The sequence below is a fragment of the Staurois parvus genome, unplaced genomic scaffold, assembly GCF_062004578.1.
Source record: "Staurois parvus isolate SC_StPar_1 unplaced genomic scaffold, SC_StPar_1.0 ptg000053l, whole genome shotgun sequence".
Taxonomy (NCBI): Eukaryota; Metazoa; Chordata; class Amphibia; order Anura; family Ranidae; genus Staurois; species Staurois parvus.
In genome coordinates this window covers 1,476,359-1,548,447 of record NW_028317849.1, presented here as the reverse complement: position 1 = coordinate 1,548,447, position 72,089 = coordinate 1,476,359, and the positions used below count along the sequence as shown (strand labels likewise).

General features: G+C 41.8%; 1 protein-coding gene across 1 annotated transcript; it reads right to left on the bottom strand.

The window, feature by feature from the left end:
- Nucleotides 1–20,901: 20,901 nt before the first annotated feature.
- Nucleotides 20,902–70,516, bottom strand: PLPP2 (phospholipid phosphatase 2). Its single transcript, XM_089667072.1, has 6 exons — nucleotides 70,404–70,516; nucleotides 37,984–38,135; nucleotides 33,580–33,854; nucleotides 32,999–33,056; nucleotides 30,722–30,898; nucleotides 20,902–26,632 (listed from the first exon to the last, which is right to left on the bottom strand). The coding sequence occupies exons 1-6, from the start codon at nucleotides 70,459–70,461 to the stop codon at nucleotides 26,501–26,503; spliced, it is 852 nt and encodes a 283-aa protein (XP_089523198.1). The 5' UTR covers nucleotides 70,462–70,516; the 3' UTR covers nucleotides 20,902–26,500.
- Between the last annotated feature and the right edge of the window lie 1,573 nt (nucleotides 70,517–72,089).

The following is a 72,089-nucleotide window of genomic DNA, read 5'->3' as shown; positions in this document are numbered from 1 at the left end:
TATCAAGGTGTACAGTTTGGAGTCTGCCAACTAAATGATATACATATCCAATATTACTACTGCATCTCCTTCATCCGCCTGCTTGTGAAATGTATATTCCTCTGCTCCATTTTGCCAACCTGCCTATTAAACCATCTGGTTTGTGAGGTCTGGGCCTGTAGAAGTCTTTGAAGATACCTCCCACACAAATAGCTTTAAAAATACCAGCCACACGTTATTTAGATGATTATTTCTGTACTCTTAATGTTTAGAGCCAATGCTTTAAAGTGTCTCTATTGATCCCCTGCTTTCACGATGCTTCTCAGGCTACGGTGTAGTGTTTACAAATACTATACAGGCTACAATTTAGGATAATATTTCGACTGGTTTTAGTATGAATCACATAGCTTTCTTCATGAATGTGCCACTAGTTAAAGTAATTACATAAAAGTGAGATTCTTGTAATAAGATAAAGTCACATGACTCCCTTTAATGGTTTGAATGAAATCATACATTTTGTACGTTCATATGAACCATTTTTTTTTTTTTACTAATTAAAAAATAGCAGATACATATGCTAAACAGATATAATAGCTACATTTATGTAACAATACTGCCACCTACTGACGAAATACAGTTAGCGCATATTGTTCATATGCAACTGTCCATTTTGCATTTTGGTTACTATCAGCTGGGGGAAAAAGATGTCCCTGTTTATTAGTGTATCTCAAATAAATTCCAAACTGCCTATTTGTTGCAATATCCCAAAATGCAGTGCAACAATAATATACTAAAAGGCCGAACTGGCAAAAAAAAAATAAAAAATTACAATTTAAAAAAAAATAAATAAAAAAAAATTAAAGTTGTAATCAAATAAATAAATAACTAACTACCACTAAATGCAACCAAATAGAATTATTAATAGACACAAGTCCTTTATATGTATTAAATCTTCAGTCCTCCTCCTATGTTTTGTGTTTCCAAAGCGATATCTTCACATGTGTGCTTGTCACGAGTACTCCAATATAAAATATAGATGTGCTCCACTACTGTGTACTACCACCTCTCAATGTTGTTGCTTACCTCAATAATTTACCTACACTCAGGCAAGGTCACTATGCGCTTTCCCTGCAACCTGGGTAAATTCACTGCAATCCAGCAGAAGGGTCTATGACAGATCCATTATCCATTGTGTAACTCAGAATCCAGCCCTGAACCTGAGATACACAGTGCATGATAGACCTGTCATAGACTCTTCTGGTGCATTGCTGCAGTGAATTGACCCAGGTTGCTGGGAAAGTGCATGGTGACCTTACCTGTGTGTAGGTCAATTATTGGTGACCTTACCTGTTGCTGAGAACACATTTTCTCAGGGTTGGTGTCACCCAGTGCGGTAACACGTGGTGTCACTCCTCCAGAGAAGAAGGAGCGGTGCCGGTGTAGCGGTAAAATGAGTAACCCGGACCCGTGAAGATATGTATCTCCTGAAACAACTGTGCATGTGCCGGTTTCAGGCCGAAGAAGCCAATCTTTGACTCTAGCACAGAGCTGCCACAGTTAACCCCTTACAGGCTGCAAACCGCTGAAGCTGATCCCGCAGATCACTATGGGTTACAAGATCAGTTAACCCCGTATAGGTTAACTGATCAGTTTGCAGCCGGTAAGGGGTTAACTGTGGCATCTCTGTGCTAAAGTCGGAGATCGGCGATCTGCTTCTTTGGCCTGAAACCGGCACATGCGCAGTTGCTTCAGGGGATATATATCTTCACGGGTCCGGGATACTCATTTTACCGCTACACCGGAGGCAGCTGTCACTGTGCCGGGAATCTGGGATCACCCCAATAACTGGCCAGGACCTTCACAGAGCCCAGAAGCTCTGCTGGCATCCTGCACCCCCTGTGATGGTGTCATCCGGTTCGGCCAGCACCCCCCTAGGGACGCCACTGCTTAGTGTGCTGTTCAGGGGCGGACTGACAACTCATGGGGCCCCCGGGCAATAGGGGATCATGGGGCCCCTGTGTCCTTGCCCAAATTCAAAAAAGCCTATGAAAAAGGTACCAGGGCCATCTCATGGGGCCCCCTACTGACCCCGGGCCCTCGGGCAGTGCCCTAGTTTCCAAATGGTCAGTCCGCCCCTTGGTGGGACCTGACCCAGCTTGGTGAGACCACTGTCCAATTCAGGTCCCTTACATGTTTAAAAACAATTTGTGCCAGCACATGTCTTGCTTTAATTCAAAAGTGATAAATATCTCTGAAAATTTAATTTTCCAAAAGAATGGGAAATCCAGATTTTGGGGTAACAGTGGCACATGTGAAATAACTGGGTGAAAACACAGTTAAATATGGACAGCGAATATGCTTCATACATTTTCCAACCAGTGCTCATTGGCACAAAAGTGTCAGATCACTCACTCATTACTTCATAATTTTGCCCCATAGCACTTAATAGAGTTGATACATGCACAGTCAGGAAGGTGCAACCTGAAGAAGGGAGTAAGAGAATTAAGTAATACGTAAGAAAAACAAGCTTATGATGAATCTGCAAGTCCAGGCAACATAGAACACTATGCACTGTAATTGTCACTAGTTATTAAGTGAAGGTGATGTTATAAAGTTAGCAGAAAGTGGTTTAAAGCAAAGCAGTCATGTAAAAACCATAGTAAACTGCACTGTGTGTGAAGACAGCAACCACCATGTACTTTAACCACTTGCCCTCCAGAGGATTTGCCCCCCTTCCTGACCAGGCCATTTTATGCGCTGCTGCACTGCGTTACTTTAACTGACAATTGCGCGGTCATGCAATGCTATACATAAATTAAATTTATGTCCTTTTTCCCCACAAATTGAGCTTTCTTTCGGTGGTATTTTATCACCTCTGCGTTTTTTATAAACAAAAAAAAAGACCGACAATTTTGAAAATAAAAACCAATATTTTTGACTTTTTGCTATAATACATATCCAGTAAAAAAATTTAAAAAAATAAAATTTCATAAATTTAGGCCAAAATGTATTCTGTTCCATGTCTTTGCTAAAAAAAATCACAATACATGTAAATTAATTGGTTTACATGAAAGTTATAGCGTTTACAAATGTGCAGAAAAATACTCAGCAGCATGTTACACACAGGTCTCTCCCCTATCAGCTTTGCCCGACGATTGCCGGGTGCTGGCGGGGAATCTGCCAAATCTGTGACACCCACACAGGCTAGAACTCAACATTGCCCATGTTGCAGAGGCTGACGTGTGCCATCAGTGAATTCCTGTGCGATTATGGTATGAGGACAGGCTCTGGGGAGCTGGGGTTCTCCTCACTGCATCAATAGCTTATCAATAGCTTTTGGTATCTTTTGAAGAGGCAACCAATATGGTAAGTCATGACAAGTTGGACTTAGAGATAGAATTCTTCTCATGTTTCTTCTGGCACACACACTCTTTGGCCTAATAGACTGGGCACTTAAGGCACAGGATCAAGAGGAAGACTTGCTGCTGTCTCAGGGCCACCTTATTATGTCCCCAAAACAAAAGTAAACTAGTCATTCTACTGCTGCCATTCGAGAAGGAGTCCAAAATACAGTGCCTTGGCTAGGTGTTGTGTAAGAACATCTTTGCTGCATTTCCACAGTGACAGCCTTTGCGCTGCTGTTCAAATTTTTTTTTTGAACCACAGCAGCTAGGCTTGACTGCAGACAGCCCTCACCTGACCTATATGATTGTTGACCACATCTGGGTCCAGGGCTGACACTCTCAGAAGTGAGAATCCCACGGACTATTGTTTTTTTTTTAAGGCTGGACCACTGGCTGGAACTTACACAATATGCTCTGAAGCTTTCAGCTTGGCCTGCAACCAGTGTGCTGTTTCAGAGCGTGTTCAGTGCAGCAGTGTGGACCACCTTAATTTCCTTAAAGCTAACTTGTCTTGAATAACCAATGAGTATAAAATCTCTGATGCTGATGAATTAGACTAAACATTAAATTGTCATCCAGTGCATTGCACCTTAAAGCAGAACTCCACCCAAAAGGGGAAGGTCCTTTTTAAATACTGATCCCCCGCTCCTTAGCACCTTTGGGGAGGGGGGGGAGAAGGTAACCGATTTTGAGAGGTATCCGCTCCTACTTCCACGGTGGCCACCTAGGCGATCAGAAGCAGAAGTTGTCCTCTCTCCCTCCCCGTAGTCTTCTGGGACACTTAACAGGTCCTAGAAGACAACAGGACCATTCACAAAGTGCAGTGCTACTTGTGCATGCGCATTGGGCACCCAGCTATGAAGCCACAAGCTGTCACAGCCTGATGCCAGCGCCAGGGAGCAAGGATGGCCGGTGAAATCGGATGCGGTGAGTACACCGCTGGATCATGGGACAGATGAGTGGCTGTTGGTAAATGAGCAGAAGCTCTGCTGACTTTCATCATCCAATCATGTGCAAACAAAAATGTAGTTTTTTTTTATTTTGCTTGCATGTGATTGGGTATTCTTAGCAAAGGGAAGCTTTACCTCATTTACTAAGCTCTGGAGCAACTGCAATTGCACTCTGCAAGTTTGTAAAGTTCACAGTCTATTTGCCTTTAGTAAATCAACCCCATAGTGTGCCAAAAAACTTTTAAAGCATAACATACAGTACATCAATGCATATAGTGAGGCCATGGAAATAAGTCTATATTTAAAAAAAACACTCAGTGAAAATTGACTAGGAGAAATGATGAAATATTGTACTGCATTCAGTGATCCATTAAAGTGGAAGTTGTTACATTACATGCATTGCACTCTAATTTCTGCTTTAAAATAAAACCTATCTTGTCTCTCCCTTATATTTTGCAGCCCACCAAGCTGCTTGCATACTGTCCAGCCACTGATCAATAGTTGTGGCTATTATCTTTCAGATAACATCCTCTAATTATTATTTCAGAATAAAGTTTGCCTCTTATATTGAGGGCTCACCAAGCAGCTGATATATTGTCCAGCCAATGAATATTTGTGGTTAATGTCTCTCAGATAATACATGAAGATGTCCATACAATTCATGCTGTCCTGTAATCTTAGATTGTAAGCTCCAAGGAGCAGGGCCCTCTTGTATTTAACTGTATTGTTGCTGTATTGTCTCCCTATATATTGTAAAGCACTGAGCAAACTGTTGGCCCTATATAAATCCTGTATAATAATAATACCACATACTGTAGGTTTCTTGCACATGGGAGTAAAAAATGCTGAGTTTTTTTACATATCCTAGCCTATTGCTAGGTACTCACAGGGAATAATTTTTTTTGTTCAACCCAGCGGCCTGAACAAAAAAAAACCAGAGAGGTCACCATACTAAGTGATATTAGTGTGGCGATCACCCCTGCTGAACTATTGTGATTTGACAGGGGGGCCAACCCCCCTCCAGAACACACTGATCAGAGCTCACAGCCATTGGCTGCAAGCACTGATCGGATGCTGTTTTTCCAGCATGCCCATTCAATAAAAGTCAGTAGTTAGACGGGCTTCTGTCGAACAGGCTGCTGTACACACGAGCTGAACATTGGCCGATATGTGTTGAATGATATTCAGCCTGCGTGTACCAGTCTTAAGTCTAACCATTGTTAAAATGATCAGTCCCACCACCTATACTGCCTAACCTGCATGATGTGTACACTTACCTATTTTTAATCTGCTCCAGTCCAGTCATGTGATACTGCAGCTCTGGCTCCAAGGCTGAACAAACCTTAGGCAAATCTTACCTGGTGTCAGGAACTTTAAGTGCACGTCTGTGCCTAAAGATCTGCGCATGTGCACTGAACAGTTTTCAGACCAATACACATGTACTGTGTCCAGTGGCTATTTAGGGCATAAAAAGACTAAAGAGAATTGCTGAGTGGTCATCAGCTTCAGTGACTTGTGACCAAACCTGTATCCTGATGCTTTGACCCAGCTTGACTTCTGACTGTGTTTGATTCTGATCTCCTGTTGTTGATCTTGTTTGGGCTCTGGCTAGGGTTGCCAACTCATCCCTTTAAAACCGAACACATATTAATTACACAGGTTCTGGGGCTGATTAAGGTGGTAATTAAACTCACCTAGTACGTTATCTGCATTAAATTAGCCTCAGAACCTGTGCAATTAATATGTGTTTGGGTTTACAGGGATTATTTATTTATTTCAGGTACTTGTATAGCGCTGTCAATTTACGCAGCACTTTACATATATATTGTACATTCACATCAGTCCGTAATCCTCAAGGGGCGTACAATCTAAGGTCCCTAACTCACATTCATACATACACATACTAGGGACAATTTAGACAGGAGCCAATTAACCTACCAGCATGTCTTTGGAGTGTGGGAGGAAACCCACGCAGTCACAGGGAGAACATGCAAACTCCAGGCAGGTGGTGCCATGGCTGGGACCAATGACCCTAGTACTGCCAGTTGGAAGTGCTAACCATTTAGCCACTGTGCTGCCTTGTGGTGATGAGGTGGCAACCCTAGCTTTGACTCCATCCTCTGCCTGCTCTTTTGTCTGCCTGACTTCTGACTCTGCTCCTGCATATGCCCAGTTGTTGACTATGGCTTGCTTTGATGATTTGACTCCTATTTGCATGTTCCTGTGCTCCGTCTGTGTGACAGTATTTAGCACAAGTTCCAGTCCATGGCATTTCAGAAATATCCAGACTGTCATCTGGCCACCCATGCTGTCCACATCCTACCACAGGCACATGTACCCTCCATGTATTGTTGGGCAGGAGGTGTAAGGGAAGGCCTCTCCTCAGCTTCGTCTCTACCAGGTGCATGACACCAGGGCAGATTTGCCATTCTATGTTAGGAATTACATTTGTCTACCCCTAAAGGGCTTTGCCTAAAGCACAATTTTTACTGCCTCATGGAAGAAACAACCATTATACAGGGAGTAATGAAGAGAAATGTGATATAGATAATGGATGGGTGGATAGAAAAATGAACACATAGATTACATTATTTTAAGCATTGCTAGCAGTGACATCATTAAATGTTTTTCCTGTTCTGAGCTGAAGCACATAGGTTTTCAACAGAGCTTTCAATATGAAATGTATTTTTATCTCACAAGATTTTACTTGAGACTAAGCCAAATAGGGGCTCTGTTGAAATGATTTTTCAACACAAAGATAAATTCACTTTTGCTGACAATTGTTTTGAATACTTTTTATCAGTTGAAGCAATTGTTTACTGCCTGTGACAGGCAAAATGTTTATTTCTGCTGTAAATCTGGCTATACAGGTAGAATATACAGTCAAAAATGATACAATACCTGAAATTGTCATAGGAAACAGTTGCATCCTGCACAGCATTATTGATCATTCACTTCTCAAAAACAATTAACCTGCGCTTGGGTAAATATAGTAATCATGTGACTATAAAACATGAAAAAAAAAATCTGAGAAAAGCAGCTGGCATATCAGGCAATATATTTTTGTCCACTTACATCCGTTTTTCATGCATTGCGGGTTTTTTTAACGGAAGAAAAATAGGGTTTTCTTGCGTTCAAAAAAACAGATATTAACAGGTGCGGACATTAACCACAAGCCTACAGGGCACTTATACCCCCTTCCTGTCCAGGCCAATTTCCAGCTTTCAGCGCTCTCACACTTTGAATGACAATTGCGCGGTCATGCAACACTGTACCCATATGAAATTTTTATCATTTTTTTGTGACAGATATAGATTTATTTTGGTGGTATTTAACCACCTCTGGGTTTTTCCTAAATAAACCAAAAACCACTGAAAATTTTGAAAAAAATAAGTTTTTTCTTAGTTTTTGTTATAAAATTTTATAAATAAGTGATTTTTCTCCTTCACTGATGTGCGCTAATGAGGCTGCAGTGATGGGCACTGATAGGCTGCACTGATGGACACTGATAGGTGGCACTGATGGGCACTGATGAGGAGGCACTGGTAGGTGGCACTAATGGGCATTGACAGGCATCACTGATGGGCACTGAAAGGCAGCACTGATACATGGCACTGATACATGGCACTGATAGGTGGCACTGACTTGCACTGATAGGTGGCACTGACTGGCACTGATGGGTGACACAGAAAGGCAGCTCAGATGGGCACTGATATGTGGCATTGATGTGCACTGGTAGGCACTGATATGTGGCATTGATATGGCACTGATGGGCACTGACACGGCACTGATGGGCACTGACACAAGGCACTGATGGACACTGACAGGTGGCACTGCTGGGGCTACACTGATCATCAGGGCACACTGATCCTCAGTGCCCTGATGATCATTGTACATGTCCCCTCCGCGGAGTGCCGATTACCGGCTCTCCTCTCGAGCTGTCAGTGTGACAGCTCGAGAGGAGAGAAATGCAGATAACCGGCATTTCCCTGTTTACATGTGATCAGCTGTGATTGGACACAGCTGATCACATGACCGTATGACGTCCTCCCAGAATGAGAGAACCACTTTGCGTCCATCATATTACTATATGGCAAGCGGGAGGTGGTAAAGGATTGTAAACAGATGATTACCCGTTTACTTCCGCTAGTCCATAGAAATATATGGGCATCCATTTTTCATCCGTAAATGGACAGATGAAAAACGGACATACTGAACGCACGTGTGAAAGGGGCCTAAAGGAGAGCCCTCTCATCAGTTCGGTCACTGCCAGGTGTGTGACAGACACATTTAGAATACTTGGAGTTAGGCGTGTGTTTACTGGAGTATAAAAAAAAACCCTTAAAGCTAAATACATGTGAGGTGTGTAATACCTTATATGTGCATGTAAACATCAATGCCAAAAAGCAACGGTGCCTACCTTAACGCAGCCATGTACAGTCATTCACTTCTATGACCATCTGTATGGTCCACCTGGGGCTTCAATGCAAAGAAAAATGCCAGGATTTTGTGCATGTTTGCTCCACAAAACTGTCTATGTACATGAACCCATGTGGGGTTGATTTACTAAAATTGAACCTGAGTGTAACATCTGGTGCAGCTCTGAATAGAAACCAATCAGCTTCCAGGTTTTATTGTCAAAGCATAATTGAACAAGCTGAAGTTAGAAGCTGATTGGCTTGCATGCACAGCTGCACCAGATTTTACACTCTCCAGTTTTAGTAAATCAACCCCATATGTGTATATAAAGACAACAATACAATGAGTTGGCACACACATTTTGAAAATGATGCACTGCCATTGTGGTTGATATTTAGTTTCTTCTGCAGACAGAATGATTGCAAATGGAATGTTTACTCCCTCTACTGGTAAAACTTCAAATCTTTGCATTTAATACAATAACAGAACTATAGAAGACAAAGCATGTACAAATGTTAACATATAAAAAAAAGGTATACTGCAACAATAATTCAACATATACTATAGCTCAAAAACCTTTTCCAAATTAATGTAGAACTAAAGGCAAAACTTTATTTTTCATTTTGGATAGAGGGAGGATTATAACCCCTGACAGTCCCGGGAGAGTGGAGATTTCCTTTCATTTCCTGTCCCATAGCCGAAGAGGAAGAGGAAATCCCTTCAAAGTGAAGGAATCCCTGGTTTTCACTAGTGTCACCAGAACTAGTGTCCCTGTTGGAAAATTTTTCCTGTTCTGTTGACAACCCCAAACTTGGGATTTTCTTCACTGTTCACAGCATCCTCTGTTGCAATTCTGTCTTAAAAATAGACCCCTTATTATTTCTTCATAGTTTTGAGGAAAAGATAAAAGCTATGGTTGCCTGATTCACAAGCATTATGGGGGTGTGCTGATCAGTGTGCTGCTGTATTTTAATATGTTCGGTAGAAATATCCGTGATTCCAAATAATCCTTTTAAAATAGGATGTATCACCATTGGGTTATGCTTCACCTCCAGGTAAGGGGACACTGACAATTGCAAAGCTTGTCCCATCATAGTCCCTTCCACACAGTTTTGCCTCAGCTTTGTCATCAAGCAATATCAGAGTGATAAAGGGGAGGGACCTGTGTGCTGTGATGTACTCCAAGTAAAGGATTTTACAAACAAGTCAAAAATTTGATTTTTTTAATCGTACATTCTGGGATGCAGGACATTTTTAATTCTTAGACCATTGGGACAACCAAAAGAAATCCCAAGTGGGACAGGCAACTGAGCAAATGGCTAATAGGCTCACCAAAAACCTCTTAAGTAGAAAAAAGAAAGCAAACATCCAAGGACCCTACAGAGCCACCTTGAGGGTTTTCCGACATAAATCACAGAGTCCCAAACAACCACCTTGCAAAATTAAGTAACGTGCAGGGGCGGACTGACCATTTGGAAACTTGGGCACTGCCCTAGGGCCCGGGGTCAGTAGGGGGCCCCATGAGATGCCCTTGTTACCTTTTTCATAGGCTTTTTTGAGTTTGGGCAAGGACACAGGGGCACCATGACCCCCTATTGCCCGGGGACTCCATGAGTTGTCAGTCCGCCCCTGGTAACGTGTATAGGGTGGCAGCCTTTCAGACCTGAGAAACAGAGGCCTGATACTGAAAAGTACACAAAGCACTGACACTTCAGGTGGAGTGAGCCTTCACAGGAAAGGGGGGCATATTCCCCATTAGGTCGTAGGCCTGAATAATGAATTGACAAATTGTGGATTGAGAGTCAGCCTGTTGCTCCTGGGAGCCCTCAGGCAACACAAAGAGAATTAGATTGCCAAATTGAGGATATGGCTGCCATGCAGACGTGCACAGCCATAACCACATCCATACAGTTGTGAGCAATCTCCTTAGGATGCTCAGGTGCTGGACAAAAGGATGTCAATACAATGTACTGATTTAAATTTAAACCCAGGGCCACCTTGCACACAAAACAGAGGTCAAGGACTCAAAACCACCTTGTCCTTGTGAAGCACAAAAAAAGCACCTTACAAGATAAGACTGTATGTTTAGACACTTTGCTAATCGAGGTAACAGTCAAAAGAAAGGTAACGTTATGGGAAATGAAGAGGGAGAGATATGTCCCAAATATATTCAGAAGGTGGTCTTTGAAGGACTGACAACCCCAGACTGAGGTCCCATATTGTTAATTGAGAGTGTACAGGTTGTACAATGTCAGCGATCCCCTAGACAAAAGCTTTGAAGTATTAGAAGGCCAGCAGTCTCTTAAAAAGTACAGCCAAGGAAACCTGACCCTTAATGATCCTCAGGGCCAAGGATTTGTTCAAGCCTTCCTGAAGGAAAGATAAACCCACCCCATGTAGTAAATACTGGGGTGAAGCTAACTCTCTTTGCATAGAAGCGTGCTTTCCAGGTGCAGTAGTAAACCTTGTGGTAAGATGATTTTCAGAAGGCTGGGGATCACAGAATCTAGATGTCTCTTCTTATTCAAAACCTGGGTATTAATACCAAACCATTAAAACCAGGAAGGAACACAGGAATTCTCTGAAGCAGGCAAGCCAGGAGTTTTCGAGGTGGAAACACATATATTAGATTGATCTTATCCCACAAAGTCATGAGGGCATCTAACGTAAAGTCTTGTGGATCTGTGGTCCTGGACATGGATCTGTCCAGTTTGTGGTTAAATCTTTACAGTTGAATACTGTATCTATGTTGAGTGTTCTTCAGTGAAGAAAGATTGACCAACATACTTCTGGGTGGAGAGGCCATTCTCCTGGATCCAGACACTGATACTTTAGGAAATTCACTAGCCAATTTTCTAAACCTGTGCACTGCAGACAGAGCTGAAGTGTGAAGTTCTGACCTTGTCACAATAAGCTCTGCTTCTTTGAGGGCAGCAGCTCGGCCCTTGGTAACTGCCTTGATGTATGCCATCACCCTGGCATTGTTGGATTGGACCCAGACCAGCAGATTCTGAAGCAGGAAGGTTCAGTGATGAGGGGCAAATCGAAGTGCCTTGAGCTCCAGAGAAAAGTGATTGGCAGCTAGGCTTCTTCCAACAACCTCTGAATGGACATTGTCCCACCATAGTTAAAGGACTTTCCGTATTACAGAGCCAAACTGGACAGCCACCGCTCACGGCCATGCTGAAATTGTTTAAACTCACTGAGTGATCCAAGGACTGTGTCTGTTTGTCCCATGCTGTTAGGATTTTGGGTTGCAGCATTCTGGAGTCAAAATGAGAGTAAAGGACTACCTCGAAGGGGGCACTATCAAGCCCAGTACCCTTATGCAGAAGATAACGCAAGGATACGACAGAGACTGCAGGTCCTGCACCTTGGACTAGAGGGTTTGAAGCCTTTCCTGGATAATGAAAACACATGCTAGGGCTGTGTTCAGAACCAGGCCAATAAACTCAAGGTGGTGCGACAGATCCCGCATTGAGTTTTAGAGATTGAGGATCCAGCCAAATTTCTGTAAAGTCTACACCATCAGTTGTACATTGGCCTTGGGGCTGTCTGCTGACTGTTGTTGTAGCAGAAGGAAATCCAGATACCCCAAAATGGGGATCCCCCAAGCTCAAAGCAGAGATAACTTTGGGGCCAGCACCTTCATGAAAATTTGTGGTGCGTTGGCAAGACCAAAGGGCAGAGCCACCAACTAAAATTGTTGGTTTCCTACCCCAAAATAAATAGTGCTGATAATACAGAAAAATCGGGAATGTGAAGGTAAGCATCCTTGATGTCCACTGAAGCCAAGAAATCCTCTGAGGAAGAGGAAATCCAACCTGAGGAAAAGTAGCTCCTGTGGAGATGGAGATCTGGAACACTTACAACCCTTCCCAAAAAACGAAGGCAATATTGGGAGTGGGAGGGGTTACACTTTGCAATTTGCTTGTGTCCAGTCACCTGGAGAAGGGGTATAACCCAATGGAAAAGTTAAGAAATCTACATTTTCAGCTGATGTTTCACATATGACAACCAACATATTAATGAACAGAATGAAATTACAAATTTTGGAGACTAATATGATATAGATATTATGGACATATTGCTTAGGAGATCTAATGTGTTGTATTAGCCTCCTGGACCTTGTAATATGATTGGCATCTAACTGATTGGCCTCTTCCCATACATTAACATAAGCACTTTTAATAAAATTAATTCCATTACTGTGGGAGTTATGGAATATGAATTTGAAAGCTTGAGAGGATTGAAATTTCGGTTTTAATTAAAAACCCAGACTTGCAAATGTGTATTGCTCACTAAACTCGACCCTGTCCCCTCACAACTCCTACGACCTCCCTCCTCCTTCATCCTTTGCTCGCTCACCCATATCTTTAATCTCTCCCTCTCTTCTGGCGCATTCCCCTCCCCTCTGAAGCATGCGCACATCACTCCCATACTCAAAAAGCCCTCCCTGGACCCCACTGACCCGAACAACCTTAGACCCATCTCCCTGTTGCCATTTACATCCAAACTCCTTGAGCGCTTAGTCTACAATCGCCTAAGCTTCCACCTCAACGACAACAACCTCCTCGACCCCTTACAGTCCGGCTTCCGTCCCCTACACTCCACCGAAACTGCCTTACTTAAACTCACCAACGACCTGCTAACCGCCAAAGCTAATGGCCACTATTCAGTGCTCCTACTCCTCAACCTCTCCGCGGCTTTCGACACAGCGACCATCCCCTCCTCAAAAATCTACACTCCCTTGGCCTAAGAGACTCCGCTCTGTCCTGGCTCTCATCCTACCTATCACAACGTTCCTTCAGCGTTACCTATAACGCTACCATCTCCCCCTCACTCCCCCTCTCTGTCGGGGTCCCTCAAGGCTCTGTCCTCGGGCCCCTTCTCTTCTCCGTCTACACCTCCTCCCTTGGCCAACTGATACACTCTCACGGCTTCAACTACCACCTTTATGCCGACGACATGCAAATCTATCTCTCGACCCCCCACCTCACCCCCTCAGTCTCCGCCCGAATCACTAGCCTGCTGAACGACATATCAGATTGGATGTTGCTCCACTTCCTTGAACTGAACCTCTCCAAAACCGAGCTCCTAGTTTTCCCCCCAGCCCGTGCCCCCCCCCCCCCCACTGACTTCTCCATCACGTCCAACAATGCCACCATCAGGCCCACCCCGCAAGCCAGAGTACTTGGTGTCATTCTTGACTCCAATCTATCCTTCCTGCCCCAAGTCCAATCGCTAACAAACTCATGAAGACTCCACCTCCGCAACATCTCCAAAATACACCCATTCCTAACCCCAGAAACCACTAAACAGCTCATCCACTCCCTCATCATATCACGACTCAATTACTGCAACTCCCTCCTCACTGGCCTCCCTCACCGCACACTATCCCCGCTTCAATTGATCCTGAATACGGCAGCCAGGCTCATCCACCTTACCAACCGCTCCGTTTCCGCCACCCCCCTCTGCCAATCCCTCCACTGGCTTCCGATTGCCCAATGGATCAAATTCAAAATGCTTACACTGACGTACAAAGCTGTCCATAATACTGCCCCAAACTACATCACTGACCTAATATCCAAATACCACCCAAAACGCACTCTCCGCTCCTCACAAGACCTCCTTCTCTCTAGTTCCCTGGTCTCCTCCTCCCATGCCCGCCTCCAGGACTTCTCCAGGGCATCGCCCATCCTCTGGAACTCCCTACCCCAATCCATCAGACTATCACCTACTCTCCTCTCGGCGCACCCTGAAAACCCACCTCTTCAGGGAAGCGTACCCCGCCCCCTGCTAATTGCCGATCTCCTCCACTCTTCCTACCACTCCATCCCCCACAGCTTTTCCTCCTGTACCACTATCCCTGCCTCCTAGATTGTAAGCTCCAAGGAGCAGGGCCCTTGAACCCCTCGTGTATCGCATTGTATTATTATTATTGTACTGTCTCATGTATTGTCTCCCATTGTAATGTACAGCGCTGAGCGAACTATAGGCACTTTATAAATACTGTATAATAATAATAATAATAAACGATTACCACAGGTTTATTACAACATGACTTTATTAGAAGACTTTTGAAGGGCTTTTGTTAAATGTGTCCTTGAGCTTGTCCTTTTTGCCTCCTCACCTGTTTTAACCACAAAAAGCCCACAACACTGCACAGCAACCGTATGCTTTACAAACAGCTGTGCCATAGCTCTATTCACCTGAATGGACTGCGTTTGGAGGTGGATGCCAGCCAAACACAACATGGGGTATAACACTATGTGTACCACCCCATTTGGCTGCCACTGTATCTTGAAGCAGAACTATACTCACCTATACTCCAGCACGGCTATGTCCTGTAGCTCCCTGCTGGCTTCTTCAGCCTGGCAGCTTCTGGGTATCAATCGCTGGCCATTTTAATTGGTTGGGCCTAGATGATGTCATACCCACGCATGTGCAGCAGTGTAGTCAAGCATTGCCAAAATTCTATACTGACGGACAGGGAGGTAAGCAAATTTAATTAAAAATCCTGTCTGTTCACCAATTTGTATTTTTTCATTAAAGTTCCACATTTAAGTGAATGGTAAAACCACTTATTTTTACAACCCTCCAACCAAAAATTGTAAATTTTCAAAAAGCAAAATAAGCAAAGCACATCCTTATAAATTGTGTACCTGTCATAGCATCTAATGTGGATCTAGGCCTTTCTCTCCTTCCTGTGCAATCTGCATGTTTCACTTCTGACAGATTTCTCCAACACCAGGCATTTTATGGTAAAGGCACACAGGAGGCAATTGACAGCCTCCCTTAAGTGACAATGTGCATGTTTCCCAGTGTAAAGGGGGTTGTGTCTTCAATTCAGGTCTCAGATTACACTCAGCTCTTTGCTGTGGATTGTGTAACATCAGGTCCCTAGTCCATGTAAGCTGAGAAATATGATCTGCTCTGTGTACTTTAGAGGGCTTGTGAGGAAAGAAGGCTGCAACTAGTTGTAGAGCTTATGTGGGAGGATTTCCTTCATTATTGTTCATCACTTGAGGCTTGTCATTTCAATAAGCTAACTTGCAAGTTTATTACCACTTTAAGATGGCTTTTGGGGAACCAAAGGAGACATCGTGTTCTGTACAACTCCATTTGCACGACACAGTTTTGGGTTCGTTAGATCTCATTATTTTCACAGGCAAGGATGGGTATATTACAAAGAATGGGGCATCCCCAACTAAAATGTAATTAAAAATCAAGAAACGTAACAGTTACACATAATGCAGCAACGCCCACACACACAGGACACCCAATGTTAGAGTTGATTTATACTTCCAAGGCAAATATACCTTTGCACACTGGTAGCAACTAGTATTCCAGAGTTTCTTTTCTTCACTCAAGCTAATGTGACCCCAGTGTTGACAGAGAAGGGCAACTGAGGAGCAAACAAGGGAGCTGTGCAGGTGCCTGACCTCCTCCTCATCAACCAATGACATCATTGGTTGTTAGGTCCACAAAGAAAAACCTGTGGCACACATATTAATGGCAGTCCCATTTTATGTTAAGCTCAAAGGTTGCTTTTACATTGATTGTGTATTAACGCTCTAAAGCAGATCTTCACATAAAATCAGAAGTTCTGCTTTTCCCTCTTCCACTGAATATTGAAGGTTTTTTTTTTCAGGGAGTGTGTACCTAATTTTCACAGGTACCTGCCTAGGTGATCCAAACACAAGATCAACCTCCGCCTTCCTGAATGCAACCTCCTGGGACACGACACAGGTCCCAGGAGGCTGCAGGCTGATTAATAAAGCACTCAGTTATGCGTAGTAGGGAGCTGGCCAATAGGAAGTCACAGCTGGACTCCCACACTCAAGATGGCAGCAGCAAAGATCTCAAGACTAGCAAAGAACTGGCCCAGGTGATGACAGCGTTGTATCCCATGGTTGGTGAGTACCTGTTTATTAAACCACTTCAATACCGGGCACTTCTACCCCCTTCCTGCCCAGGCCAATTTTCAGCACTGTCGCACTTTGAATGAAACACCATACCCATATGAAATTTTTATCATTTTTTTCACACAAATAGAACTTTTTTTTGGTGGTATTTAATCACCAGAGTTTTTTTATTTTTTGCTAAAAACAAAAAACACCTGAAACTTTTGAAAAAAAAATGCACTTTTCTTCGTTTCTGTTATAAAATTTTGCAAATAAATAACATTTCTTCATAAAATTAGGTCAAAATGTATTCTGCTACATTTCTTTGGTGAAAATAATAATTGAATTTGTATTTTTTTTTCAAATGTTTCTATTATTTTTTATTATTTTTTTTTATTTTTTTACTATTTTATTTTTCAGCAGTGACCAAAGCAATACAATGTTACCATAGTAACATTGAACTACTCTGGGCAAGTGATCAGGATTTTTTTTTTCTAACACATTATGATTGCTAATACCAATGCATTTCATTAATATTTGCAATCATTGTTACTGAATGAAACTGATCTTTTGTTGTGATTAGCTGTGATTAGGCAAAGCTGATCACGATACAAATGGGCTGTGATTGGCCCTGTCTGTATCATGTGACTGCCTTGACCAGTCACAGCTAACAACATAATTGTATACAATGGATGGCATGACAGGAAACCATTCATTGTATACAATTGACATGTGATCTGCTGTGATTGGTCATATGACACTGGCAACGGGCTGGTGTAATGATGTCATCGTCTGTGTCCTGTGGAAAATAGATAAAAACCAGCACATAGATAAAAGGGAGATAAAAAAAAAACCAAACAAAAAAAAAACCCCAGCATGTCCCCTAGTAAAACACTAGTTTAATCACTCTAACAGTTAACCCTTTGATTGCCCCAGATGTTAACCCCTTACTGCCCAGCGTCATTAGTACAGCTTCAGTGCTTTTTATCAGCACTGGTCACTGTATTTGTGTCACTGAAGATGTGTTAGTGTCAGAATGCCTGCCATACTATCGCCGCCTTTACTAGTATAAAAAATAAAATAAAATTACGGTATATATATCCCCATTTGTAGATTCTATAACTTTCACACAAACCAATATACATTTACTTAATTTTTTTTTTTATGACCAAAGACATGTAGCAGTATACATTTTGGCTTAAATTTCTGAAGAAATTTTTTTATTGGATATGTTGTATAGCAAAAAGTAAAAATTATTGTTAGAAAAAAAAAATTGGGGGGCTTTTTTTATATATGGGCGAAAAAATTAAAAACCTAGGGATGATCAAATACCACCAAAAGAAAGCTCTATTTGTGTGAAAAAATTATAGAAATTTCATTTGTGTACAGTGTTGCATGACCATGCAATTTTCAGTAGTGCAGTGCCGTATAGCAAAAAAATGGCCTGGTCATGAAGGGGAGGGGGTAAACCTTCCAGAGGGCAAGTGGTTATATGTGTTTGAAAAGTGCAAAAAAATACCTGAAGGGTTATTAGGAAAAATGTTGAGATTACAGAACACCCTCCCCTATATTATGGAGAAGGGGGTGAGGCATTTTGTAGTCTTAACATACTATCTGTCGTGACAATGCTGCTTCTATATAGCTACTGTACAGTGAGTGAGTATGGTCACACTAGAACAGGTTGTGTTTTGCTGGCAGGATCACCAGGTTAAAACACCAAAAAAGAAAGCTAACTGCTGCCAACACACCTAAGGACTGATGTGCTGCAATACATTACATTTTTGTTCTCGGGTTTAGATATATACACACACTCTTCCCAGAGAAGCCCTGTTGGTTGGAGCAGAGTGCCAGTCGCATGATGGACCAACGAAGTCCCAAACTGCTACTGACTGGCTCTCCAGCATGCTACCAGCACAGGGTATTTTAACCGTAGCTGCAGCAAATAGTAACAAAATTAAAAAATGTGACAGCCATATTTACTACTGTTTATGCAGTCTTACTAAATTACAGTAATAAAATCTAAAGCTTCACTTGGGCTTTCAGTAAAGTAGCCATCCTAACAGTATATACTGATCAGCCATATCATGGTGACCAGTGACAGCTAAAGTGAATAACAGATTATCTCATTACAATGCCACATGAAAGTGGGTTAGATATATTAGGTAGCAAGTGAACAGATCATCTCTTTAATTGATGTGTTGAAAGCAGAAAAAAATGGACGTCTAAGAATTTTGAGCGACTTTGACAAGAGCCAAATTGTAATGGCTGAACAACTGGGTCAGAGCATCTCCAAAACTGCAGCTCTTGTGGAATGTTCTCGGTCTGCAGTGATCAGAACCTACCATGAGTGGTCCAAGGAAGGAAAGCTGATGAAACAATGATAGGATCATTGGTGTCCACGGCTCATTGATACACATGGGGCACAAAGGCTGGCCTGTGTAGTACGTGCCAAAAGAACAGCTACTGTAGTTCAAAACTGATGAAAAAAGTTAACACTGGTCCCAATAGAAAGGTGTCAGAACACAGTGCATCACAGCTTGTTTGGGGTTGCATAGACGCTAACCAGTCAGGGTGCTCATGCTGACCCATGTCCACAGCCAAAAGTGCCTACAATGGGCATGTGAGCATCAGAACTGGACTACGGAGCAATGGAAGAAGGGGGCCTGGGATCATGAATCTTGTTTTCTTTTACATCATGTGGATGGCTGGCTGCATATGCGTCGCTTACTTGGTGAAGAGATGGCACCACAAAACACTATAGGAAGAAGGCAAGCTGGCGGAAGACGGCTGACAGCTTGGTGCCAAATACCCCAGCATGTTCCTAGAGGTTTAGGTGGAGTCTACACCTCAATGGGTCAGGGTAGTTTTGGTGGCAAAAAGGGGACCTACTCAACATTATGAGGGTGGTCATAAAGTTATGGCTGATCAGTGTATGTACCTCAGGTGGTACTTTGGATTCTTAAATTCAATCTATTCATTATAACAGCTTGGACTTTTACCACAGAAAACCAAATATCAGGAATTATGAAAATTCCTGAGGATTGTTTAGGAAACATTTTAACACAATTAGATCCGGTAATGTACTCACATCTACTCATAAGAGGCACTTCAATTAAGTGAGTCCTACTAAGGGTGCAATGGCTTTTTTAAAAGGTTACTTCTCTGCACATATTCCAGTGTAACATTTTTATATGAGCCAGATCCTTCCGTTACTTTTCCTTTCCTGCTCTGTGCTTACATTACTCAGCTGTAGAATGTACACTTTCTCCTGTATTGCAGCTGCTTTCTTTTTCAGTTTCCTTTCTCCTCCCATCCCTGGCTTGATTCATATTTCCTTTCAGCTTCTTCACTCACTTCTGTTCCATATTCAGCTGTTTGTCAAACTTGCAAACTACTCAAACTGCTTTACATTTTATAGTCCGTTTTATTGTCAATCCCATTCTGACAAAATGTTTATGTTCACCTCTCCTAGCCTTTTTATATGAAACATTCATTTTTTTTTTCTTTCTCTTTTGTTCCCTGACTTCCCAGCAGTGTTCACTCCCTCGTCTCCCTGCTCCCCAGGCTCTTTGCCAGCAAGTGGATACTTTTAGCCTGAGTAACATCCTCTACGGCAGAGCCTTCTTCCCATCCTGAGTATTTGAAGTGGAGGCACACAAGAGGGAAGGGAAACGGGTTCCTCTGCTTCTAGCACAGGATGTCAAAATGTCCCACCCGCTTGGGCAAACAATGTGCGTCTTCTATAGAATTCAGATATAGGTATTTATAACTTTCCTTTCCATTTTTTGATTGTTGCATGAAAGGCACATGAGCACAAACTGTTTATAATTACTTATTCCAAGCAACAGGTCTGCTTTAAACATCACTGAACACATGGAAATCAAGTTAAAATTAAAGTACGTGACACTTCAAACACCGAGAAACAGATTAAAAAAGCATCTGTGTTTTTTTTCTCATTGCCAGAACACAAAATATGTACAATATTGGTTCTGCTCATTATTATTTTTTTTTAAAGCAGTAATGTGTATTTTTAATGCTTAACAACCAGAGAACTATATTCCTATGTGGTAAAACACAAAGTTGTATACACATACATTTTAAGGAAAATAACAGCTGTAGGAGAAAGATTAAAATGTTGGCCTTTATTATTAAGGTATTCTAAGGCTCTTTAAGGTAATCAAAGCAATGAAAGTTGAATGCTAAACTTCAGACAACACTTGAAGTAAAACAGAGTGAAAGCAGTTTGCAATAAGTCTTTTAATAAAATATATGTAAAGTATGTAATTCATTTTGTTATATTTCACAAAATTTTGTTAAAAGAATCTGATATCTACAAAAAGAACACTCAGGCATGTAGCAATTTACTATTTAGAAAAAGGAGCCAATTTCAGCTCAGTCGGTTTCTGGCTACAATGTAACAAAATTAATGATGCGTGCACAGGCATAGCACAGTTTAGTATGCTCCAAATCAATGTAGCAGTTTCACTGCAAAAGTTAAAAAAAAAAAAAAAAAAAAAAAAATCAAGTCTGACATTCCACCAATGATAAATGCATAATGGCTACATTAATTTAAAGTTAACAGATGAATAACATTTTTATCAAATTGACAACCTGTAATTTAAGTTTAAAGGATACCTTCACCTTTGGGAACATGTTCCCGATCCTGCAGCTGCCCCCCCCCCCCCGACAAAAGTACAGGGAGCACTTCCCTGTACTAGCTGTCACTTTTCAAAAACAGCTCTGCCCACACAGCCATATCATTCTGCTGTGAGCGCTGTGGTATTTCATGAAGTCTTCCTGTTAGCAAGTATTGGCTTGCTTGTTACCTGCAAAAAATGTGCATTTATTATTTTTTGTGGAAAGGTGAACATATGCTTTAACTTGCCTATTCTTGAAAAACTATTGGGTTCACTTAAAGTGGTATCCCAGCCCCACGTAACTAATCTTATAAACACTCCCTCCCTCCTCATAGCACCTATTCTGACTGATCAGCGTAAGAAAGCTGTATTCTTACCTGTTTTCAGGCCACACCAGTTCAGTCATGTGATTTGGCTCCCTTGTGTCAGCCAGCGCAGCTGCAGGGGAGAGGAGGGAGTGCCAACAACAGATGGGCTTATTGAAGCCTATGGGTGACCTCATGCTGCCAGGCATTACTAGCCATTGTTGGAGTGCTCTCTCCTCATCTCTGCTCCCAACACTGGATAACACAGGGGAGATCATGTTCCAGGAGCAACCTGGAAAAGGAAAGTATACAGATCTTTCTTACACAGCTTAGTTAGAATAGATATTAGCAGAGGGGAGAGAGCATTTTTAAGATTAGCTAGGGGTGCCTGGAATTCCACTTTAACAGATACACTCTGAAGTTCAACGGTCTTGCATTCCCTTTTCCCGTGTCACTCCCCTTGGCTGCCAGAAATTAAAAACACCTGCTACAGAGTATGCATGCAACTCACTTGCCTTCCTGCAATACAACACTGGTGTTTAGGGAATGATACTCAGGCACCCAACATACAGACAAGAGACAAATAAAAAAAAATTGCGTAAGTTTGAGCACCTGGGAAAGACAGCTGTTAGGTGAAGCTACTTGCCTGGGTAGCACAGATTAAAGGAACAATTGTTGTAACTGTGTTAAAAGCAGAACTTCAAGCAAACATTTAAATATGGAATTGATACACTTGTGTTCAATCTGCCAAAGATTTGTAATTCTGTGCAGCCAGTTTAGGCCTTGTTAACAGTTTGACAGCCATGCGAGTGCAAAACCCTGAATGCAGACAGTGTGCATTTGGGCCCCTGCAGCTGTGGGTCCCAAATGGCATGAATGGGACTGCCTACATGAAACACTTGTGCATCCCCATGCGGGCAAAGACAGCCCTTGTACTAGTGTATGCTGTAGTATGCCCATGTGAACAAGGCCATAGAGTTTCCCACAACACACTTCAACCAGTAATACTGAAGGAGCCCAGTCTGGTTAAGAACAAGCAACAGCCACTTATTGCAGAATGAAGTCAGCACATGTCTGTTGCAGCACAGTCTGAATGACTCCTAGTGCTGTACCTTTTTAGGAATACAGGAGAAAATAAGTATATTAAGTCGCTTTCAATTTAAGGGAGTACATTTAGGGCTAGTTCACACTAGATGCAGTCCAGTGCATTTTTCCTGCATCAAAAATGCATGCACAGTGTTTTCTATGTATTCCAATGGCACTGGTTCACACTAGTGCTGTCAGTTTCTGATGCAGAAAAAAAAAAAAAGTAGAACATGCTGCATTTTTTCTCCACAGAACCATACTGGAACATAGCAAACTGCACTGGAACTGCGTGTGGTGTGAACTGTAAACAAAAACTTATACAGAATGCATCAGGAGTGCATTTTTGTAGTGTGAACAGGCCCTTAGGGGAATACATGGTGTTTTTTCTCTGCCTGGGATATAGCTTAAGGGCCAGTTCACACTACAAAAATGCACTCCGGATAAGTTTTTGCTCACAGTTCACACCACATGTAGTTCCAGTGCAGTTTTGATGCAGTTTGCTATGTTTCAGTATGGCTCTGTGTAGAAAAAAATGCAGCATACTCTACTTTTTTTTCTGCACCAGAAACTGACTGCACTGGTGTGAACTAGGGCCACTGGAATATATGGAAAACACAGTGCATGCATTTTTGATGCAGAAAAAAAGCACACTGAACTGCATCTAGTGTGAACTAGCCCTAAGGGCTCATTTACACAGTAAGGGCTTAACACACTCAAATGCAAGTCATGGCTATTGCACATTGAAAGATTGTTTTCTATTTGCCCCATTCACACAATGCTGGTGTGGTTTCTGGTGCAGTAAGGTAGACAAAAATGCAGACATGTAGAATTTTACCACAGTACACTGAGAGGCACTGAGCTGCTGTGCAGAGAATTTAATGTGTCAAAGGGCTTAATGTTTAAAAAAAGATAAAAACACACCACACTTCTCTCTGCTGGAATTCACACCAATAGCTGCCTGCACAGTGCAGAGAGCCCTAAGCTGCCCATAGATGACTGTCTCCCAATTGAATAGATTTCCCCAACCACACAAGCGAGGTGGATGGAAGAATACTCTTCGCTATTGTATTCTGACAGCAGGGACTCCTCCACTGTCAGAATACACTGTTCAGCACCTGCATCCAACCAAAACTTACCAACAGTCCCGTTCAAGATCATTAGATTGACTCTTCTTGATTCCAATTTGGATGGCTCCTACAGAAATGTCTGAATTTTGATCCATCCAAAGCCAGTTTCAGAGTCAGATATGGCTTTAAATTCAACTTCATACCAAACAAAAGATCACTATCTCTGTATAAGCCCTCATGCACACTGGACGTTTTGATAACACTGGTAATGTTAGCTGTGTAAAGTCACGTTAAAAAATGTTTTTCACCTTTTCTTAGTGTTTTTGCATTAGCGTTTAGCAGAGTTTTTCTGCTATTAGTGACGTTTGCAGTTTTTAGAGGTTGTGAAAAAAAAATTTTTTTTTGGTCTAAAAAAAGTCCAAAAACGCCAGTCTGCTGTGTCTTACAGCGTTAGAGCATTTTTACAGTTAAAAAACTCCTCTAGAAACCTACTAATCCTGGGTTTTTTTTCCAGCCAAAAAATGTTGATTACAGTCTTGTGTGTGCATTGACACATAGGATAACAAGCTGGGGGGTTTACTGGCTGTAGAAAAAACGTCAAAAACAGCAGCTGTAAAAACATCATGTGTACATGAGGACTAACAGTAAACATTTTGGTTCACAATGACTATAAAGAGATCTGTTAAACTTTCCATTTAGGACTCCTAACTAGAGGGCAATTGTGCCTTGGTAGGAAAATTAAGCTACATGGGGGAAAAAAAAAAAAAAAAAGACTTTGTGCTCCAAGGTGGTTGGGTCTGCCAATAAAGATGACACAAATATCACTTGCTGGTGGCATGCATGAGACAATGTACTTTTTATAGTATAAGCTCCAGGGGCACTCAACTGTAAATCAGGTCCTGGGTCAGTGACACATGAAAGAAAGACAGGAATGATAGCCTTGCAGTATGAATCTTTAAAAATAAGTCAGAAATGGCAACTTTGATTTTTTTGCACTGCAAGGTTTCCTGTAACTAATATTTAACTTTGGAGTGCTTTCAGTTGAAGTTGCATTAGCTATATAAACATATAAACAATTACACAGGAGAAAGTACAACTCCCGCTGTGGCTGTGTACAAATACCTTGCAGTATTAAGGGTAAGCTCTGTCACCAAAATTAAACAAGTTGTGCAAAGCTGTTTAAGGCATCCCAAGGGAACAATAAGATCTGCGGCTATCAGAAGAACTCACAAGAACAATCCTCTCTCTTCTCACTGAGCACTGATTACTATTGTATCCACTTATGTCCCTATATATCACTTATGCAGAGTTGTAAAACAGTGAGATTGTGTTGCAGCACTTTTGAGAACAGGTAGCCTTCTCTCAGCCTACTATCTTTGGGGAGACATCAGGAAGACTATGGCCACCATTTTAGGGGGAATGGTGAGAAAATGTGTCATTTTTCACACTGCTCATAGGGTGGCAAGGAACATGGAGAGACAAATTCATAATGTAGAGGGAGTTCATGTATATAGGATTGTGCATGTTCAAGGTAGACATGAGGTATGTGCATAAGGTCTTTAAGCCTGGTCCACACCATCGAAATGCAGTCCAGATGAGTTTCTGCTTGCGCGTTTTTGATGAGTTTTTAAGTGTTCTGGTGCATTTTTTCTTTACTTTAAATAAGGACTTGCATTCTGGTGCATTTTTTATGAGTTTTCCAGTACAGTTTAGTGCAGGAAAAGTGCAGCATGTTCTCCTTTATTTCTGGAACTGGAACACACTGGAACTGACCGCATTGTTGTGAACTATTGCATTGGAAACCATATAACCTATTATCCATGTATTTTTGATGCAGAAAAAAATGCACTGGACTGCATGAGTGTGAACCAGTCCTAAATGGAAACAAAATCATACATAGAAGCACACACAAACAAGGGAAGAATAAAAACAAAAAAGCAAGCAACACATTAATAGTTGGACACAGAAATGTTGAACCCATTCACAGCCAAATGAGGAATGGGTGATTGCTTTATTTACAGCCCACAGACTTGGAGTATAGCATATACACAGTTAAACCCAATAAACGAAATATATACAAGTGTTAAAGGAGGCTCTTTTCCTTTACCCTCTCCCCATAGCTCCATAGGTTCTGGTCATTCCTTTGAAGGTGGAGAGGTATAAATCAGTGGTTTCAAGTCAAGTCACACACATACTCATTCTATGCAAAAAGAAAGGATAACTGCTCTGCTGCATGATCTCTCCTGCATACAAAAGAAAAGCAGTCAGTTTGTACACATCAGAAAGAAAAAAAAAAAAAAAAAAAAACACAAAATGGACCCACGCACCTACTTTGATGCGCAGCTCATACCAACCACGTAAAGGAGTAGGGAAACAATCTCATTCAAAATGGCTACAACATACAAATTTTCATATTGCACACCGAGCTCTAATCTCGCTCACTCATTTCAACAAATTGGAAAGATACTTACAAAACATTCAATCTTATACACAATTCAAATATAGAGATATCAATATTCCTCTCTTTATACATAAATTTATATAAAAAGTTACTTTGGCTTTTGTGCTGAAAATAGGGATGGTCACAAAATCTCGTTTAAAAAATCCAAGCATGCCTCTTCTAGGAGAAAGCTGCCTGTTCTGTCCATTAGCCCCTTGAAGCGGCCAGCTGACATAGATATAGGCCTTCTAGCCAGGGAAAGCTCAACAGTTAAGTTGGTGCAGCTGAGAGGGGCAGAGAAAACTCTCATGATCCTCCTAGGTATCCAAAGTGATTCTGGTCAGTTTCACACAGTTGAAGACTTGGTTTAGTTTCAAGAGGGTCTTTGGTACACTGGAGAGGTGGTCTGACTTTGAAAAAATCAGACACATAACGCACCTGTGAAGTAAAGTTAAAAAGAAATAGATAAGAAAAACAGACTAATATGAGGAAATTATTTGAAAGAATGACAAACTTACACATTTTCCTTAAATTCACATGTTTGAGGTAGACTTTATGTTATGAGAATAGTATGAATATGAGGAGGGAGAGACAAAAAGGATTTCATACACGTTAAGAAGAAGAAAAAAAAATGGGATTTTTTTGTTACTGTAGAAATCGCTTTCTCTGAGTTCATAGACGGACACAGCTCTTCTGATTTTTGACCATAGGGTTATATCGACACCTATGGGAGTAGGACACTAGGCAGGAAAGAACTCAGCACTGCCTATTGGCAGTCCTGGCTGGTATAAAACCCCCTCTCTGCTATAGGCAATCCAGTGTGTAACAAAGCAGTGTCAGAAGTATAAACTCCAAATAGAGGGGTTGGTGTCCGTCAATGAACTCAAAGAAAGGGATTTTACAGTGATTAACAAACAAAATCCCATTTTCTCTTACATTTATTGATGGCTCTTGATTCTTGACCATAGGGATGTCCCAAACAGTGCCACAACGAGGGGTGGGGAAAATAGAACCAACTAGAGCAGCGATTCTCAACCTGTGGGTCGCGACCCCTTTGGGGGTCGAACAACCCTTTCACAGGGGTCTCCTAAGACACATATTTCCGATGGTCTTAGGAACCGAGACACCGCTCCGCTATCAGTCTCCAGGCGGGTCCGCCCACATGCAGATACATCCACATTTCCCTGGACCTCAATGTGTGTGCGGGATGACATGCCGCCCCTGTCATCTGGCCACATCCCCGGGATCACTCAACAGCTCCGCCTCCTCGCCAGTGATTGGCTGCCGGAACTGTAGCTCAGGAGAGGCACACAGGCGGCCAATCACCGGCGAGGAGGTGGAGCTTGGAGAGGAGGAGCCGAGCAGCAGCGCGAAGATCAAAGAAGATCGAGCGAGGGAGTGGCCGGAGAAGGAAGACAGCTGACAGGTAAGTGTCTGTAGCGTGCAGATGGTGCTGCTGAAGCCAGGTATGCTGGCTGTAGATGGGAGAGGGAGGGAGCGAGCCCAGGAGTCAGCAAGGTAAGTATCATTGGTGTCAGTGGGAGGAATAGTGCCCCATCATTGGTATCACCAATACTATTTCCTCCCCCCCACTGACACCAACGATGGGGAACTATTCCTCCCCCCGCTGACACCAACGATGGGGCACTATTCCTCCCCCCCGCTGACACCAACGATGGGGCACTATTCCTCCCCCCAATGACACCAACGATGGGGCACTACCCCCCCCCAGTGACACCAATGATGGGGCACAATTCCCCCCCACACTAGTATCAATGATGGGGCACTATTCCCCCCCCCCCCCACTGACACCAATGATGGGGCACTATTCCTCCCACTGACACCAACAATGTGGCACTATTCCTCCCACTGATACCAATGATGGGACACTATTCCTCCCACTGATACCAACGATGGGACACTATTCCTCCCACTGACATCAGTGATGTGGCACTACTCCTCTCACTGACACCAATGATGTGGCACTACTCGTCTCACTGACACCAATGATGTGGCACTACTCCCACTGCAAAATTACAGTTATGAAGTAGCAACGAAAATAATTTTATGGTTGGGGGTCACCACAACATGAGGAACTGTATTAAAGGGTCACGGCATTAGGAAGGTTGAGAACCACTGAACTAGAGTGACCAGGCAAACATGCCAAACACCCAAAAAAAAACCCTAAAGAGGCAAACAAGGATCTTAAAACATTACCCTGCAGCCACGTGAACAAAAACCAGCATTGCAGAGGCCAAACCATTAACTGGTAAAATCTAGCAAGTAAGCACAGACGACCAACCAGGCAGCCGCCCAACAAACTTAAGAAACAGATGCCTGTTCACACAGGATACACGCAGCACCCTAGTATAATGGACCATGATGAAGAAAAGGAGGACCCCGCCTCTTAAAAGGGTACAACAGAAGCTTCCATCAGAGTCAATGGGAAAACGAGTCTCATTGGCTGCCCTGGGGCCGCAGCGAGCCGTATAAGAGGCCGACCTCTGGCGGGAGGCTGCAGTGGACAGGAACCACGAACCACAAACCACCTGACCCACATCCAAGAAGTGCAACACAGCCTCCTAAGAATGTGACGGCTGTGGACAAAAGAAGGCAGGACAATGTCCTAAGGCAGGCGAAAGGCTGACACCATCTTCAATAGAAAGGAGGGGCACCAACAAGAACCTCCCCAGTCTTGTGTAAAACTCATTAGGGAAACTCACAAGAAAAGACACCAGCCCAGGCACCCACTTCATAGAAGCAATGGTAACCAAGAAGACAACTTATGAAGAAAGAGTATATCCAGATAATCTCCAAAGGAAAGCTGCGGGAGAACCAAAAGACCCAATGCAAGTCCAACGGCAACAGTTAGGGCATGGTGAGTACCAGACAACAAACACATTGACTCAAGGTGCAAACAGGAAATGCATGGCCAAGGGACGCTGAAGAAAGACGACGAGGGCAGAACTTGACCTGTAAGGAAAACTCAAGGCAAGATGCTGTGCAATACCCTGGTGAAGAAAGGCAAACACCTGAGCCACCTGGGGGGTGTGGTGTTAACAGAAAAAGACAGCCAGAACTTACCCCAGGCATAAAATACATCATCCAAAAGAGGAACTCACGAACCGTCAACATAATTGGGAAACCCAAAAACTGAAAACCCCATGTTCCACCAACTCTGACTTGCAAGAACCATGCCAACAGCAAGAGATTGTAAACCCTCCAAAGAGGCAACTACCAGGAAGCGTCCGAGACCACCAGCTGCACCACAAAAATGTAGCAGCCTGAAGCTGCCAAAATGACCGGAATCCCTATCCCGTGATCTTGTGCAGCAGGTGAAGAAGCAGCTAGAAGGGCAAAAACATGGAACAAAGACGATACTGGTCCCCCAATGTCCCCAGAGCATCCAATGCATCCGACCAGGGGCAGTCCCACACTCATGCCACAACTGGGGCACAATCCTGTTGAAGGGTGCCAGATCTGACAAGACGCATCCAGGGGTAGGAACACCCCTTCTTGATTCAGCGACTGACAACTGAGGCAATCTGCAGCCAATTCTTGACACTGAGAATGTGTAAGTTGGATAGAGCCAGAATGTGCTGTTCCGCCCACTGCATAAAGTGAGAAGCCTCTAGCGTCACCGCCACTCTACTTGTCACCTTAGTGGAGGGTATAGGCCACTTTGGTGACATCATCTGACAGGATCCTGACTAGGAGACCCCAGAGAAGGTTTGATCAGCGCTTCAGAGACAACCGGAGCACCACAGCTCCAGGACATTGACAGGCAAGCAAGCCTCCACTGGAGTCCAACAGTCTAAAGCCAATTTGGAGCACACAACTAAACACTAGCCAAGCAGGCTGGTATCCTTCAGGACAACTGTCTAGTGGAGGGGAAAAACAAAATGGATGTCCGGCTCACAGGGCATGGAACTAAAACCAGGGTGTGGGTGAGGGTGATGTCAGCCATGGTAACACTGATATGGACTATGGACAACCGGTCATATGTGTTCCTGCGTGACGTTTAACTCGCTGGCCTGCCCCAGTCTAGGAAAGGGCTTAGTTGCAGCCAACCAAGCACTGAGCTTCAGGTCTGTGAAAGTTTGATGGCCAGACTGCGGTGACCACTGGATCTAGATTTTCCAGCCCATCACCCAGCCCAGCTGTTGATTGAAGAGCTCTACAGGAAAAAAGGTAAAAAATGCTATGGAGCCACAGGTCCCAGCAGGGAACTAGGTCCTTACTCCTGAACGCTAGGCAGAAAAACAGGATTGCCTATAGCAGAGAAGGGGTTTTTATACCAGCTAGGACTGCCCATAGGTGGTACCGAGTTCTTTCCTGCCTATTGTCCTACTTCTGTAGGTGGCGATAAAAACCTATGGTCAAGAATCAGAAGACCTGTGTTGCAAGAGAAAAGTAAGTAATGACATCAATGATCAGAATCATATGCAATATAAATATGTATATAAAATCTTTATAGTTCATATAGTTTATTAGGCTTTTCGTCTTAAAGACAAGTAGTAAACTTACTGTGAGCGCAGCAACAAGTGCCCCTTGAAGAAGTCCCACCAGAACATCACTCCAGTGGTGTTTATAATCAGATACACGTGTATATCCAACATACAGGGCAAAGGAGAAGAGGAAGAATTGTACAGTGGGCCGCAGAAGGCGAGCCCACTTTCCACACAACCGGGCCTGGACATATAACTGGAAATAAAAAGAATATTTTCATTTATAATAGCTTCATGAAAAGTATTGCATTTAACTCACAGTAACCTATGACCTAGAAAAATAAAATATTTTCACTCCTAAAAAAGGCCCCAATTATAACAAATATCAATTCATGGATTTTGCTAAATCAATTTTCATCTCAGTGAGCTGTGGGAAACGGATTATGTTTGAAGAAAGTGTTTTTCAGGGAAGGGTAGTTTGTGGATAAAAGCTTTTTGTAAAATTCTGAAATCTTTTCAGTAATGCTAATTTATCAACTTATTTATTAGCAGTAATGCTAATTTAAAGCTGACGTTTTTCAAAAACCTGTAATGTCCCTCTGTCAATCCTTGATTCTACCACAAGGGGTTTCATACATGTTCGTGCCTGTGGTCAAAGCACCTTGAAAACTAGAGCTGTCATTTAGATGCAGTGCAGCAGCAGACATCAGCTGACATAATACAAAGTGTGCCCTTAACAAAAAATTAATTGAGACTGCAATACAAGCTTACACGTGAAATTACCAGGTGATAAGCATGACTTCACAATAAATTTCTCAGCCAGCAAGAAAAAAAAACCTCAAAAGCAAAAGTCCAGGCAGTTAGCAGAATGCAAATGAATACAGTTCTGTAATGGCTATTACATCGTGCTGATAGGAGATAGCGTAGCAAGAACTAGGGCATCAGTCTTCTGTTTTTTTCCCTTCACTGTTCAGTCACAGGGTGGGCAGGAGACCTGTTTGTACAAGTAAAAATGCAGCAGAGAAAGATCAAGTTCTCTCTCCTGCTAAATAGGGCTGTGCAGTGTGGGAGAACTGTGTAAACCTCGGGACTGGATTCACAGAAACACAAAACATTTGGTATATAAAATGATTCCTTTAAAAGAAGTTCAGGAATGGAAAAAAAAACCCAAAAAAAAAACCAAACATTTATACTTGCCTAGGTAGATGCAGTATCAGTCCCCCCGTGTTTTTAAGACCAAGAACTAAGCAATCAAGCACCGCTGATCCCTCAGTTCCCATGCACAAAAAAATTAAATATTTGCTCTGGGGTGGGGGGGGGGTGCCAAATGCTAAAAATGCTTTGTAAAAGCTTGGCATAACACAAAGTGTGCCCAAAACAAGATCCCACACTGCTCTTATACAAACTGAAGCCCATGGTGAACAAGGCCTTTAGGACTTTAACCTTGCATTGAATTACTGCAGTCCATTGTAAAGCAGAGCTCAGACTGAAAGAGGGAGAAGCAGTTAAAGGAATCTGCAGCTTCTCCTTTCACTTACCAGTCACAGGCTGGGGAGGGACCAATTCTGTAGGCGTTATTAAACTACAACAGAGAAAAATCAGGTCCCCTCCTCTGCCAGATAAAACTGTGCTGTGTGAATCTCAGGACTGGACGGACAGAAATATAAATCTTTTGGCAAACCACTCCAACATATATTTTTAACTGGTGCATTTGGCAGTCTGTCTAGAGTTCCAACTTTACATTTCACTAAGCTGAACTATATACAGTTCATTCAAAACATCACTTACATTGTTTCTTGTGAACAGAGGCACGGTTTTAACCCTGCTAGGTTGCCTGATGTCTCTGAGACCTTAAAAAAGATTTTGCTCCTACCACTGCTGTTACAATCGGGTTCAGCTTTATGTTAAACAGTAATGTCACCAGACCCTGCATAGGACACTTCTACTATCGTCCCAAAACACCTGCAGCAATACAGTAGTTGACTAAATCCTACCAGTTTCTTCAAAATAAAGGAATTGGTTTTAGTTCACTAAAATAAATGGCAAATCCCTACCGAAAAATACTTGTCAGGCTAAAAATGAAGATCCTTTTTCTCTGTCACATGAGAACAATAAAATTCAGTGCACACAATACAAAAGATGTACTTCCACCGTATGGCTCACTGTCTACGTTCTAAAGGGTTTCTATTTATTACTCAAGACACTTCAAAAGATCTAAGTGTAGAACTTCTAAAATGATGTTTCCAAAAACAAGAAGTAAAATTTCCTAATAGAATAGGCACTGAAAAGCAAACGGTGAAGTGGAGATAGATTTAATGCATCATAACAGTACAAGAACACCTGAAGACATACTTACCGAGAGGAACAACATGCAATACATTCCAAATGAAGAGTGTCCAGAATAGAAAGACAACCTGCAAAAAAACCAAACAAAATGAGAACATTCATGATACTAAAACCAGTATCAATCCAAAATTAATGTAAATCAGTGCACTATGGAGGTGGGAGACAGTGCTATATTTTGCCTGTACTGTACCGTACAATACTCAATACTTCTGTGAAAGACTCTGAAAACACAGATTAAAAAGTTTACTTGGAATTAGCCATTATCCCCTTTCCATTTTTCATCTGTCCTGCATCAGGGCTCCTCTTCATTCAGAATCCCCATCTATTGTTAAATTTAAGGGAGCAATTCCTACCCACATCTGCAGTATGCTTTCAGTGCCACAGTAACTGAATCTAATAGATAGTCCGTGTTATTACTTAGCCTGCAGGATTCCAGGACATTTCTATGGCCTATTATCTACAAATCCACTTTTTTTATACCTTGAATATTTTTGTTTTTAATGAATCAAGCAGTATAACAAAGTGAAGTGACTCATGTGGCACTTATGCACTGCTTATTTAAACAAAGTACTTTTGTTTTACGACACTCACCTTGACTCTGTCACATTGGTATGGCTGCCACGACATTCAAATTCTGTCACATATCCAGAGCAGTTAATCATTTTCCAGTCAGGGTCACACACAGCTATGAAGTTGGGACGTGGTCGGCCTATCATGTATTTGGCCAGATCTGTGAGAGACTGACTGACAGAGGCACCAAACAGGAATGTTCCTATCACCTTGTAGAGTGCAGCCACATAGTTATTACACTCTGAGCGGGAGTATAGACGCTTTGAAAATACCATATACATTTCTCCAGAAGTGATCTGTGGAAAAAACAGTGTCATGAAATTCTCTGCTGTGGACTGAATAACAATTTGTATACACAAACACTTGTGGTGCCATTAAGTCTCGGTTCCCACTAGAATGCGCAGTGGGAACCCCGCGACCCGTACACATTTCCCCCAACGCATTCAAATTGCACTGCTCTTACGATTTGCAGTGGGTGTCCTTGCAATCTTAAAAACACCACACAGTGTTTGCCTGCACCGGATTGCATGGTACAAAAACGATCACGCGATCTGGTTTGAGTGCATTCCCAAAATTGCTGCATGCAGGACTTTGATATGGATTTGGTGTAGGGTTGCACCAATACCAATTTTTTTGAGAATGAGTACTGATACCTTTTATCAGGTACTCGCCGATAACAATTACCGATACCTATTTTTCACGCAGTGCAATTTGAGCCGAAAAAAAAATGAATGGGTTTAACTTGCACTGAACAAAAATTGCATGTGATTTTAACAGGAATGCGGTGCGATTCCTATCTGAATCAAAAATGTACGCACTGCTCCTCTGTGAAACCAGGCTAGGAAACTAGTCACTATGACAAGCCTGGGTGCACAAAGGAACAGTGCGGGAAACTGACCTGATTCCTACACTGACCTACCTGACTACTACACAGACTGGCCTACCTGATTCTAACACAATCACCTACCGAACTCCTACCAACTCTGACTTGAAAGTCCTGCATATCTGCACGGAAGTGATCTCCAGCTTCAGTACAGCCCCTTCTCCCCAGCACTGGACAGTATCCCCCATCAGAGCCCCCATATAACAGATTTCCCCATCAGAGCTCCCCCATATATCAGATTTCCCCATCAGAGCCCCCCCATATATCAGATTTCCCCATCAGAACCCCCCTATACATCAGATTCCACCTTCAGAACCCCCCTATACATCAGATTCCACCATCAGAACCCCCCTATACATCAGATTCCACCATCAGAACCCCCCTATACATCAGATTCCCCCATCAGAGCCCTTCTATACATCAGATTCCCCCATCAGAGTCCCCTTACATCATATTCCCCCATCAGAGCCCCCTTACATCATATTCCCCCATCAGAGCCCCCCTTACATCATATTCCCCCATCAGAGCCCCCCTTACATCATATTCCACCATCAGAGCCCCCCTTACATCATATTCCACCATCAGAGCCCCCCTTACATCATATTCCACCATCAGAGCCCCCCTTACATCATATTCCACCATCAGAGCCCCCCTTACATCATATTCCACCATCAGAGCCCCCCTTACATCATATTCCACCATCAGAGCCCCCCTTACATCATATTCCACCATCAGTGTCCTCTTTACATCAGATTCCCCCATAAGAGTCTCCCTTATATCACAGCCCCCTTACATTAGATTCCCCCATCAGAGCCCCCCATACCTGTAGACTCACTCCACAGTGCCTGGTGGGAGCTCATGTGACATCATTGGTTGCTATGACGATGGCAGTCCTAACCACCAATGACTGCAGGTTCCTGAGGATTCAGAGCAGCGGAATGGCTGGCTGACAGTCCGTACTGGATCTACCATTGGCTGCACTGGAGCTGTGCACATCCTCCCCGCCCCCCTCATTCTCTGCTGTATTAGGAAATTACAGAAAGGGCACCGCCGGGAGAGGAGCCTGTTACTTCTACACGCAGAAGCCGGGCTTTTGTGTGTGTAAGTGACAGGGTATCGGTTTTTAGTATTGGTGCATTTGCATGAATACTGATACTCATGCAAATGCTTAGTATCGGCACTATCAATATCAGTGCAACCCTAATTTGGTGCAATTTGAGCCCATTCAAAATTAATGTGAATTGTCCAGGAATGCAGTTTGGTTCCTTTGTGATTCATAATGTGAACCTAGGCTAACTGTTAATGGCACCCCAAACGTGGGAAGCAAACATGAAAGTGACAAAATGCTGCATGAGCTACTTTGCCACATTTGTTAAGCGTAGGGCATCAGATTGAAATCAATGGACTGCCCTACAGGTGTCGTGCAAAAACACACATTTCAAATTGCTTGATGTAAATGTGGCCTTAAAGTAACAAAATGAATCAATTATAAATTTTTTGCATCTTAATGCCTTTGAAACAAATATAAATCTCCCATAAAGAAATGTACTTGAATTCAACTGAGTAAGGTGCAAATGTTCAATCTTACAATTACCCTAAAATTATATCTTCAAATTGGCCAAAACACAAACTTTGGAAGGAATAATGAAGTAGCTTCAATGATAAAATATATACAGGCATACCTTGGTTTACAAATTTAATTAGTTTTGCACGACTTTTCGTATAGCAAAAAATTTGTAAACCGAAACGCTCTTTCCCTTAGGAATGCACTGAAAACCAATTAATCTGTTCCAGAGGTCAGAAAAAAGTAAATGTTACTAAAATACAGCATAAGTTATTTTATCAAGTCTTGCAGTATTTTAGCAGTGACAACAAAGTGTTAATGTTTCAGCTGTCAGTGAATGTAACAGCTGAATGTAAAAATTGCCGGCAATTAAGAAAACATTAAAAAATGGCATTGGGCCCCCCCCCCCCCGATCCATACCAAGCCCTTTGGGTCTGGAATGGATTTTGAGGGACACTCCCACGCCGAAAAAAAAAAAAAAATAGCGTGGCGCCACCCCCCCCCCCCAAATCCATACCAGACCCTTATCCGAGCATACAGGTCTGGCAGGGGTCAGGAAAGGGGGGACGACGACATGAGTGAGGGCGCCCCCCCGAACCATACCAGGCCACATGCCCTCAACATGGGGGGGGCGGGCGGGGTTGCTTTTGGGCCCCATGTGAATGAGTATGGGGTACATGATCCCGCTACTGATTCACAAAAAGCAAAGTGTAGTGTGAAAAGACAGGACACGGTCTTTGACAAGTCCTTTATTAAAAGAAAAAACTAAAAGAATGTCCTCTGTTGCAGATCCAACATCAATCACGATGCCCGCTATCACCGCCGACCTGAAAAAAGAATAAAAAGGCTCCGATTCCAACGATGGCTCCCGCCGTCTGCCTGCTCCAGTGGTTTGACAGTTCCTAAATATGTAAGGGGCGTGGCCACCTGGGGACATCACCCGAGTGACCCCGCCCCATGTGACAATTTCCTGACCTGCCAGGCTGCATGCTCGGATAAGGGTCTGGTATGTATTCTTTGGGGGTTGGGGACAACCCCCACGCCATTTTTTAAAACATTTTGGCATGGGAGTTTCCCTCAAAATCCATACAAGACCTGAAGGGCTTAGTATGGATGGGAGGGGGGACCCCACTACGTTTAATTTATTATGGTGCCGGTTTTTAAATGTAATTACTGCTTTTTTTTACCTTCACTATAGCTCAGATTCAGCTGTCACTTCCCCCCCAGCTAAAAGAAAGTTTCCTTTTAGTTTATTTCCCAAAAGTTAAAAGAAACAATATTTCCTTTTAGTTTCTTAAAAGAAACAAAGTTTCCTTTAAATCTGGGGAAAGTGACAGCTAATTCTGTGAGCTATAGTGAAGAAAAAAAAAAAAAAAAGCTGGCAATTGCATTTAATAATCGGCACCGACATACACTTCGTATTGTGAAAAAATTCATAAAAATTTCGTAACCCGAGGTACACCTGTAATACTCTATCCGCATTTGCTCAATCTGTACAGGTGTGCAAAAATCAAAAATATACAAACATGGCTAGAAAATAAATGCCCAAAGAATGAAAACACAGCCAAACAACTTCATAATATACGTAAAGGAAACCTGTGCTGAGAGAGCATGTAGTCTTCTACTGCTGACGTCTATGAAAAGTTATAGTTGCCTGGCTGTCTTAGTAATCCAGAAGCTTCCTTACTTTTCAAAACCCTGACCTGGAACATGCATATCATGTGTAACCTGGAACATGCATATCAAGTACTAAAGCCAAAATGATTAGCATGCCAGGAAATATTACATTTTCAGAAGAAGGAAGTCAACATACTTTCCTTAGTACTGTTTTTTTTTTTTTTAACTCTGTTTGGGATGGAAGTTTGACTGCAAAATTAAAATTTCTTTTCATTTATGCCATTAGTGGTATAATTCCCAATTATAAATAGGTGTTCATCATTAGCATTAACCACTGCATTATTTCTCTGTAAATACTTACAATAATAACTGTGCAGGAAATGGTGACTCCAGCCATTAGACCATGAGTTATGGTGTCTTCTTTGTATGGGTATCTAATTGATTCATCATCGCAATAGAAACCTCGTTTGTATGGCCTGTTTACCAGTGTCATAATAATGAACGGCAAGGATGCTGTGGAGAAAAAAACATAACACAAAACATTCAGTTACTTTTTCTTTCATCAAGTGAGAGATTATACAGTGGCTTCAAGTATTTTGGGAGTAAGCAATAAAATGGGCTTATTTTTTGCACATTGTTTTCAATGACCTCTAGCTCCAAGGTGATGTCACCAGTCCACAGACCCCAGATTAATTCTATCACTCTCTCATATTGATCTGGGAGAATAAAAAAGAAAAAAAAAACCCGACAGGAACTAAAGACTGCACACGCTTATTTTCTTTAGACACTGTATAAAAGGTGAAAGTTGTAAGATAGTGAAATAGTACAAAAGCAGAAATAAATAAAAACAAAAACCTTAAAACCATCTGAAAACCAAGTGCTGTAATTGTAAACAAATTGTTTGCTGTTTGATGTGTTAATTACATGCAGAGGGTGCAGCATATGGATTACTAGAACAAGTCTAAACTTTACTTCTTGTACCTGGTCTAGCTGGTTTTGACTGAAAAAGTACCATGTTCTTTCATCTGATAGTAGTAGTTGGAACAAATACTACTACCCATTTAACCCTGATTTGCAATATCTACACCGATATCAGTGTTTTGGGCTAGCTTTATAAATGCCAATATCCTGGCAAATTGATCCATTTCCAGCCTGAAGAACATAGAGGACATGGTCATGATGGCTATTAGGTGTCCCCATTTGCATTACAAGTAGAAAAATAAACTTAAGGCTATCATTTAGGCATGAGCTGCAATTTAATGGGTCTCTTAATATTGGTACTGTAGATTTTTCACCATTTCAAAAGTGCATATATGTAATCTTGTGGCTGAATACAGTTAATGGCAAGTAACAGTCTTGCGAATCTGCAGCATAGGTGGACTTGGAAGTGATTCTATAGGTTAATTTTTTATAAATATACATGTCATACCTGCTATGAGCAGTGGTTTTGCACAGAGCAGCCTCGATCGTCCTCGGTCTCCCTGTGGTGCTCCTGGCTCCTCACTCCCACAGCAAGCCACATGCTAAGGAGGCACTCATGCATGCAAGCTCAGGAGCTCGCTTCCAAGTCTTATGAACACACAGAGCAAGGCTCAGTCCCGCCCCCTCCCTCATCGCTGGCTCTGACTGACAGCAATGGGAGACCACGGCTTCTGCTGCCTTATCTGAGCTAATGAGAAGCAAAAGAGCCTAGAGAGCCTCTGCTCTTATGCACATCACAGGATCAGGATTGGGCTCAGGTATGTATTTAGGGGGGCTGTAGGGGAAACTGCATGCAGGTGGTTTTTTACCTTGCTGCATACAATGCAGTAAGTTAAACACCTTCCGCATCTACAACCACTTTAAGCAAACAAGTAGCACAGTTCTCCATAGAAAGTCAATGGAAAACAAGTGACATATGTTTAAAGTGTTACAAAACCCAGGACCCTGCATTCACTATATCTGGTCTCCCACAGTACACAGAACATGGAAATGCAAATATCTTAGTAAACATAAACTGTTAAATACCTTTTCTCATCAGCAGTTAAAGCAGTCTTGTGACTTCTAACAGTGTCCAGCAGAGCAGTGGTTAATCTTGTTGTAGGAGTTTTCATTCTCCCCTGATTGTCTTATAAGGCTGCATAACCCCTGACCCTCTGTCTGGACAGCGCTAACTGGCCCTGTGCTGATCACATGCACTCTCCCAAGGAGAGAAAAACAAAACAAAAAAAACACTCTAGCAATACACACCAAACTGAGCATGTGCAGCTTGCCCCAAGGCTCTATGTTATCAGCAAATGGATTGGGGACAGTAGAGGAAGGGGAGGATCAGAGAAGGCAGGATCAAACAGCCCTTTTATACAATGCAAAGGTTTAACCCCTTAGGTTCCACAGTGAGAACAAGCATGCTTTACTGCATATAGAAACAGATTTTACTGTTGTGGTTTTAGTAACAAAGTTCAGAAAATAATAAAGAAATCAACATTTATTGCAAAAAATGAAATAAAGAAGAAAGCCAAACACTGACTAATCTTTTTTTTTAAAAGAGGTAAGGTATATGAATAACAGCAAATGTGCTAGAAATGTATAAATTTGGTGAGTAATAATTTAACGTCAGAAAATGAATGTTGAATATTGGTGGAATCAGACCTCTTGTGCTTTCCTGAAAGTGTGCATAGATTGCCTTTGTTTTCATCATTAATGCCAGCATATCTGTTTTAATAAATTCCTGGTCCAGATCTGACAGAATGGCATAAGGCAATCTGATCACAAAAACCTCTGAACCAAGGTAATTGGGTTGACATATACGATTAGGCTGTCTTGACACAGAGGTAGTGCGCTAGTGCTTTTGTCAAACATATGAGCATCCTAAATACTTTCTGAAAAGCTCTGCTGTTTCAGAACAGTTTGTCCATGATGCCCAGATAGAGGACTGAGCCAAGAACTGACAAGCCACAGAAAATGTCCAGTCAGCAGTCTTTGGCATTCTGGTTTTATCCCATTCACAGTCAAAAAAAGATCTGATGCCTAGGGAATACAGCTAACAGAGGTTCCCTGTCAGGCACACGAGTTTAAATCAGGCCTATACAGAAAAATAAACATAAAAGTTACTTTAAAATTCAGCTTACATTGTATATAGAAAATGTTAAAGCTGAACTCCAGGCAAAAACAAAAAAAAAAATACTTAATTGTTAAAAAAAACCAAAAAAGAAAACCACTGGTCAGATGTGCTGGACTGCAAATAGAAACAATCCTCACAATTGTATGTGTCAGAAAGTACAGCTTGTTGTTTATCTGCCCTCTTCATCCCTCATTCATTCACAAAATGCCTTGAATCTATTAGCTTTTCACAACATACAAGGTGTTCTGTGAATAGACAAGGGGAGAGGAGGTAAATGTCAGGATTGCTTCCCTGTACAGGAGCAACAGGTCTCATACCCACAGAGTACCAGAGGTACAGCAATAGCTGCATTTTTGGACATATTATTATACAGTATTTATAAAGCGCCGATAGTTCGCTCAGTGCTGTACGTTAATAAACATGTATGAATTACCTGGGCCAGCAGTTATAACTAAAACTGTACTGCACTGCTGTCAGTTCAAAATGTTTTCCAGGCACTGTAAAGCTTGCTTACATGAGGGAAAAGCAAAGCTTGTCACTTGTCACTACGGTGATGCCCTTTCACTGTACAATCAGTGACTGGTAAACATAGGCTTTACAAAATTAAGGGTGACAAAGCTAAATGTTTGCAATTGAAAATACAAGGACAGCAGAGAATAACTTGATGACATTTGCCATTTGTATGAACTGCAAAAGTAGATTGCAGGATGCTTACTTCCCATTGTCAACATGCCTATTATAATGGCATATGATGAATTCAGAGCACATAAAAACCTATATCAGATCATTTTTGGTAAAGCTAAGGATAAAGTAGAACTATAGGCAAAACGTTTTTCATTTGGGATAAAGTAAGGGAGGGTTATAACCCGTCAAATTATTTTTTTGCCATCTGTGTCCCACTGCGGAGATTTCACTTCACTTCCTGTCCCATATCAAAAACAGGAAATTAGAGGAAATCCCTGCAAATTAAGGGAATCCCTTGGGACACCAAGGTCACCAGTATAGTGTCCCCTTTGAAAGATTTCTCCTCTATTACTTTTCTGGGGACAACCCAAAATTTGGGATCTTTTAATTTTATAAAAACCTAATGGGTGTTCTAATTAATCTCAAAAAGTTTTGCCTTAGGTTTTACTTTAAATTTACAAAAAAAATAATATCTCCTAGCCAACAAAATAAGACCTTGAGATGGCTGGGAAAGTTGTATAATGTAAGAGCCTGCAAGATGCGCAGCTGCTCGACCATGAGGGTAACTAAAATAAAATGCAGCCATGAGAAACTGCGATAAACACCAATTCCAGTGGCTAGATTGTGTATCCCAATCATAGGTCTAAATAAAGTTTAGACACGAGAATATGCACACTCATTAGAACTGGGGTCTGGATTCAGTCTGCCTGATTGCTGGTGCTCAGCCTGATAAATATTACTACAAATATTATTAGTACTGGACTGCTACCACAAACATAACATATATAATATAGTTTAACAGAATTATTAGCATAGGATATTGTGTATGCTCTCTAATTGCCCCTCCTCTTAAAAGTATATGTCCTCGCTTCCTGTACTACTGACAAGTGTCACACTATAAGATTGCATACGGCTGTAGAACGGCAACCAACTACGGTACCCAAATATCCATATGCAATGCTTTAAAGGTTATCAGTTTAGAGTTACACAGGAGATCTGGCACTAAAAATGAATCCTCTTGTTGACGTTCGTGGTAATACCTCATGTGTGGCGTGGTCAACGTTTACATAATTATTATTTCAGGTACTTGCATAGCACCGTCAATTTACGCAGCGCTTTACATATATATTGTACATTCACATCAGTCCCTAACCCTCAAGGGGCGTACAGTCAAAAGTCCCTATTTAGGCCAATTTAGACAGGAGCCAATTAACCTACCAGCATGTCTTTGGAGAGTGGGAGGAAATCGGAGTACCCTGAGGAAACCCACGCAGGGACAGGGAGAACATGCAAACTCCAGGCAGGTGGTGCCGTGGTTGGGATTTAAACCAACAACCCTAGTACTGCCAGGTGAAAGTGCTAACCATTTAGCCACTGTGCATTTTTTATTTATTTAAATGTATTTTTTTCTAACACTATACCCTAATGTTTTAAATGACCTTTATTGCTATCACAAGGAGTGAACTTCATCCCTTGTGATAGCATGGATTGAACTGGTCCTCTTTATGGGAAGTCTGGGATCTTTTAGACCCCAGAACTCTCCTCTGACCTTCAAAGCCTCTGGTCAAACTGAAATCTGTTTGATCAGATGCTGTACAAGCTGATAATGGCTTGTCAACAAAAATTGAATCCGGAAGTGACTATATCCTCATCACTTCCAGTTTCTGACATCACAAAAGAGGGGTGGGAACTTCCCTTTCCTTCTACTCTTCCAAGGGAATGCGGCTGAAGCAATCATATTGTTACTGAGCTCCCCGGAGGGACAGGGGAGCCTGGCAAAGGCAGCAGCGGGGTTTTGGAGGAAACCCACTCAAATCAATTTTATGTTTAATAGAATTGCCTCCTGAAAATTTTTACATCAGGATGATGCCACCTTGGTATGACCACTTCAACTTGAGGACATGAGAGAACATAAACTAGGGAGGAAGAAAAGAAAAGCAGGAGAATTGACAGGACAAGTTTAAGAGTTAAACTTACAAGGATAGTGTCTTATCTTATCTCACTGATGTTCTCTCTTTTTTTCTCCCTCATTGGCAGATCTGTGAACTTCAGCACTGAAAGGCTGGCCATACACGAGTCATTTTCTTTTGTTAAAACCCACTAGTTGAACAAAAGAAAATGGCTTGATTCTCCCATTCACACACTCAGCCTGGGTTCACACTGATGCGGTGCAGAATTTGCAGCGGTTTCTGTGAGAATTCTGCATCGCATCACAATCGCACCCCGTTCATGCAAACCTCTGCGGGTGTGTATGTTAACACTCCAAAATCAGTCCGCAAAACGTGGTGCGATATCGGATCGCATAGGTGTGAATACCCATGTGATCCGATTCTAGTACGAACCAAAAAAGGGTCCTGCACCTTTTTGGTGCAGGTGCGATTTGAGCAAAACAAAATGTATGGCTCCAATCACACCGCACAGAATTTGCATGTGATGTGATTTGCACAGGAATGTGGTGCGGTTCCTGTGCAAATCACATGAGATATGCCAAACCGCACAAGTGTGAACTCAGGCTCAATGTGGATGGGGGAATACTTCCTACTGAGCTATTGTATTCTGACAGTGGGGAGATTTAACCGCTGTCAGTATACACTCATCAACATCGCCAGCTATTATCGGCAGTGCGGATTGAGAGATCCAGGCTGGTTGAACAAAAGCTGACTGATAGATAGACTTGTGTACAACCAGCCTGTCCATACATTGATGACAAATCTGGCTGGTCCCTGCTGCACCAGCTAGATATTGATCCATGTATGGCCGGTTTAAAGGTTCTGTCAGCATTCCTTGCTAGCTAAACCAAGACATACAATCAAGGCTGGAAGTGTACATATTTATTACAGAAAGTGACAGTTTTTGAGACCAAGGCTAGGGGGGAAGAATTTTCAATAAGGAAGTGACTGCTTTAGCCCACTGTCATGTGAAAATGGGTCACAGGAGTGAGTGCAGAACAAACTGTACTCCTGTGACCCACAGAAGTAGGGCCAAAAAAGCTTTGGCTCTACTTCTCCTTTGAATGTATTTCAACTGTGTAGCAGATTGCCTGAAAATCAGATTTAAACATTTTAAAAGCAAGTTGTTCACACAGGCTTTAACTTGTATAAGAGCAAAGCTTTACCCCCCGATCCCATCAAAGCCGATTCTGAAATCATGCAACTTACAGTAAAGTCGCACGATTTCAAAATCCGGTGACCTGCTGATTTCACTGCTATTTGTAAGACGTCCGACACAGATGTCTATTCAAATTGCATGCACTACTTTAGAAATCAGTGCAGCTCTGACCAAGTCGGAACTGCACCGTTATGACCGCTCTCATAGCAGACAATAGGGTGCGACTTGGCAAATGATTTGCAAGTCACAAGGCATGCAAATCCCATGCCAAGTCACACCCGATGTGACAGGGGGCTTAACCACTTTTCTCTTCTCTGCAACTACGATATACATCCAGAGTATGAAGGGTTTACAACAAACGCATGTCTACAGTAGCAGCTTTGGCCATACTTCTCCAAGCAAAATCATTCTGCAAATGTGCTTTGCTTATAACCCAAGCCCATAACTATATAAACTTACAAACATAAAGTGGTTGTAAACCTTAGACATGAAATAGGAACATATGAAATAGGATTTCTTCTTGCAGTCTGCTATCTGCACGAGTCATTTCTGACATGCTGTCCAACTCCAAGAGATCCAGAGGGACAAGGAAGAGAGCTCCAGCACACATCCTGTGACTGAGACTCAGATGTGCTTGTTTCCCTATTAGACTGTGTAGAGAGAGTGTGGCCCCTCCACTCAGGTCTCCTCTGAGCTGTGCCATGTGTGACATCAGATCCCTACCCCCTGCCATCTAGAAGCTCAGAAAAGCTGGGGAAATTCTAGACTTGAGATGTAGTGGTAAAATGGCTACAGATAAACGGGTACAACTCAGTTGGTGGATTGTTTCATCTCTGTGTATCACAATCTATTTTTCATGAAGCTGCTCCTGTGTTTTTTAGTATCCTTGTGTCTTCCATAAAATCCTGAATCTTTTCCCTTTCCCCTTATTTCATTTTGTTTGTAACAAGCATCGCTCCTTGGTCATGCGGTCATGTGCATGGACCTATCCACACTACACATCCCATAGCCCTGGTCCATCTCAGGTGTGAACAAGGAGGGTGGCTATGTTCCTACATAGAGTGGGACCATGGAGAACAAATGCAGCCACCTTCTAACAGGAAGCCAGATCACAGCTGGCAAAAAGGAGTTCAATTTTTGGAGGAAGCAGAGAGAAATAGAAGGTATTTTGAGTTAAGAATAAGTACCTGAATTTTTTTTACACCATGGTTTAGTGCCACTTTAAGTCGGATGTAGGAAGACAGTGGCTAAGTTTGTTACAAACAAAATTTATTTTTTAAGATTCAAAACTGTGCATATTAGAACATACAAGGGCAGTGTATTTATACAGACAAAATGAAAGTGGAAAATAAAGAGAAGAGGAATTACCTGTAGGCCCCTTTCACACAGGCAGCCAGGGAGGAGGCAAAAACAAGCTGTTGAGCCAGGTTTTACCGCCCCCACCAAAACCTAACAAACCAAAGGAGTTTGTACACATGCCACGGTGCATTGCATAGCAACAAATTTAATGTGGCTTGCTGAGCTGACAAAACTCACCCATTAAAGTCAATGGGACCATGCCGCAAACATGAGTTATATTCTTGGCTTGTGGCACATTATTCCCATTCAAATTTGCAGTTCGGCAAATGCACAAACGCATGGAATCTGCAGCCTATATGCTCTCTGTACAGGCATCCAATGCTTTTCAGAGACTGCTCTGGTGTTAACCTAGCTATAGAATGTCACAAGCGTGTTTTTGAGAAGGAATCAAAATCACATGTTTTTAGGAGTTACAGCAAATAAAATGTTGGACTAAATGACTTAATACAACTATTAAATTGCAAACCTGACTAATGCAATCAAACCGATGAAACCAACAGTTTAGAAATGAACATTAAGGAAACCCTGTGGACAGACCATTTATGTCAACAAAAATCCTACCATACAGTATATATGTGCATTTAACACATTTTCTGCATACTATGTACATGTACAGTACCTGTAAAAGCTTCCCTTGTGTAGACATGCAAAAGCCCTGAAGCTGCTCCTAGTTGCCTGGCAGCTACATAAAAGGTTATGCGAGGAGCTGAATGAAGGTGTGGAGGAGCTGGGCCTGCACAGAGAGTAAATTGGACACTCATGGAGGAGAGGGCTAGGATGTGCAAGAAGAAAGGGGGCTATGTGCTAGGAAATGGACTCTTCCTGGAGTGGTCATCAAAAGTCATTTATGGAAAAGAAAACAGCAGTTAAGCATTTAAATTAATGATTACTCTGTACAGTTTCAGGCTGGAGACATGGTCACTTAAATGGTTTTACAGCAATTTTAAATTTAAATCAAGTTTACACACTAACCTGTTTATATATTTTCTTCTTACTATATATGTTTATGATATGTGTGCTTTACAAATAAATATTTAAAGCCCAACTCCAAGGTAAATATTTTTGTTTTGTGATATGGTCCCACATGGTTGTGGGACTGCTAAAAAAAAAAAAAAAAAGAAAAACAAAAAAAAGGGGAGGTAAGGGACTGCTCTGTGCCATATCATTGCACAGAGCAGATAAGTATAAATGTCTTTTAATTAAAGAAAAAATAGCCTTTAGAACCAGTTTAAGGTTGCTTGAACATTGCACACGTGTTCAGCAAGAATAAACAACTCCTTAATTATTCAATGTAACTGAATGGATGATTTTGCGTATTAGAAGTGATGGCCAGTTGTTGAGCACTGAACATTTGTAACTTATAAGACTAAAAGGCATACTCTAAATCCATATCTGTTCTGAGATCTGTTAGCACTTGGCTATCAAAATGCATTCCAAAATGGGCAGCAATGAGCACAAGGCACAGACAATGAATACTTGACTACGTGCTTCCAGTTACAAAGGAAAGTGTGGGTTTAAACAGAAAAACTAAATAATGCACATTTCTGTCCAACCCACAGTTTCCATGAAAAACAAGGACTGGCAATTCCAACATATGCAGTTTACCCCACACATTTGTTCTTTCTGTAATCTATCCTGAACAAAATCAAGAAAAAAAAGTTGTTGAATGGTAGAAGCGTTAAGTCTCCTATTTAAAAATAAATATATGCTTATGCCTAGAGTTTTTTCTACTTTTTAAATACCTTTTCAATTACTCATCTCAATCAGTCTGTGGACTGATTTTACTTCAAGCAGAACTCCAGTAACGCAGCTAAACATACAAATGCCTAAACAGGAGCTGTATTTCTTTACCTGCTAAAGAATTTGTAATTATAGTCTGCTAGTCCTGTGATCGAGTAGCTAAGGAAGGAAACTACAAAAACTATTATTTTCAACTTACAATTTGCGGTTATAGTGTTGCACTGCACATTTCCCATTTCCAAAAAAAGTTTGCACATTTATCCTTAGCATCGCAATTGTCTATTTCCGGTAGGTGCTCTATTTACACACTTGCTATAAATGTAAAGTCCAACTCCAGGAAAAGTAAAACTCCTCCCTTGCAGTGAGGCTGCCCCCACACAAAGGTTAAATGCTCATTTAGGGCTAGTGATCAGGAAAGGCAGTTTTACTTACCAGTCACAACTCCCCCAGCAGACAGGGCTCCCCTATACTTCAGTGGTCTGGAGATCAGTCTTGCAGAGCAGAGTAGCCTGTAGAGGTGGAGGGCCAGGTAAGTAAAACTGCTTTTTCTGTCCCCTAGATGTAAATGAGAATTTAACCCTTGTAGTTCAGGGGCAGCCCAACTGCAAAGGAGCATTTTTATTTACCGCAAATTTGAGTTAACTGCCCCTTGTAGAATTGTTTTAGCCTTAAAGCGCAAGTTTAGCTAAAAAAATAAAATAAATAAAAATCACTAGGCACATACAGTGGATATAAAATGTCTACACACCCCTGTTAAAATGTCAGGTTTCTGTGATGTAAAAAAATGACAAATCATTTCAGAACTTTTTCCACCTTTAATGTAATCTATAAACTGTACAACTCAGTTAAACAACACACTGAAATCTTTTAGGTGGAGGGAAGCAAAAAATAATAAACTAAAATATGGTTGCATAAGTGTGCACACCCTTAAACTAATACTTTGTTGAAACACCTTTTGATTTTATTCCAGCACTCAGTCTTCTTGGGTATGAGTCTATCAGCATGGCACATCTTGCCTTGGCAATATTTGCCCACTCTTCCTTGCAAAAACACTCCAAATCTGTCAGCTTGCGAGGGCATCTCCTGTGCACAGCCCTCTTCAGAACACCAAACAGAATTTTGATCGGATTCAGGTCTGGACTCTGGCTGAGCCATTCCAAAACTTTAATCTTCTTTTGGTGAAGCCATTCCTTTGTTGATTTGAATGTATGCTTTGGGTCATTGTCAAGTTCCTCTTCATGTTCAGCTTTCTAGCAGAAGCCTGAAGGAGTTGTGCCACTATTGACTGGTATTTGGAACTGTTCATAATTCCCTCTACCTTGACTAAGGCTCCAATTCCAGCTGAAGAACAAAAAGCCACTTGATGATTGTCTTCACTGTGTTCCATGGTATATCTAATGCCTTGGAAATTCTTTTGTACCCTTCTCCTGACTGATACCTTTTAACAATGAGATCAGTCTGATGCTTCGGAAGCTCTCTGCGAACCATGGCTTTTGCTGTAGGATGCAGGTTGCAGACCGGTGAAGCAAAAGGAATTATCACAGTATCACATAGTTTAGTTCTGCTTTAAATGCGGGATAATTTTAACATTGTTCACAGAAGAAGCTGCTCAAACCTAAGGCTCGTTCACATTGGCTGCCAAGGGGCAATAAAAGCAGGCAGCTGAGCCATGGATTAACCACCTGCTCAGAGATGCTTGAATCCTGCAGCCACATGGCATGGTGAAAAAAATACAACCACATGCTGTACCTCCAAATGTGACCCATTTCAATGTATGGGGTTATACACACATTTGCCATACAGTACTTTAGCCTCTTTAGGGGTAAAACATATCACCTTCTCATGGTTCCACATGCTCTCTGAAAAGAGATCCACCACATCACTTTTCAGAGGGATTGCTGTAGGTCAGAAGGAGCCTTTAGGCTGGCCATAGATGGCTCAAATCTCGGTCGGTTCAGCTTTTGGGTTGAACACTAAGAAATCAAGTATTTGACCAATCAACATCAATTTCTTAAGGGGTAAATGATATTCCACATTAAGACAATAGATGCATGTACCTTAAAAGCATTTTCAACTGTCTTCTACATGTTCAAATAGGTTGACCTGGGTACTGAACATTCTGGAAAAACAGGCCAAATTGCTGGAATATCAGGCAGCCCTGTCCTGGCTCAGCCTGGCCTTGGCTGTATAGTTTAAGTTTAGATGTACCAACATGTGTTGTGTGCTTTTCAGAGTGGTAGTGGAAAGCTTCAATTCTCCTTGCCTCCCCAGGTTTCTTACCTTCATGCATACAATACACAAAGTGGTCGTAAAGGCTTAATGTTTTTCACCTTCAACAGCTCTGCCATTCACCATCAGTGCAGGGAGGGGATTGGGGGGGGGGGGGGGGGTAATAGCATTGTCACTGACCTCCAATGCTGGGATTATTACTGCAGCCAATTTCCAGTTGACATTATGCTGTGGGTTATTATGGCATTCACTGGAGCCAATGTTGAGCGTTTTATTATTGTGTGTGTCTTTGTTGGGGGTTATTATTGCTGTGACCGACACCAATGCTGGGGGGTATTTTTGTAATCACACCAATTGTGGGGGTTATTATTCCACCCACTGACATCAGTGCTGGGGGTTATTTCTGACACTGCTGGGAGTTACTATTACTGCCTCTGACTAATGAAGGGACATATTGTGCTCCCACTTTCTTATCAGTATAAATAAATATACAGCAGGTCCACGAGATTTCAAAAGCTATATTACAGCCTACTCCTTTTGTGTAGACTGCCTAACTTGACACACTGTAAATGAAAAAAAGCTACTATTGTGCAGCTCTGTGGAAGTTTTAAGGGTTGCACCTGAGAGTCTCTATAATTTTCAATTTGACCACCAGTTCTTCAGACCTTTCACATATAACATAAGTGTGGAGATACATTGTTTTATTTAAACAATGTAGTGGTATAAAAATGGTTGAATAAATAGCTTTTTACAACCCATGCTTACAAAAGATATCAGGCAAAACAAATACATTAAATATTTTATGCAAAATTTACCTTCGTTTTGACCCATCCAGGAACAGGTCTGGCTAAAGTCACAGCACAAGCCTAATAAACCAACACTCATGAGAAGCTGGACATTCCAACTATTTCTTAAGGAAAAAAAGTTTGTGTTGTCCCACTACTGTAACCTTTTTCTGAGGGCTAGTAAACCATTCTAATGCAGGCCATAGACTGGCTGTTTATCGGCTGAATTGTCGGTCGATAAACGAAAAATCGGTTGGCCCCGTTGCCAACAGCCATTTTTCGTGGATTTTCCAGCATGACCGATAAAAATAAATGAGAAGATCCACAAAAAACAGCCGACGGGCTGGCCCCACCAACGGTGTGAATATCAGCCGATTTTTCGTGCGGACGAAAATTCGGCCGATAAACGACCCGTTTATGGCCTGCATAAGTGAAATGGTCATAAAAACAATAGTTCTTTGTTATGCCAACTATATATACAATTTTAATGACATCAATGTGGTAAATTCAAACTACTGTATCTGTTTAAACAATGACATGACAATGCTAAAAAAAAAAAAAAAAAAAAAAAAAAAAAAGCATCCTGGCCAGGAAAGATGGCTGGACATCTGTAAAACAACATGCCTAGTATGGTCAAGCACATATCAGGAATATGAAATGTTGGGTTTACGTATTCTTTAAAGCCGGCTAAGTGCAAAGCCTGCTGTTTACCTATGCTAACCCTCCTTCTTGCTGAAATACCATAAATAAATATATTAACATCACCTGTAGGAAAAAAATTAGGATATTGTACTCAATTTTACTCTGGCTTCCATGGTGCAGGGGGTGACAGAAAGAGCCTCTGACAAGGTCCCAGGGATTTCTCAGTATTCCAGATCTCACCAGAAGACTCTTCAGCACATTCTTCTCAACAAGATATGGAGTATGTTCGGAATCATTCACACACAGTGTGTTGAATGGCATTTTTCTGCACTGGATGAATGCCCACTATGTCACCACTAGGGCACATACGAAAAAATTGTGTTCTGTGTGCTCTGCACACTATAACAGAACATTTGGCACGTGGTCAGTGTACATGGGCCCTTACATTTTTCAGATCTTGCCAGAAGAAGCAGTCATTGCTATGCACTGTGAAGTGCATACTGCAATGAAAAAAGTAGTGCATGTCCTACTCTCTTGCTGCACACACAACTGTGAACAGACCAGGACACAACACAATTTGCCTATGATCCCAAGCATGACTGATTGTGACCCAGTACAATATCCCCCCTTTCTGAAACTTACAGGGAACTGGCTACATGAGTAGTGACAGCAACAGAAAGCAGGAGAGAACCGGGAGATGTGAGCTGTGCTCTCCTCGTCCCCCCAGCTCCTTTCCCTCCTTTTTGTACACTGGAGTTGACTCAGAAGGCTTGCAGATCAGAACTGTGCAGGGTTTGATTGCTGCCTCCTATCCACAGTTTCTGCTGTTGGGCAGGAGTAGTGTGAGGAGATAGGGAGTGGGTAATCAAACCTTGTACAGTCTACTCTAAGCAATCCTGTGTTAACTCCTGTGTACAGACAGGAGGGAGAGGACAACTCACACAATCTCCCGGCTCTCTGCACCTCTCTGGCGCTGTCACTACTCCTGTTGGTAACCCAGAAAGCAGTGCAGGCGCCTGATGCGTCATTAGCAACCAATGACATAGTTTGCTAGGACACGGTTGGGTGGCCTGCACAACCAACGGTAGAGACGGCGGCAAAGAGGAGGACAGAGTCGGGAGGAGGTGCAGGCTTGAGAAATGCTGCTGTAGAGAACCCTTTCTAGTCTTAAACAAGGACAAGGCCACCAGCTCAGACACGCGACTCAAAGTGGTTATGACATCAAGAAATGTAACCTTGTGAGTGAGCGAGCGTGTAAAGTGTAAGATTATGAATATGTTTAACATGCGTTTTCTGAAGTGCCAAAGGAACCAAATTCAGATTCCGCTGAGTCAGAGAGCAACAGGGAAGCCATATGGGAGATGTCTAGTGCTAAGGTCTTCATCAAAGAATGGGAAGCCAGCAGTCTGTTAAACAAGATCACATGCACATAAACTTGACATAAACTTGACCCTTGATAGTATTAGGAGGAAGATACTGGTCCAGACCCATTTGCAGAATTAATTTCACTGATAATTGCCTAGGGCAAAAGTTTCTTGCCTTGCACAAAGTTAAGTATGGTTTCCATGTGCAGCTACAGACCTTACAGAAATTACATTTCCTAGTTTTAGCATTGTGGGCATAACCAATTCAGAGATGCCTCTGTCCCCCAAAACCTGGGCTTCAACTTTAATGGCCTAAAATCCAGTGATCACGAATCCAGGTGGTAAATAGAACATTCATATGATCAAGAATAGTCCACAGAGCATCTACCTGGAGTTTTATCAGGTGGAATACCACATCCTCCTGTACCTGTCTGCAGCTATAAGGATCATCAGGATGCCCTCCACCTTGATCTTGCAAATCAAACAAGGAAGGCGTTTCAGAGGAGTAAAGGCATAGCTTAGGGTGTACTGATCCTACAGAGCATCCAATGCTTCCTCTGGAGAATCCCTGCTCCTGGAGACAAACCTGGACAAACCTGTCCAATTTTGGTTGAACCTGGAGGCCAGAAGGTCCACATCTGGCATCTCCAACCTGTGACAAAAGTCCTAGAATACTTTCACGTGTAGGAACCATTTCTGGCTCCAGGGACTTCCAGGTGAATAAGTCTACTTGCCAGCCAAAAAGTCCATGCCTGGAAAGCCAACTATGGTATCCATTCTACCTCTTGCTGCAAGACATCTGGTTTTTCTCTGATGATGGTTGTATGCCACGGTTATGGTGCTGTCTGAATCAGCATCATATGATACTCTAGCTGGGAGGTCCAGCATTGCCAGGACAACCGAATTACACTAAGTGTATTCCTCCAACATCCAAGTCTTATGAGACCAAGATATTGTGCTGTAGGGATTTTGAGTGGAACTGGGCAAATAGGACTGCCTTGTAGATGGCTACCATCAACCCCAGGGCTCTCATGCAAAAGCAAAGGGTTGGACAGCTCCTGGACAAAAGAGTCTGTGTGGGAACAGGGTTTTTGAAGTTTCTCTTGTGGAAAGAAAACTCTGGCTTCAACTGTGTCTAGCATTAGACTTGGATATTTCAGTGAGTCAATTCTAGCACCAACTTCTACAAATTCAGGACCCAGCAAAAGCTATGCAAGGTGTGGACTACATGTGCAACCAGAACTCAAGCAGACTATTCCTTCCACATAAGATAGTCTAGATATCAACCAATAAGGCTGTCCTGAGAGTATATTAAGGATAACACAAGGTGAAAACCTGATGTGTACAGGACAGGTAAAAAATATGGAAGTGCAGTGGGCCCCACAACAAAGCAGAAGAATCTCTGTTGTGCTGGTAAAATGGGGACATGCAAGTAGCATGCAAGAAACACCTTTGATGAGGCCAGAAAGTCTTCCTGGTGAAGGGAAGCAATGGCAGAGCTTGTATAGTCCATATGGAATTTCTCGGCCCAAATGAAGACATTTAGGTATTTGAGACCCAAGATGGGACGGATAATCTCTATTGGGTTAGGAACTGTGAACAGGTTGGAATACAAATAGAACCCCTGGAACTGTTCTGCCACAGAGAATGGGTCAATGATATCCTGCTCCAGAAGACCTGCCAGAACAACTAATCTGTGTGGCGACAGAAGCAGGTTGGAAGTAATGATTTGGGGAGGCAATGGGCCCCTGGAACCCACCTCCAGCACGTCCCACACTTTGGAAAGTAGGACACCCGCCCCCTTCCCTCCCCAAAGCTGAAGACAATTTATCAGAGTTTGGATGACTTAAAAGCCCAAGTTTTACAGGCCAACTGGGATTCCAAACTTGGGTTTCAACTTGGAGGTTGAGGCCTTGGAGTAGCTCAAAGGACTTTTCTGGGCCTCGGTTTCTCTGGTGCATCTTTCCTGATTGAGCCCTGCACTTCTTTTGCTGGGGAAGATGAGTACTCTTGCCACAGGTAGCCTCCTTGAGGAAGACATCTAGAGCTGCTCTGAAGAGACCTTCTTCCTTGAAAGGGATGAGGAGTAGGCACTTTCTTCATGTGGCAGCCCAGCACTTTAGCCAGAGTCCTCCATATGAGAGATGAGGCAGGTGACCAACAACCTATCCACACTGTGGCTTAAAGATGCAGACATGAGTTTTAAATGCTCTAGGACCAAAGGACGCATTGTCATAGTGATCAAATTTCTCCCAGGCCTTAGCTAAAGTTTGACAGACTAAGGTCACAACCAAGACAGGTTGCAGAGCAGGACCCGTCAAGGAGAACATTGCTCTAGAAAAGGGCCTCCAGTCGCTTGTCAGTGGGATTTGTAAAATTGCATACTCCACTGGTACATTAGGTGTTTCATTAAGATGGGATACTGCCAGGTCCTCAAAGTACATAATATTTTGTTTTAGAAAAATCCTCCACAAGGCTGATGGATCCTTGAGAGGTACAACAAGCTTTCTCCTCGACCTTTAGCGTGAAACATACCACATCAATAAGAACCAAAATGGCCCTTTTAAGTTTGAGATTAATGGCAGAAGACTGACTCAGATTGACTTGGCAGCAGGCTTGTCTGTCAGGGACTTGAGAGACTCAGCATCAGATAGGGTCTTGGTGGCTGAGGGCTCTGAGGTTGAAGGGGAAATCATAAAGATTCCTAAGAGGAAGGCACAGGAGCATGCTTAAAGCTTCTGCAGTCAGAGTCAGCAAACATTATTGCCATTTGATTCATAAAATCATGCAGGTATACTTGCATAGCACCTGCCTGGCAACATCAGCCAGCTCAACAGAAACCGGCTGACATTTGGCCCATGTGTATGGCAGCCAGTCATTCAGCCGGCTTCTGTTTAAGGGGCATGACCAAAAAAGGTCTGCTGATCGGTTCTCAATCAGCACTCTCAGCCAATGGCTGAGACCACTGACTAAAGTGTCAGAACACAATGGCACAGCAGGGAAGATCGCTGTACAAACATCGAATAGTTAGTACAGCAGTTCCTCCGGAGCTTTCAGGTTTTTTTTTTCCATTCAGCCCGCTGGGTTGAATGAACAGAAACTAGTAGTGTGTACCAGGCTTAAGGCAGTAGGCAATTTTTTACATTCCAGTCTGACTCGCTAGTGAAAGCTTTGCTAAAGTGTGCCAAGAGAATTTGCTTGTGTGTATTGCCCTCTCTCAAGTTGGATCAGCAAAGCGCTCCCTCTAGCTGACAACACTGCAAAGCATCCAGCTGGTAAGAAAGCAAGAATGCAAAACAGGTAAGTGCTTCCCTGTGCCCTCCAAAGAAATACTGCTGCTGGCTATTTCTTGCCAGTGGAAAGATCGCAAGTGTGGCATGGGCCTTAGAGTCCAAAAAATCAAATGGATGTCCTACTAGGCAAATAAACGCAACTTTTGCATATGAGGAGAATGCTAAAAAATTAGTTTAGTAATATCTCTATAAACAAATTATCTATTTCACCTGCAAACTGAACTCAGCCCTTTAGTAGGCAATTTAAAATTCTAGGTCAAAGTCCTTCACTTCGGGACTTAAGGGCATTCAGTGCCAGTTCACATATATGTGGATTTAGTGCGGATTTAAAAAAAAAAAAAAGTCTTTTTCCGATTTCTGAGCAGTGCGGTCAGGTACAGGTGCAGATTACAGGCTATTGACTGCTATGAGAACTCTTTCTAAACTGCTCAGGTCATCAGTTGTGAACAGGATAAAATTCTGACCTGAACCTGATCTAAACAACTATTGTGTCAATTAGCTGTGAATCCTGGGCGTCAATTCGCACCGCACATGTTTAAATCCACACTCATTGTGTCAAAACAGTCCTATTGCAGGAAATATACAAAGACTCCAGATTTTAGGTGGGGTTGATTTTTTCTTCATGATAGTTATTAGTCACTTTTGGAGATAAACCGTTTTTCTTTAAAATTATATCAGGATGCGAGATTCAATGCAAATTTATTTCACCAACTACCTGACGTGTTACTAAACCCACAACAGTAAAGTCAGTCTGTATATGCCATAAAGCATGCTTGTTATACTCACTTTGGAACTGAAGGTGTTAATCCTCCGCACTGTGTAAAAAGGCTGTTTGATCCGGTCTTCTCTGATCCTCCCCTTTTTCCAGTGTCCCCAATCCATCTGCTGACAGTACAGAGCTCTAGGAGTCACTCTGCACAAGTTCAGTTTAGTGCATATTGCTAGGGGTTTTTTTTTTTCTTTGGGAGAGTGCATGTGATCAACACAGGGTCAACCAGCATTGTCTAAGACAGAGGGTTATGGGTTATGCAGCCTCAAAGGACAATCAAGGGAGAATGAAAACTCCTTCAGGTTTTAGCCACTACTCTGCTGGACACTGATAGAAGTCACAAGATTGCTCTAACTGCTGATGAGAAAAGGTATTTAGCAGTTTATATTTACTAAAATAATTGCATTTACGTGTGTACTGTGGGAGACCATATATAGTGAATGAAGGGTCCTGGGTTTAGTAACACTTTAAGCTAGCTAGACGGATCAAAATTCGGCCAGTTCAGCAGGAAACAGTCAAATTTCGATCCATGTATGGCTAAGAATCAACTTTTGTAGAAAAAAAAAAAAAAAGTATGTTGGAATTTTTTTTTGTCGATCAACCGTAAAAAGGTAAAAAAACCATCAGCCTTTAAAATCACTTTAAGCAAGCTCCTGGCAAGCTTCAAGATTTGCTAAAGACTTCCAAGCTTGTGCAAACTAGGCCTTAGTGTTAGGCGATAGGTTAGGATTAGCAAAAGTATTTTAATAGCCAAAACTTTTTTAGCTTTGTATATTGCAGTTATGGCTTAAAACCCTGTAACTTATGTTCTTGCCCCAGGTCCCAGAGATACAAGAAGTGAGAGGAAATCTTCCCCTCTTATACAGCGGTCATCAGAAAAGATGTCACCACTGAAAGACTGTCACATCTTGTTCTGGTGAAAACCCCCTAAACTATTAGATTTCCCTTCACTGCTTGTCCTTATATACAGCACATATTTAGTAATAAGCGGAATTGCATGGTTAATATTTAATAACTTTAGTTTTCGCTAACCAACAAGTAGGAGGAGTGGTGTGCCATTGGCTCCTGCTGCTGTCAGTCAAAACTTGTGAGCAGAGTGCTGGGGGCAGGGCCGAACCATGCTGTGTGCTTGAATACACAAACAGCCCAGCTCAGGAGCGAGTCTGCATGAGTGCTCATCATAGGAAGCGGTTTCCTATAGTCGCGTGATCGGTGGAAGCCAGGAGTGATGGCAGGGGACCCCAAAAGAGGAGGATCGGGGTTGCTCTGTGCAAAACCATTGCATAGAGCAGGTAAGTATAACATGCTTGTTATTTTGATGAAAAAAAAAAAACAAAAAAAACTTTAGTATCAATTTAAGGTAAAAGATGTCACAGCAGATGTATCACACTCCCACCAATCCTGTCTCAATCTAGTGCGCTGTATCCGTCTGTCGCAGCGCTGGTCTCTCTATTCCTCAACCAAATCCTGTGAGGTGGGAGCAGGGGCACAGCCAAGCCATGCTGTATTTATCTATGAACGCACACAGCAGGGCTCGGGAGAATGCCTGTATGTGTGCCCAAATAACACTCGGCTTGCCATGGGGGCACACACAGTTCTGGATTGAGTGGAGAGGTATTAGAACACCTATTAGGTTTTTATTGAGGTTTGTGCACCCATTAGGGAGCTTTGCCCTATTTGTCCTGTTTACAATTATCTACAAAAGTAGGAAAAAAAAAAAATTAGGTTGTCCCCAGAAAAGTAAAAGGGGAAATTTTCCAATGGGGACACTAGTTCTGGTGACCTGGGGGTCCCCAAGGAATTTGCTTAATTAGCAAGGATTTACTCTAACTTCCGGTTTTCACTTTGGGACAGAAAGTAAAGGCAAATCTCCCCAATGGGACGCAAATAGCAAAAAAATAGTTACAACCCTCTTTTACTCTAACCAAAAACAAAAAAACAAAAAAACAAAAAACAAACAGGTTTTGCCTATAGGTCTATAGCCTTTACAACCACAATCTGGGTGCTGATGGCCCTAGTGCCATTAATTTGCAAAAACGTGAAACAGTACTCATATCAATTAAGGTGTTCACAATATGACTTCTTGCTAAGCCATGAGTGTTACACCTACTCAAAGGTCACACATCAATACAAGACAAAAGTACAAAGGGAGAATACAATAAAAAGGCACATTTTCCAGGACAGGAGCCATTATCAACAAAGCAATATTCAATTTTTTTCTATAATTTATAATAAAAAAAAACCACACACCCCTAAATTTAGCATAGTGGCCTTTGATAACCTGCTCCAAAAAGCAAAGGTGTGTATCAACAAACCTACCAACTGATGAAAAAGGTTTTAAAATAACTTCCTAGGCAGAGACTATAATCACCAGGCTGCACTGGGTTATACTATTATTTGTACTATTTAATATTTGTGTACATTTTACTGCCAGTAAAATATAGCCAATTGAAATTATCACCACACCTAAAGAACTCTTATATAAACTTGTGTTTTGAAGGAAAACCTATATTGTCCCTTTAAAAAGTGTCAGAAAAACTGCCTCTAGGGCAGCAGAATAGCAAATGTGTATTTCCACTACTTTCCTGTTTAACATAATAAAAGCTGATTACACAGGAAAATAACTCAATTTTCATAAAAGATGCCAACTGCCACTCTTCATCATTATCACTCATCTAAAATTAACCCTGTAAAATCCACCCTTATCCCCACATTCCTATATTTTCATCTTTAAAAGCATGCAATGTACAAAGAGTTTCTCTATACTGTGTTATTAAAAACTGAAAAAATGTGGCCATATTTATCAAGCAGTAAATGTGACATTTACTGCAGGTGATATCAATGTACACCTGCAATATTATGTTTGGTAAATGTCACATTCACTGCTTTATAAATGGAGACTAAATCCCAGCATGCTGGGAAACTTTATGGTTAATGCGGCATTTTTGTACTGCATCTCATTTCTTATTATTGCTTAGTATTTAACCTCAGGGTTTAAAGTAGTTTTAAAGCCTAAATATTTTTAACCTTAATGCATTCCTTGCATTAAGGTAAAGTTAAAGTGTTACTAAACCCATGATTCACTATATCTGGTCTCCCACAGTACATACAACATGGAAATGCAATTATTTTAGTAAATATAAACTGCTAAATACCTTTTCTTATCAGCAGTATATAGCAGTGCTGTGACTTCTATCATTGTGTGGCTGAGCACTGGCTAATCTTGGAGTTTTTATTCTCTTCTGACTCTCCTATGAGGCTGCATGACCCCTGAACCTGAACCTCTGTCTGGACAGTGCCGATTGACCCTGTGCACACTCCCAAAGAAAAAAAAAAACTCTCTAGCAATATTCACTAAACGGAGCATGTTCAGAGCATCTCCTAGGGCTCTGTACTATCAGCAGATGGATTGGGGACTGTGGAAGAGGGGGAGGATCAGAGAAGACAGGACCAAACAGCGCTATTACACAATGCGGATAATTAATGCCTTAGGTTCCACAGTGAGTATAACAAGCATGCTTTACATACAGACTTGTTTTGTTGTTGTGGGTGTAGTAACACTTTAAAAGCATTGCCCTTCACCCCCCCACCCCCATACTTACCTGAGCACTCATTCGATCCAGCCCAGCGCCCATCTGCAGCAGATCTCTCCTCTTCTCCCCACTCTCACAGGCTTTGCTGAGAACAGCAGGAGTTATTGGTTCCTGTTGCTGTCAGTCAAATCTTGTGATGAGGTTGCAGGGTCCCTGGCCGAGTCTTCCTGTCTGTGTCAATGGACATAGGCAGTAGGGCTCAGGATCAAGCTATGATAGGAAGCCGCTTATGGTGGCACAAGTGGCCAAGATGCTGGCGGGGTCCCGAGAAGTGGAGGTTAGGGGCCAGCCTCTGCAATTCCATTGTACAGAGCAAATAAGTATAAACCGGTTTGTTATTTTAAATAAAAATAAAAAGAAAGACCTTATGATCACCTCAAAAGGATAAGCTCACCTAAAAGAAAAAAAAAAAGAAAATAAAAGCATTTTTTTTTTTGCCAGTAAAACAATGTGCATTGCACTTGCGATCAGTAGATGTCAGGCTCCTGCAGACTATCTGGTAGTTCATTGATCTTTCTGTCATTCAGTATCGGAGGTACAGACATCTACACAGAGTGCTCACCAGCATCCTGGTAGTTTACTGTGAACTACATCAGCCTCAGTGGATGACAGTACTTGTAACTTATTAATTCACTGAACTCTGAATGAATGATGTGGCCTTGTAGGCGGAGCCCCGTATGGTCGCAACCTTTTTGAATTGGGACAGCGGGTGCGGGGAAAAGATCCCAGGCCTGCTGTCACTGGAGAGGGGAGGGATTCAGGGGAGAGGAGGCAGATGGTGAACATGTTACACCCTAAATATGAGGTGAACCTATCCTTTAAAGAAGAATTTTAGGTATAGCTATTTTTATTTAGTTACATTGGTCAAATATTCTCTAAACGGTGCCTTTGCCAAATGGGTAATCTCCCGTGTTCACTGACCACGGGACCCGGAAGCTACTGGAGATCACTGTACTAGTGGTGTCTACTGCAGCGATATCCAGCTTCTAGAAGGATCCCACAAGTTTGTTACATGCACAAGAAAGATAATGCTATGCTGCAGGCTGTGTTCTCTTTTTTTCCTCTCAGCTGCTGGAGTAGGTTGTGAACTGCGGAACATGTAACACTTTAACAATCCAAAGAAGAGGAAGAGATAGTAGGTCACCATAAAAGCCAGCTTAATTTTATTAAAGCATAGAGATGCACCAGTAGTGCAGAAACGCTTCCTGCATTTGGTTGACTACTCGGGCATTGCTGAACTTTAAGAAAATTAAGCTGGGTTTTATCATAACCCACTCCCACTTCTTTGGATTATCAAAGTTGGTATATGCAAAGTTAAACTGGTCCAAGCTGGACTAGAGTAACTGTAGGTACCATTGAAGAGTGTTTCGCCATATTTCCAAATCATTAGTACACAGATTTATAAAGCATATGCATGTGCGTTAATCTTTAGTAATGTGAGCAATTTCCCTAGAACTCTGACAAGTCCACGCAAATCACAGTGCTGATCTCAACTTTAACCTTCCATGAAATATGTACCCTATATCAACTATAAGAGAACACTGAACAAAAAATAAACTGCATACACTTTCAGTGAACAAATAAGGATTACATATCTATAAAAAGCAAAATGTGTTTTGCAATAAATATACCTATATACATGTATATCTTTAGCATAAGGCACACCTGTTCGTACAGAGCGACCTCCCTGTACACAGAGGAAGGCTGACACACCTGGGTGAGTTCTCCAAGATCTTGCAGATCAGGTTTCTCTACATGATTTCCTCAGTCTTTTAAAGCTCTCTATAGCACCTTCAGGAACAAGGGAGGGAGGTAATGGAAATGAACTGCACATTGGACCTCCGTCTATTTTGCAGTGCCTGTGATTAGGGCTGATTTTCAATTGCAGGCCTGTCATCGGAAAGCTTATTAAACAATAAACACAGACGCTAGTCAGTCAGATGGAATAAAAAGTATAACTATTTATTGTGTATTATATTACAATAGCATTTGTATCTATGGAGGATAGCCTTGATGAGATACCTCTTAATCTGTTAACCTGCTATCTATACAATCAGATTGTTCAATTTCCATACAAACATCTTTAGATTTCCCAAAACTATGCAAGATCAGATGTAAACATCTATTGTATTTGTACCCCATCAGGCACTACATAGCTGATGGCAGAATTAAAGAAAACTGGACAAGAGTGAATAGTATATAACCAGTTTTAGAGCAACAAAGGGCTGAAATAAAAACTAAAGCTGACCACATGTTATAACCTAATTGTACAACCTCCTCTACATTTATTGATGACGGCGCATTCCCCATTTGAAATAAAACTGAGCTGTTTGACAGGCCCTCACACTATTATGTTGTTTGCTATGGTCCTTGCAGCAGTCTTGATGTTGTCAGGGGCATGTGACCACCAGAGCACAGGGCAAAAGAAGTGGCCAGAACCAATAGGAGCAGATTATCAGATAAAGTAAAACTACCTTACCAGCCCCCTAGACATAGACAAGTGGTTAACCCCAGAAGCGTGGGGTGCAGCCCCACTGCAAGGCAGGACTTTTCCAGGACTTCAGCTTAAAGTAGAACTATAGGCAAAACTTTTGGTTTTTTTTTCATTTTGGATAGAGTAAGGGAATGTTATAACCACTGTTTATTTTTTTGCCGTCTGTGTACCATTGGGGAGATTAACCTTTACTTCTTGTCCCATAGCCAAAACAGGAAGTGAGAGAAAATGAAGGGATTTCCTTGGGGACACCTGAGTCACCAGAATTAGTGTCCCCATTGGAAAATGTCCCCTCTGTTTTCTGGGGACAACTGAGGAGAAATAGAGAGGGCAAATCTCCCCAATGGAGGCACAGACTGCAATAAAACCTACTAGATGTTCTGATCCCTTTCCACTATTTCTAAAACAAAGAAAAAAGTTTTGCCTCTAGTTATACTTAAAGTTATTACCTCAAACACAAGCTACAGCACTAGCATAAACAAACAATTTACTGTTTCTTGCCTTTCATAAAATAAAGACAAAACATTCAGCTCTCCCACTGATGTCATGTTTGCATGAAAAGATGTACATTACCATACTTTGAACAAGAAGAAAAAAAAAAGGATGAGACAGGCTGCTTCCTGAACATTTCCATAAATTAACATTCAGAAAGTCTTTGGGCTGTGTTTGAACATACTACTAGGCAGACAACAGTGGTATGCCATATAGCAGTCACCAATAACAAGCTTTCTGTAGTTTTGGACCAACTGAACAACAGATACCTGACTAACATCGACCAACTGACTGCCCTGTGCCAAAAAAACACATTGTATAAAATTCTGCACGCAGTCCGGTTTTCCAATCAATCCAAAAAATAGAAACTATTTAACAACAGGGAAAGCAAAAACTATATTACAAATCACACCTGGCTTTCGTGACGTGTCTACCTATGGTCATAGAAACACTTTCCCAAACAGCTTTTTCAAAATTTGTAATTTTTTTCCCAATCTCAAGAACTGCAAATGCAGGAGAAAACACACACACACACACACACACACACACACACAATCCTTTACAGTACATTAACACAAAAATCATCATCATATTCATGTTGAAGTTGACAACCTAGCCATATTAACGGTTTTTGTTTATTTGCCATCTTATCTGCTCTTGCTTGCTTCTGTTAATGCTTAATCACTTCCCTGACAGAGAGGGTGTGCACAAAAGTACTTAAGTTAAAGGCAGCTTATATAACATAACTTATTTAAAGGCAGCACAGGAACAAATGGCCAGCTGTGAACAGGTTAAGGACAAAAGTGTCTTGCATTAGCTAGACCAACCCCACAAAAGCAAAAAAAAAAAAAAAAAGGTTTGCACCCTGCTGATATCACCATCCCCCAATGTAATGAGAATCAGGATGGTAAATGCCACACCTTTGGGGAGAGATGACCATAGACCAAAAATAAAAAACCTATAAAAATAAAGTACAATTTTAGACTTAACTATAAAAATACCCCATATTCTCCTGTTAAAAATAGTTGCTAAAATGCATATCCTAAATTCTTGAATACAGGAATCCTACAAAGAACTGTTTATTGCAAAAAAAAATTTAAAAAAACTACGTGCACAAATGACCTAAAACGATTAAGCAACTATTCACAGAAACCATAAGAACTAGTCAAATATTCTTTCCAAGTTCAGTCATACTACCAAATAGGTGTAAAATACAGAGTCATCATTTAGGCAGGTTCCACATGCTAGTGCATTGTGGCATTCATTTTCAATGGAACCCAGCATTACATCATGCTACAATGTTCCCAAAAGACAGTCAAATTCGCTTTTTTGTGCCCTGGGGAGATGAATGGGCTGCCACAACACAAAACATTCCACCCTTAAACTACCCCCCCCCCCCCCTTACTCCACAGGATCTTGTATTTTTTTTTTCAATTGGCAAGGAAATGCGTGGCTTCACTTGAACCACTGCATCATCCATTCACATGAATCTGCGAGTGGAAGATTACAAGTTCCATCTGCCACCGCTGCAGAGCAACTGTTCTCAATGGAGCAATGGACATAACTGCATTTGTAGCCCATTGTGTACTTCCTCCAGTCAAATAACCAAAGGTCCTTACCGCCATACAGATCAGGGGCTGGAAGAAGAGTCAGATAGAACCTTTACATTGCACCAATAATCCACTAATTGCGAGAGCATTGGTTTGCAGGTTTTAATGCAAAAAGTTAAAAACACCACATTTGTTCTTATTGTAACACGAGTACATTTGTTTATTTTTCCAAAACGTGGAATATAGTTTTAAATTGAACAGGAACAGTGGGGAAGTCTTCCAATGGAGATATTTGCTCTGGTGACAAGATTCCTGTTCCTTTGGAGAGATTCCTTTCACTTCCTGATGTATCTTGACAAAGAAAGTGAAGTAAAATCTCCCCAACATAAGAGACCAAAAAGGTAGGTGTAATAATCACCTACTTTATTCCACATCTGTGGACATGCAGGATATTTCCTACAAGTGCACAAGGACAAAGAAACTTTTGGGCTTCTGTGCCAATGGTCTTTGCACAGGGAAACCAGCTTTATGCACAGATGTATGGAGGAAACCCACGCATGCGCAGATTCCATATGCAGAATCTAGGGTGGGGGTTCTACTACGTCATTCTTGCCTAGGCAAGAAATGCATAAGTGCTGAGTGCAATAGATTTTTTTTTTTTTTTAAATATCCAATTTAAAGTGAGGGAGGGGAAAAGAGGTGAAGGTCTCCTTTAAGCAGCTATTTACAGTAACCCATAACAATTAAGTGTAAATCTTTGTATGCAGCAGGCTTCTCACAGTACATTACATTAAATCTCATATTTACCTCCTTCCCCGTACTTCCCAGTATCCCTATTATCCTGGGAGGGCGCCATATGACATCCCCCTAGGGTCGCGCTCCAGCACTGTCACCAGCTGTGTGCACTGGACACAGGAAACAGCCGATGACTGATCACTATACTGGCCCAGTGCCATGTGATCACTGTGACAATCACAGATCACAACAGTTGTAAACAATGAATGGCTTCCTTTCATGCCATTCATTGCTTAGAACTGTGCTGCTAGCTGTGATCACATCCTACAGACAGTGCCAATCACAGCCCATCTGTACCATGTCATCAGCTGTGGCCAATCACTACTGATCACAATAACTACTGAATGAATCTGTTTCATTCAGTAAAAATGGTGGGTTATACCAATGAAATTCACTGGTATAAGCAATCATAAAAAAAACAATCCTGATCACTTGCCCAGAGTAGTACAATGTTACTATGGTAACATTGTATTGCTCTGGTTAAAGAAAAAAAAATTATATATATATATATATATATATATATATATATATATATATATATATACACACATACATACATACACACACACACACACACACACATAAATACAGTAGGGATCAAAAGTTTGGCCACCCCAGCTAAAAATTTGTATTAATGTGCATAAAGAAGCCAAGGAAAGATGGAAAAATCTCCAAAAGGCATCAAATTACAGATTAGACATTCTTATAATATGTCAACAAAAGTTAGATTTTATTTCCATCATTTACACTTTCAAAATAACAGAAAACAAAAAAATGGCGTCTGTATATATATTTTTTTTTAACACTGTCACCAGTATGTGTACCTGATCACTGGCAGTTATATGCTGATGCTGTACTGCATTGGTGTCAGTATGTAAAAGAAAAAAAATGTATTTCTTCATTTTCCATAAAATTATGGCAAAAAATTACAACTTCAAAAAAATCGCCATGCCTCTTATTAAATACCTCAGACTGTCTGCTTTCTGAAAAGTGGTAATTTGGGGGTTATTTGTACTGTCCTTGTGTTTTTGGGCCTCAATAAATGAGATCAGCCATATGTACATCAGGATTTATCGATTTTCAGATATATACTATAGTCTGTGGACTCAATCTATAACTTTCCTACAGACTAAATAACACACATTGAATTAGGTTATTTTCACCAAAGAAATGTAGCATACATTTTGGCCTAGTTTTTTGTATAAAGATTAGTTATTTGCAAAATTTTACAACAAAATTTGTACAACAGTGTTGATTAAATACCACTAAAAGAAATCTCTATTTGTGTGAAAAATTGATCAAAATTTCATACGGGTACAGTGTTTCATTACCGCACAATTGTCAAATTGTGACAGCGCTGAAAGCTGAAAATTGGCCTGGGCAGGAAGGGGGCAAAAGTGCCCAGTACAGAGGTGGTTAGAGTATAATAAGGTACCACTGCAAGCAAAACTATTTTTTTTTTTTTTTTTTTGGATAGAGGGGAGAGGGACTAAGAACACCTGTCAGGTTTTACTGCTTTCTGTGGCCCTGTTTGGGAGATTCAACCTACTTTTCCTGTTTACCATTATCATTGAAAGCAAATAAAAACCCAGATTTTGGGTTGTCACCAGAACAGGAACAAACAGAACAGAATTAGAATCAAGGATTTCCTCTCACTTCTGGTTTTGGCCATGGGACAGGAAGTGAAGGAAAATCTCCAAATAGGATAGGACTTCCCATTAAAGTCTACGGGAACAACAACACCTATAAATGCTACAAATAACCAAAAAAAAAAAGCAATGGGTAGTGTTAGATAGTGGTACTGCCCACGTTAAAGCAAAGCATCACAGCACTTGTGCAACCTCCTTCAGCTGCCATCGTAACCTCAAGTCCACTTTTTGATTCATACCTACAGGTAAGCCTATAATAAATCTTAGCTATACAGTAAATATCTTCTAAACATGCGCCTTTTAGGAGATATTTACTTTAGTAGCAGTTGGTGACGTCATCGGCATATATGCACTGCGCTCTGCCGCTATTTTTTTTGCGGTTTCCTTTCTGTGCAACAGTATACATTGCCAGCACACTATGGATCCCCGAAAAAGTTAACCAAATATTTATTCAACACAGCGGTAAAGTGCAATGATTTGGAGCCACACGAGCCCTTTCGCCAGGCCTGTGATACTACAGGGCTCCCACATGGTTCTGAAATGTTGTACTTTAGTGTTGTGATCACTTGAATAAACGTTTGGGCACAATATTCAAGACCCAACAGATTTTTCCTTTAGTTCTACTTTAATTTCTCACCATCTCCACGAATGTGTGTGATGGACGTATTATATGTATATCCTTACTGGGGTACCAGCAGGAATTTCCCAACAGTGGAAAGCAAAAGGAAAATCCAATATTTTGAGAACAGGAATATGGCTGCATTCACACATGAGTATCACATTTTTTAGTGTTTTTTTTTCCTTGGGTGTTTGTCGCTTGTATTTATGCACCTTTTTCAGCTTTTTCATTTTTTTAATAGCCAAGAAAAATATCTATCATTTGTTGCCAGTTTTTTTAGCTTTTCAATGATCTATTATTTTTATTATTATTCTTTTTTCTTTGTTAGGGTGAGGGGTTAGGATTAAGGTTAGGCGTTATAGTTAGGATTGGGTTTTAAGATTAGGGGATGCGTGTTCGGGTTGGGGGATAGCATTAGTGGTGAAAGTTTGTGTTAGGGGTTAATATTTTATGTATTGTCTTATTTATTTTGTTAGGGTTTTTGTTTTATTGCCATTTTTATTAATTTGTTTAGGGTTAGGGGTTATTTTTTACATATTTTATTTATGATAATTGTTATTTGTGTTTATTGTATTTAACATTTATTAATTTTTTTTTTACATGTATTTCAGGTACATATAAAGTGCCGTCAATTTACGCAGCACTTTACATATATATATTGTACATTCACATCAGTCCCTAACCCTCAAGGGGTGTACAATCTAAGGTCCCTAACTCACATTCATACATACTAGGGACAATTTAGACAGGAGCCAACTAACCTACCAGCATGTCTTTGGAGTGTGCGAGGAAACCGCAGTACCCGCAGGAAACCCACGCAGGCACAGGGAGAACATGCAAACTCCAGGAGGTGGTGCCATGGTTGGGATTTAAACCAACAAAACTAGTGCTGCCAGGTGGAAGTAGCCACTGCATTTTTTTAATTTTACACAGGAGATCTGGCACTAAAAATTAATCCTCTTGTTGACGTTCGTGGTAATACCTCACGTGTGGGCTGGTCAACGTTTACATAATTATTTCAGGTACTTGCATAGAACCGTCAATTTACACAGCGCTCTACATATATATTGTACATTCACATCAGTCCCTAACCCTCAAGGGATGTACAGTCTAAAGTCCCTAACTTACATTCACACATACTGATAATTTAGACATGATCCAATTCACCTACCAGCATGTCTTTGGAGTATGGGAGGAAATTGGAGTACCCGGAGGAAACCCACGCAGGCAGAGGGAGAACATGCAAACTCCAGGCAGGTGGTGCCATGGTTGGAATTTGAATTAACAACCCTAGTACTGACAGGCGGAAGTGCAAACCATTTAGTCACTGTGCTGTCCATTTGAGCAGAAAACTGCTCTAAAAACTTGCAACAAAACATGCAAAGATGCCCCCAAAAAATTCACGAAATGCGTGTTTAAGCCCTGATTTACACTGATGCGAATTGTCATGTGATTCGACTGTTCAAATTGCATGCAATGATCGGCAACAGAACCATTCTAAGTTGGTGTGACTTTGCCAAAATTGCACCCATTAGAAAAGTAGTTCCTGCCCTACTTTTGCTTATTTGCGGTGCGACTTGCATAGACATCGGTGCATGAAGTCGAACAGATGTCTATCAAGTCGCACCGCCGCTCGACTTAGAAATTGCACGATTTCATTGTTGATCCTGTGTGAACCGGGGCTCTTTGCACTAATACGGAGAGGAAAAAAAAGCATCTAAAACACGCCAATCTGCCTGAATTGAACTACAAAACTTCTGAGTTTCAGGCGACTTGGAATGCAGGTGTGAATCATAGGCATGAGAAATTTGATTTTTTTTTTCTGCCTGAGTGTTTTGGAGCTTCGCATTACAAGGTGTGAATAGGGCCTAAAGTGGGAGGAGTCTTCCATTAGGGACACTTGTTGCAGTGACAACTAGGACAGGATTTTCCTCCTGCGTGTCTCCAGGTCAGGAAGTGAAGTTGAATCTCTCCAAAGAAACAAATACTGTAAAAAAAAAACTACCAAGGGTTTAATCTTTGCACTCTGCCTAAACCTAAAGGGAAAAAAACAAGGTTTTGCTATGAGATTTAGCTGACCATGCAGAGAAGTGTGTGAGGTAGGGGAGAGCGTGAGCTGGTGGCATGTCCCAGCAGCACACAGGTAAACAATGTACATGCCTGGGGCAGGGAGGGAGTGCTGCTGAACCTGGTGGGGGGTCATGTTTGTTATGGAGAGGCTTGCTCCATAGACACGGCTAAGGAGGCACAACAAAGAGGAAGCAGCTGGGAGCACAGTCAATAAACGGGGTGCTGAGGGAAAGGCTTCAGGAAAAGCAAGGCAGGGAGGAGCGACACGCAAAGACGGGGCACTGCGCGGGGAGTGAGACCGGGGAATACGGCACAAAGACATGAGGAGAGCACACACACCAATCCCCAGGTGGGAAGAAGCCAGATACGTGGACGGAGACCAGTGCCAGCAACTCCCACACCTTCCCTACCTCAGGAAACAACCGACCTGAAGGCGTACTACTCACCGACACAAACGCACAGCACGTCCAGCAACACATAAACGTTCCTCCGGCCGGGCAACATCCTCCCCCTCCGCCCGCTCCGGTCCGTGCTCCGGGACCAGACTGACTGAACCGGCCCCGCCCACCGCCAATCCCAGGGAGCCAGCCCATCGGCTGACGTCACACCGGACTCACCCGCTTCCCTCAATTAACCCCCCGCCCCCCTCCTCTCTCCCAGTGAGAACCAGTAATTAGGACTTGTCACATGGACGGCACTGGCTGCTCCATACAGGGACATCACTGCCATAAGGTCACCTGCTTCCTAAACTACATCCCACAACCCATGACTTGGTTAGTTGAAGAAGGAGGGAAGAGATAGTTCATGTATTGTAATGGCACTGTCTGCCCTGTTGTAAAGCGCTGCGTAAACTGTTGGCGCTGGATAAATCCTGTATTCTAATAGTTATAAGGCGGAAGAGCAACAGCAAACTAAATCTAATGGGCAGCACAGTGGCTAAATGGTTAGCACTTCCGCCTGGCAGTACTAGGGTCATTGGTTCGAATCCCAACCCTGGCACCACCTGCCTGGAGTTTGCATGTTCTCCCTGTGCCTGCGTGGGTTTCCTGCGGGTACTCCGGTTTCCTCCCACACTCCAAAGACATGCTGGTAGGTGAATTGGCTCCTGTCTAAATTGGCCCTAATCCCAACCCTGGCACCACCTGCCTGGAGTTTGCATGTTCTCCCTGTGCCTGCGTGGGTTTCCTGCGGGTACTCCGGTTTCCTCCCACACTCCAAAGACATGCTGGTAGGTGAATTGGCTCCTGTCTAAATTGGCCCTAGTATGTATGAATGTAAGTTAGGGACCTTAGATTGTACGCCCCTTGAGGGTTAGGGACTGATGTGAATGTACAATATATATGTAAAAGTGCTGCGTAAATTGACAGCGCTATATAAGTACCTGTAATAAATAAAAATAAATAAAGGCAAAAACATTTTCATTTCAGCATTAGGCCACACTTTGATTTTACATGGGAAAATGTCATAGAGCCCTCGAACAATATATATGTTTTAACCTCCCTAGCGGTCTGATTAAGTCAGTATTTCTGTACTCAAAGCGGTACATTTTTTTGCATGGAAATTTGTAGTTTTTTTATTGTAGGCCTGTAATTTTTAGGAATAATTCCCTGAAATCTGTCCGAATAAGAGTCTAGTAAACATCCCGGGTATGTTAAAATTTGAAACACGAAATCATAAATTGTAATTTAATAAATAATCATACAAAATAATAATATAATAATACTAAATTTATTTCAATAATGTAATCAAACCAAAAACACTGAAATTTGAAATATAGTGCCAAGTTCGCACATCACTGAGCAAAGTCACAGAATTGTTTTCAGTGTCTGATGACGAATTTCCCCACAAATAATTATCACTCAATTCTGCAAGTGGTTCTGATTTACTATCGCTGTTCTCTAGCTGATCTAAAACCGCTTTTTACCTAAAGGGATGCTTTTTGGACGCCATGGACATCTCTCAGTTTCCAGGCAGAAAGAACAGTCAAAATGCAGGCAGGGCACAGGACAAAGCACTAGGGACAGAATTAGAGATGAGCGAATCGAACATGACGAAGTGGAATTCGTTCCGAAGATTTGGAAAAATTCTATTCGCGACGAATCCGAAGATTAGCAAACTTCGGATGCACGAAT

Bases quoted from the DNA above. Each gene is read 5' to 3' on its own strand.
- PLPP2 (XM_089667072.1), bottom strand. From the start codon at position 70,461: ATGTTGCCCGGCCGGAGGAACGTTTATGTGTTGCTGGACGTGCTGTGC. The intron at 38,136-70,403 runs GTGAGTAGTACG...TTTTCTCCACAG, and splicing joins CGTGCTGTGCGTTTGTGTCG to CATCCTTGCCGTTCATTATT. The intron at 30,899-32,998 runs GTAAGTATGTCT...TTTTATTTCCAG, and splicing joins ATTGCATGTTGTTCCTCTCG to TTATATGTCCAGGCCCGGTT.